General features: G+C 44.1%; 3 protein-coding genes and 1 non-coding gene across 4 annotated transcripts; 3 read left to right on the forward strand and 1 right to left on the reverse strand.

Annotated features, from left to right (window-relative positions):
- Window positions 1–2,807: 2,807 nt before the first annotated feature.
- Window positions 2,808–8,763, forward strand: LOC144721271 (mitochondrial import inner membrane translocase subunit Tim17-B-like). The gene is made up of 6 exons (XM_078598767.1): window positions 2,808–2,908; window positions 4,171–4,270; window positions 4,623–4,686; window positions 5,982–6,110; window positions 6,437–6,547; window positions 6,909–8,763. Exons 1-6 carry the CDS (start codon window positions 2,883–2,885, stop codon window positions 7,001–7,003), a joined length of 525 nt encoding a protein of 174 aa, XP_078454893.1. The 5' UTR covers window positions 2,808–2,882; the 3' UTR covers window positions 7,004–8,763.
- Window positions 8,764–11,562: 2,799 nt separating this feature from the next.
- Window positions 11,563–42,290, reverse strand: LOC144721272 (ankyrin repeat and SOCS box protein 15-like). Its single transcript, XM_078598768.1, has 11 exons — window positions 42,066–42,290; window positions 39,630–39,750; window positions 39,291–39,340; window positions 32,818–32,949; window positions 29,689–29,847; window positions 24,963–25,208; window positions 22,990–23,161; window positions 21,578–21,822; window positions 20,434–20,741; window positions 17,442–17,595; window positions 11,563–15,072 (listed from the first exon to the last, which is right to left on the reverse strand). The coding sequence occupies exons 2-11, from the start codon at window positions 39,734–39,736 to the stop codon at window positions 14,900–14,902; spliced, it is 1,746 nt and encodes a 581-aa protein (XP_078454894.1). The 5' UTR covers window positions 39,737–39,750; window positions 42,066–42,290; the 3' UTR covers window positions 11,563–14,899.
- Window positions 13,024–13,164, forward strand: LOC144721443 (U4 spliceosomal RNA). Its single transcript, XR_013585908.1, has one exon. It is a non-coding gene; the product is annotated as a U4 spliceosomal RNA (small nuclear RNA).
- A 7,770-nt stretch (window positions 42,291–50,060) lies between the features above and the next one.
- Window positions 50,061–51,137, forward strand: LOC144721419 (galanin receptor 2a-like). The gene has a single exon (XM_078599033.1). It carries the CDS (start codon window positions 50,061–50,063, stop codon window positions 51,129–51,131), a length of 1,071 nt encoding a protein of 356 aa, XP_078455159.1. The 3' UTR covers window positions 51,132–51,137.
- The last annotated feature ends 16,076 nt before the right edge of the window (window positions 51,138–67,213 follow it).

Consider the following 67,213-nt stretch of genomic DNA (forward strand, 5'->3'; position numbering starts at 1 on the left):
TAATGCGTGCAGATTTCAAATCTAGGCATGGGAAACCACAGCGGAGCTCGTAGGCAGCCAGAATCGGCGCTATCAAACAATTGCCCAAATTATGTGGTCTGCCAATAGGAGGACGATGCTTTCTGTGTATAATCCCAATTGATTCATTTGCAGGTAATTTTCGAATGACAGATTTGCACGATGACGCAGGCAAACAACGTCCTACTCTTTTGGAAGACACAGGACCTTGAATGTCCACTCTGAAGCAGACGGCGCATAGCATATTATGGCCAATACATCCACAGTATTAATCAGGGCGGCCGCTGAAATTGGAACCGTGAATCTAAGCTGCGAACGCGCTACTACAATGGCGATAGCACCGGCCGTGAAGAAGCGAATGCGACCGAGAGGATAACCACTGTCGAGTCTGAATAATTACGTCGGCTTATTTGAAGATGGATTGTGTGGCATTGTAGGACCGTGAAGGATGATGCGGGGAGCCGTTCATCCAGCAGTGCATAGATAATGGTTGATGACGATGATGGACCTTCAATTGAACCAGGTTACATTTCTATTACCACGCTCATTTCCATTACCTTACAGCAGTGGCTGTCCTATAAGATACTTGTCCCTTAGGGTTACCCGAAGGGGCGTCAATAAATGACGTCACGCGATTTTGGACGATTTTTTACCCCCCCCCCCCACTTCGTCACACGGCGTCACAAAAAGTCAGACCCCCCCTCAAATATGACGTCACAAAGCTCTGCCCCCCCCCCCCCCCCAAATAAAACATGCTTCAAATCGCTTTAAACTATTGTCATTGTGCGTATTTAATGTGGCGCTGCACTCTGATGTTGTAGGAGAAAACATGTATTAAAAAGTATATTTAATTAAGTAGTCTATATTTATTTAAAGTTGCGCATTTTGATGTGACGTCACATTTCTCAACCCCCCCCCCCCATCGTCACACATCGTCACAAATATCTGACCCCCACCCTAGGTGTGTGACGTCATTTATGGACTGCCCCTAACCCTATTACATTTGTGGGAGGCTCAGCGGGACACACGGTGGGCTGGCAGGCCCGCCTCCCTCCACCCCACCTACTTTGCATACCCCGCCTCCATAAATCACTCGCCCCGCCCACTAAACCAATAGCCCCGCCCAATACATCGCTAGCCCCGCCCAATACATCGCTAGCCCCGCCTACTGAACCAATAGCCCCGCCCAATACATCGCTAGCCCCGCCCACTGAACCAATAGCCCCGCCCAATACATCGCTAGCCCCACCCACTGAACCAATAGCCCCGCCCAATACATCGCTAGCCCCACCCAATACATTGCTAGCCCCGCCCACTGAACCAATAGCCCCGCCCACTGAACCAATAGCCCCGCCAAATACATCGCTAGCCCCGCCCACTACATCGCTAGCTCCGCCCACTTAATCACTAACCACGCCCATTGCTCTGCCAGACCCCGCCCATCGTGAGGCCATGTGTTGAAACTGTGACATTTCAATATTCTCTGGGTCTTTCGGTAACATTTCCACTTGAGCAAAAGGACATTTCGTAATCTTACTTGTACACAGGGCCGGATTCAAGCATGGGCTGTAGGGTCTGCAAGCCCAGGGGCATCCGACAGCTGGAGGGCCTGCAGAGATTAAGTTAAAAGTGATTTCATTTGTGAATGCTCAATTTTATTTGTTAGCCTCGTAAAAAATAATCTTATTCTTCTTTAACTTTGTTTTCCTTTTGAAAATATTACTGGGGGCCTCACAGTACCTGGAGCCCAGGGTCCTTCTTGTGCCTTGCCATACGAATGTGGAATTTCCATCACTGCATCAGCACAAGGAGAGGGATAATCAGAATATATATTATTTATTCATTTTGGAGAAATCCGATGAGCTATGAAGCTCTTTTTCACATAAGTCCAGCATACGTGTTGGGCAACGACCAAGAGTCGAATCAGCATTGTAATCGAATTCATGGATCGATACACTTTATTCCGTTCGTAATGTATCGCCTGTTCTGTCTATTTAATTCCATTCCGTTCAACAATAATGTGCAAGTGGATTTTGATCGAACAGAGCAGCAATTTTGCACGAACGCCGAATAATGGAATATTACACGCGGCGCGATTACGATGCCTGGATCGCTCGATTAGTTAAAAAACCCGATTCACAGAATCGTGCCGATCGATCCACGCAACGGAATGCAACTTCACTCAACGTGTTTCGCCTTCACCCCCAGAACGTTTCGTCGAACCTCGCCGGAAAGAAAAGAAACGATTGTTGGCAACCCGGAAGCTTTATTTCAACGAAGCCCGTGCAAGTAGCAAGCCAATAGCAATTCGTGACTGCAGGGATTCATCTTCTTGGTTCTTTCAGTAAAGTCACGTAGAAGGGAAATAATAAAATAATACAAAATATTAAATAATAAAATTCTCACGACGTGTCGACTGCAACACACCGAAAGAACCAAAAATATAAGCCAATTTAGCAAATTAGTGGAGAGGGGGACGGGGGGGGAGTTGACGGGGTGAGGGAGGGGTTGGGCGGTTGGGGGAGGGGTAAGGATTGGGGGAGGGGGTGGGGGGTCTGGGGGGGGGGCTGGGTGGTTGGGGGAGGAGTTGAGTGGTTGGGGGAGGGGGTGGGGCGTCTGGGGGAGGGGGGTGGGGGGTCTGGGGGGGGGGGCTGGGTGGTTGGGGGAGGGGTCGGGTGGTTGGGGGAGGGGTTGGGTGGTTGGGGGAGGGATCGGGTGGTTAGGGGAGGGGTCGGGGGGGGAGGAGTCGGGGGGGGGGTTGGGGGAGGGGTCGGGTGGTTGGGGGGAGTGACTCAGGCCCGGAACGTTTTGTTGGCGGTCCCAGTTCCGACCCGGACGATCTCACTCGCCTCAGCCAGCCAGCCATGGAGGAATACGCACGCGAGCCGTGGTAAATGTTAACGGCGGCGGCCTCTTTAATCGGGCCACTTGCCCATGAGCGACGCGATTTTTAAGCCGGCGAATTGAGCGAGTAGGCGAGCGTGGAGCGGCAATTGTTGTTGGTTGCCCGCGTGCGGCGCGTTGACTGCTTTTGTCGTGGTCGTGTGCCGGTTGTGTAACCTCGTGGGCAAGGGCATCGAGCCGGGCCCAGGCCTCTGCTCGGCACGCTGAGTTGTAGCCGACACGACACGAAGGGCCACCGCCACCAGTGCAGCGTGGGCCCCACGGTGTCATTGCCGCGATGTTGTTGGTGCGTGGCGGTGAGGCGGCGTTGTGGCTCGCTGACGAGCCCGGTCGTGACCCCCGCAGGCCCCGCCAAGGTTGAAGGAGAGGCCCTCGGTCACGTTGAGTCTGATGGGTCTCATCTTGATGTTCCATAGTCATGGCTCGGGGCATTTTGGTGGTGGAGGTTTCGTGGTCGTGATGTATTCGTCGCGGTCAATTGTGAATTGCGCTGTGTAGTAAATGGGTTATGACATTCAATGCCGTAGTGTGCCCGGAGCCACTTTCGTGTCCTTAGGGGGGGGGCATGAGATGGCAAAACCTCAGCGAAACTTTGATGGTTCCAAGTTCTGTATGCCGTCGGTTACAATTAGTTAAAGAGAGGGTTATGATATTAATCAGAACGTTGCATTGTTCCTCCGGACGACCATGTGTCCGTAGTCGTGTTATTAGATGACGAAATCTTGACTTTGAGTTAGTTTTGTAATCCGTGTCTTACTGAAATGGCATAACTCACAATTTATTTACGTCCAATGAAAGTGGACAATGATAACTTTTTTTCACATGAGTAAGCTATGATGTAATTAACCTTTATTGTCCATGTAGAAAGTTGTTACAATATTCACTTGTATTGCCATGTGAACAAGTTGGTACATGTACCACTAAAGTTTTGGCACCTCCGGTGGTTACTATACTGGCATGTAGAAAATCAGGTCTGGGCCCCATCGACTTACAAGGGATGTTGCTAAAGTTGATTAAATTTTGAAGATGGGGAAATGTATTCATGTTCTTTCTCATCATGAAACCAACTGTTTCCATATATTATAGGAATACGTGAACACACGATTTCTAAAAGCGTGGCATATATCAAAAAAATGTTGCCAGACTTTCTTGAGCGTAGCAGTCAAATTGTGTTATTTTTACTCGCCACATTACGTTTGCATAGTGCAGTAACATAACCCTGCGTGTGCTTGTGTGACTTAATTCTAGTCCATGGAGGATAGTTGACGATTGTGGAGGAGCCTTCACCATGGGCGCAATTGGAGGAGGAATTTTCCAATCGATTAAAGGCTTCAGGAATGCCCCTGTGGTAAGCGAGCGCTTATAAAACTTGTGTGACATGCACATTTAGATTTTTCTGACGCAGCCTCTTTGCCTTGGGACTTAAAGATACATGAAGCGAATGGACAGCCGTTAACTCTGAGCATGAACGTTTTTGCGAAGGATTTAGAACATGTACATTGTATCCTGAATACGTTCTGTACTTACGATTTGCAGTAATTTTCGTCTATTCTCCTGGTTTTAATATGGCTTTATTAATTCTGGTACACTGATCTCATTAAAGCATTGGGTCTGCCAAAGATTTGTATTGCCTGGAGACTTGACTGTCAGACTGGAGAATGTGTGGATATCTGAGCATTGTAGTTGTCTTGTTTTGTCAGGGGGTGGGACATCGCTTCCACAGCAGCATCAGTGCCGTAAAACTTCGGGGACCACAGATTGGAGGTGAGGAAGGACTTTCCCTCTTGATGCAAGCACACCATGCCTTTGTTACAACAAAGTGTCCATAGTGTAAGAATGTGTATTCACTATACAGTGAGGGAAAAAAGTATTTGATCCCCTGCTGATTTTGTACGTTTTCCCACTGACAAAGAAATGATCAGTCTATTATTTTAATGGTAAGTTTATTTGGACAGTGAGAGACAGAATAACAACAACAAAATCCAGAAAAACGCATGTCAAAAATGTTATAAATTGATTTGCATTTTAATGAGGGAAATAAGTATTACAATTATAGACTGATCATTTCTTTGTCAGTGGGCAAACGTACACAATCAGCAGGGGATCAAATACTTTTTTCCCTCACTGTAGGTCATCATTCCCCGAGTTGTATTCCTCCTCTATGGCCAACTACAGCCGCTCGCTCAAGCATTGACGTAAAAATGGGGTGGCAGTGTGGTACAGTGGAAATACTTTCCTTGCAGCAATAAATCTCTGGGTTCGATTCCCAAGTCGGGGGGGGGGGGTGCCCTTCTGTTTTGAGATTGTATGTTCTCCCCGTTTTGCATTAAGTAAAAATTCCCTTAAACAGAGTATTACATATACTAATACATATAAAATAGTGCATATAGTTTTTAATTAACTTAAATGCACAGTTATTTGACTACATGTATTTAAGTAAATATTTTGGAAAAAACTGAACTCAATGAAGTGGTCGGTTATGACAATTAAAAATATTTCTACTGAGCACGGTTTATGCCAGGTCATCTCAAGAGCAGTTCATTATTTTACAATAATGTAACAACAACAAAATTGCACTTAATGCATATTCATGAAGTATCTCGCTATTTGTGAATGCAACATTGTCAAGAACTGGGAGTTTTTTTTGCAAAGCAGGTGCAGGTCACAAAGAACATTTTTATGTAAGATAGCACAGTTTTTGCTCTACTGTATTACAGTAAATAAAATGCATGTATTTATAGCTTTTTAAAGGACACAGTGTAGCTGGCTCAAGGTTGTTCACTTTCTTGTCAAGGCTATGAAGATGTTGCATATCAAATATGATTCTGGAGTAATGTGCCTGGCTCTTGATATATCTGTGCTATACATTGACCATCATCACTTTCAGAGTGTTATGTCCTTAAAATTGGATGTTGCAATTGTCTCAGAATCTTATTTGATTCCTTCGTCACATAACTTGCTCTGACCAGCAGCTGTGTTTGAACTGTAAGCCACTGTTAGAGCACTCACCGCTGAGTTAATGTTGAAGTGATGATAGCAGTCAATCTCTCCCTTGTCAGGCAGTTTCGCGGTGTGGGGAGGACTCTTTTCCACCATAGACTGCGGCCTGGTGAAGATTCGTGGGAAGGAAGACCCGTGGAACTCCATTTCGAGCGGGGCGCTCACGGGCGCCGTGCTGGCCGCACGAAGTTAGTTTCACTTCGGTCTTTATATGTCCGATAATCTTCAATGATCAATTTAATTGAAATCTCTGAAAGTAAGATCCTACACCTTGCTTAAATGGGTATTGCAGTCTGATGAGAATAAAAAATTATAGTTTATGTAATATAAAACCATTGATACACAGTAGACTTTTTTTATTGTATCATGAACTTCTTTCGCACTGTACGTAGCCAACTGTGCTAATCGGAGGAATGTAAATCTGTAAGTGTATGTTATTCCATTTTCCAATGAAGGCTGTCGTGCACATCATAATGCCCCATTTATAAGAGCTGCTGCTATGTTCTTGACCCAGGTGGACCGGTGGCCATGGTTGGCTCGGCAGTCATGGGTGGCGTGCTGCTGGCGCTCATTGAGGGAGTTGGAATCATGCTCACAAGGTTCACATCTACACAGTTCCAGAATGGTGAGGGAACAATGAAATTTGTGTTTGACACCATTTTAGCAGTGTACGGTAGCACACAAAACCTATAAAAACATTTGTTTGCCTCCGTAGACTGGTAGTGAAGATGTAGAATTAGTCATCTCTTTTTTGTCCTTGAAGCAATCGGTGTACTTGTGGATGTGTGTCGTTGCATGGACACTTAACCTCGATAAATGAGGAGCAGCTAACACAAACAACGCGCATGCAAATACTTGATTTTTGTTGTTGCAAGCACGTATAATCCACCAGCAGATGACAGTTAACCCTGTACATATAGGGATGTGAATGTTTATGGTATTTTTGTTAGTCCTGATATTCGAATGTCATGGTTTACCCTTTGCAGGCCCTCCGCAGTTGGTTGAAGATCCTGCTCAGCTACCACCACCCCCTGCAAACCTCCCTGCCGCGGGCTTCGGTTCTTATGGCCAATATCAATGAAGATGTCATGAGAAAGTGGCATCGAGTAAGCCAGGCCAGCCAGCAGGCAGCCTCATGCCTGTGAGCCATTCATTTTAAATGAATAATAAACCAAGCTGCAAGTTAATTGGCAGAATGAACCTTCACACGTTTCCCTATGTGCCCACACTCAGATGGCTTCAATCACGTTGGTTATGGAAAGTTTACCGTAAAGAGTATTTTTCGTTTTCAAATATGGGCACTGAAGAAGCCGCGTGTGGCATTTTTGACTATTTAAATTGAGTTAAATTGCTTGACGGGTTATTGTTTTACCAAGTGTGGAGTATTTCATGGGCTGAGTGTAGACCTCATAAGTGGTTGAATTGTCAAGGTGAACTGGCTTGTATGTCAGTCTTATTCTTATTGTGGACCAAGAGTAAGCTTTTGAGAAGAAAATAAGCCTAGGTTTAAGTAGCAATTGTGCACTCATTAGTCATAGATTACTTCAACAGATGAATTTGGCCTTTTAATACATTACTGCCTTTGAACTTTTACACTCTTTGTTGGAATTATTTCATTGGCACTTCAAAACAGCATTGTTCACTATTGGTGGGAATGTCTGAAGATGGTAATATTTACAGTTGTAACAAATACAAGTTCAAACTAATTGTTTTAGTTGGAAACTGCATTGTTTAGTATTTGCAAACATTTGAGGGTTTTATGCAAGCCTTTCAGTGTCAGGATATAGTTTTCATGTTTGTGAATATTACTAAACTGTTAGGTTTTAGAGACATTACAGAGTAATCCATTTGAATAATGGTGCATTACCTGCTCGCTGAAAATCTCAAAGCAAAAGTGACGGCACTGATATATTTTGCTTGGGAACGTCTACATTTGGGTTCCATTCTCGTCACTTCCGAAGAATCGTGTTCAGCCCTTTGACAATCCACTGCTAGATGAATGCGATGGCGGTCATGGGAGGTTTTTTTGACCATTCTTCACGCTAGTCGTTAAAGGTTGATGAAGTTGAATTGCCCAGGACCGACGTTTGTTTCCACATTGTTAATTATCGTAGCCGTGCGTGGCCACGAGTAAAATTCGGGTCACCCACCAGGTTTTCGTCGAGTAAACCACTGGAAATCATAACAAAAATGTAGAGCCCTTAATGTATCTTAAGTTGATGCAACATTGTAAATATTGCTATATAAAAATATATATACAAGTAAATTTCTAAAAAGCATGCACCTGCTACAATATGCAAGCCACTTACTAAATTCTAGTGGTTTGCAATAAACGAAAGTCCACAACCATCAAGTAGAAGCCCCAATTCACCTAAACCCAAGTTCCTTATTTATTATGGACAATGGTACTCTGTTTATTTTAAGGAGTAACCTTTGGAATTTGGGCTTGTGCTTTAAGGTTGTCATGGACCATATACTGTAATAAGTACTGCGTGTGTACTTGCTGCATTTTGTTTAAAACCGTGTTTGGACGAAAACTAAAGCTTGCAGAGAAATGTATTACATTGACACGATTTACAAGATTGATGTGTTTGTGTAGGTTTGGTCATGTGCAGTCGTATTTATAAGGCAAGATTTCTCTTACGTGTTCAAAGTCAACAAAAAAAGTAAGGGGACATTTAATTTTCATGAATAAGGGAAACAAAATATACTCTGCAGCCATGTGTGGAATGTTCCTACCACGATTGAAGAGTTAAATCACTGCTGGAGTTTGTACCGATGAACCGTATAGAAATGTACAATATACGTACGTCAAATGTAATAAAGTAACGGGCGATATAACCGCTGCGCGTGCTTCATCTTCACGTTTATTGCAAAATTGTACGCTGTACTGTTGGGACAGACCAACCCAGACTGATCCCCAGTATGCATGTTCTCCTCTAGTAGATGTTGGATGAGAAAACTGGTGAAAAAGGTAAACTCCACATGTTTAAATTCTAGTGGATGACCAATATCACTTTAAATTGATCGCGTGGTCACAAAAATTCGCATATCACGTGAACGGCTGCAGTTTAATCTTGCATTTAAAATAGGACAAGTCAATTGCGACGTAGCGATAGCAATGTCATGCCAATCCATTATACAGTACTAGCTTTACTACCCGGCTTCGCCCGGGACTTGGATTCACCACGCCCGGCCGCTTTTGTGTCTCCAGTGGCGATGTTCACACACCACAGCAGTTACTCGTTTGAGGCTGAGTCGACCTAGGGGAGGCCCAGGAGCGATTAAAATAATCGTCACCGGTGGTGGCCGTGAGCGGGAATCGAACTCGGGTCGCCGGGTTCGTAGTGCGGCGCGCTAACCACTACGCTGCGTGACGCTTCCACATGCGCTGGTCACATGACAGATGTGACATCACAGCTCACTTGCCGTGCAAAAAATGTATGCATTATTGAGCTCCCCCCCCCCCCCCAAAAAAAGTGTATTTTAATAATTTTTACATGGTGTAGTCTGGAAAATACCCACATGGCAAATTTCAAGTTTGTTGCATGTCGGGAAGTACGCTAAACATTTTTAACAGACGCACATAATCACAACTTTGCCTTTTATATATATTGAGATAAATAACGATTGATATTTTAATCCAATTAGAACATTTTCTGCCGAATAATAGTTTATGAATCACCCAAAGGTATTTTTCAATCGAATATGGTTAATGTGATCCAATCATTTATCATAGCAGTCACAATCTTTGCTGTTTGGTGGGCTTCGTACAACCATTATTTAACAAGCTGAGAGCCCACGTGTGGACAAGGTGCAGCTCTGCAATTATTGTTCACGCCACTGCAGGTGGAAGATCCTCCACGAGATGAAGCTCTAATGGGAGGCTGTCCACTCTCCGACACTGGCCAGACGGTTTAGAAGATGTGGGAATACCCACACTTTATCCCACTACACGGGACATGCCGACCCATTGTTGCTGTACCAGTGGCATAGAATCAGTAATGGAGCAGCATAGCGCTGGCTGCTGGCAGGGAAGGGGATCTGCGGCTTACAGCAGCCCTGACGTCAGCAGGTCACGTGATACACCAGATGGGGATCTAGGGGAAAGGTCACAAGGGGCACGACAAGAACTCGCTGGTAGGTTCTAGAAAGGGGGCGTGGTCGGGGGCGGAGCCAGGCCACGCTGAGAGTATAAAAGGGGCCCCTGTAGGGGACCTTGGGCTGTTGTGTGGAGTGGGATCCTCGTCATGCTGCTCAGGTCGGCACCATTCTCGTCATTCTTCTCGTCGTCTTCACCATTCTCATCGTCTTCACCATCTCGGGGCGTCACCAGTCAGGCAGCCTACCAACTGTCCTGAGTAACGTCGCTGATCATAATGGACTAATTATAAAAGTGTTAACCCCGATGGTGCTTGTTAATAAAGAAGTGCCTCCAACTCTTAGTGTCTCCGAGTTAGTCACAGCACATTTGCTGCACCAGTTTCAGCTACCGCACCGCGAGATGGAACCGACGTCAGTCTGCATTGCAAGGACAGTGTGCCACCAAAGATTGCAACCACTGCAGCATACCTTTGAATGAGAATAGTTTTTTTTTGCAATAAAACGTGTTAAGATGGGGTTTTTTCACCGGATGATGATTGCTTGCGTTGCGATTAAAACGTGATATTTTAAATATTTTTCTTTCTACGCGGCTTTACCGAAGGACCCAAAGAATATGAATTCCTGCAGTCACGAAAGCTTTATGTCAAGGTGTTAAGATTTTAAAATACCGAACAGAAACCTTTTGCAAGGAATCGTGCCTGCATTAAGCGCACATACTTGCGGTGAACATGCAAACAAAAACATGCTCTGGCAATGTAGGCATTGTCTTTTGGCGAACAGGCTTCTGCTACTCAACCCGACTTATTATTTGCCTTTGTGGCGTTCGCCTTTTGGCGTTTTCTGGTCTGACACTGGTGAGACGAGGCCATAAAGAAGACTGTCTGGTGTAGGCCAATCGGTTTATTTAACACGTAGCAGGCTTTCGCGACCAATATCCATAATTGAGGTGTTTTTTTGGGTTAAATCGCGTGAATATCTAAAATGTGTCGTTAAAACCCACCAGCACCCAACACAGCCAACTAATAAGGTTTGTCACGTAAACAGAACGTGGCCAATTCGTCACTAGTACAGCACATCGGTGTGTTGGAGAGCCAAGCCACGACATTTACAATCGGAGTACGACGTTTCACCAGTAATTACAACTAGCTTCATCAGGCGACAGCCATATTTGTGGAGAAGTCTTCCTGTTTCGTTCCTTATATAGAGACGTAGATGTGGTGACCATGCTTCTGCGCTCTTGAGCAATGTGGGTGGGGGGATTACTGGCCAATCAATTTAAAAAACAATGCATATATTTTATCAGAGCATGCTTTTTTGTAGCATATTCATCACAAGTACGTGTGGTTAATGCGAACTTGATTCCTTGCAACAGGTTTATATTTGGTGTTTGAACATTTTAACACCTGTTTTATTGCCAGAAAGGGTACAATCTAATCTTATATTTTGATCCTGGCAAGAACGGTCCAATGTTACCTTTGAATGAGTTTATAAAAACAATATAACAAACCAAAATGTTGCCTTTCACCCCCTCCCAAAAATACTTTCATCACACTATACCAAAAGTAATAGAGAATATTTAAATCTATCAAATTAGGAAAAAACGCCGAATTATAAAACGTGGACTGGACATTTATTGTTAATATTTCCAAACTGATAACACGAACTCTGAAATTTCAAAGTGTTCCATCATTTCTCCGCACTACGAGATTCCATTATTTTGGGAGGGTAATATTTACCTGGCTTATTAGATAACTGTATATGTATAGAATATAGTCTTCTCAAACGTATAAATCGTTACGTTCCAAAGGCACGCAAACATGTTGCACAATGCGAAAAGGCAGGCTCATGTCTGAATTGGACAAGCCAAGCCCCATGGTCTGGACTACAAGACGCACTTTGTTCTCACTGCTGGACACTGTCACGGGTATTTTAAAGCTAACCATGCGGTATGAGTCTTATTTGAGATCAGATGCCCATAGCTGTCAACCCATACGGCTTACCCGTATTCTTGTACTGTACTGTATAGGGGAAGTTTTCAGGTCCATACGGCGTACATCCGTTTCAATACCGATATAGTTTTGTCTTTGTGTGTTTCTCCCTTGTGATGGTATGTAGTGGTGAGTGTACTAGTGGTGAGTGTACAAGTGGTTGTCTGGTTCTCCCTTGTGATGGTATGTCGTGGTGAGTGTACTAGTGGTGAGAGTGTACAAGTGGTTATTGTCTGTGTTTATCCCTTGTGATGGTATGTAGTGGTGAGTGTACAAGTGGTGGTTGAACAAGTGGTTATTGTCTGTGTTTCTCCCTTGTGATGGGACTTTGTGGGATGAACGTTGAGATTTATAAGGGCACCAATACGGACTGAATTGGTCTGTAATAAGGTAGGGGGCACTGATAAGCGGTTGACAGGTATGGCTTTCCATGCCTTTATTGGCACCGGGCACAATTTTTTTTGGGTGCGTCTTACTTTACTGAGATTCTTACAACCCGGTGAGTTTGTAAACACATGGCTGATGGAACGCGAGTCTCATTCTCGCTGCTACTTCCGTGTTCCCGTTGAACACGTGGCGAGCACTGATATTCCCAGATGAATTACTCTCTTGTATTACTCGCAATTGTAGTTTATATGCAAATGCCATCTCAAGACACATTGAATGTGTTTTTTATAAACCGCTGCAATGTAAACGTGGACTATAAAAAAGATGAAAAGATACGATAAGTTTGCCATTTCACCGTGATAAACGGATTCGGAAGTGACGTCATCTGATATGCAAATTGAGGCAGACGTCTGTACTCCATAAATACTTTGCGTACGTTTACAAGTAATATATATCTTTTTAAAAATGTAAACCTTATAATGTGTCTAGATAACGTGTTGTATAGTATTGGGGTATGTATTTATGTATTTACATCAAAATTGCTCATTGTTTCATTTAGGCAACCCATAGCGTTAAGGGACGAGGTCCGTACATAAGAGATGTACTCGGAGGCTTACACGTTAGCTTTGCGCAGTGGCAGTATCGTAGCCAATGAGGTTTATCCGAGGCGCGATTATTGCTAATTGAAAACTTTTCCCAATACCCCGCCACGGCGACTTGAAATATAGTCGCTGTCGGCAATTTTTGCAAGCTCCTTCGGGAGCTTCACATTTCAACGAAAAACAGAACGCGAATTTTCTCTGAAGAGAAATTAGCGGAAACGTGCGCTTTAATTTTAGAACCCTCGACTTAGCCCAAGTAGTCCTGATTATTCATACTGCGGGCTACACGATGATGGGGTATTTAAGGAACGTGCCCATTGCTTTAACTGCAGCGATGGGGAGCGTTAATTACAACGATCTCTGCATTGCGGATCCAGTGTGCTATTATATAGTACTGTATTACAAGGGTGTCGAATGTGTTACAATACTATGTCTAAAGTATGTAACTTTATGCGATTGCATTACGCAATAGAGCGTTGAGTTGTTCACTGAACGTGTTTTGTAAAAAAAAATTGCTACTTATCCAACAGGGGGCGATCGAACACATTGCAGCAGAACAATTGATCCTTATGGCGGCACCCCGGGCTATCAAATACTGTAATACAAATTGGCCGAGGCAATTAAACATTTTATTTCTGGGACACTATTTTTTCCAGGGGTGTACTTAACTCCGCGACTGGGGAACCAATCAATCCGAAATCAGTGCCACACTCCGCGATGTCGAAATGCCAAACAGCATAAAAAATCCGTTATCGAACAAAAAACTACTTTGAAGAGTGCATCGTGTACAGCTCGTCGAGATGAGTCGATTGCCGAATAGCATCAACAGACTAAAAATGACTGCATCACGGACATTATGCGAGAGCCGGGGAACTATGGTACCGCAATGAAGTTCAATTGATGCGTTCTTCTGAACACGCGATTTGTGTACGAATAGCACAGCAGTCTTCAAGCCGGTGGGTGTGACTGCCCTGGGAGTTGCAGACTGCGACGTGGATACCGTGCAGGATACATTTTGAATGTGCGTGAGAATGTCAGCATTACATTTTCTGCATGTTGAACTTTTTTCAGACCGCGCATAGCCAACCGTGACGACAAAGCACTTGTACGGCCGTGATAAAAGATCGAGATATATGAAATAAAGTACAGTCTAAGCATTGTAATTATGCTGCATATGCTCCCACAGGATTTTCCAGGGGTCGAGGTATTTTGTCAGCACCAGTATTTGGGTTACCTTATTGGTGAAACTGCCCAGTATATCTCAATATATGTTCAATTAAAAAAAAATGGGGTTACTGCTTGATGCTTCAGCCCAAAGGAAACCGTGTGCATTTGTGGCAACTCTCGGTGACTCGGGGCCCAAATAGATACATTGATTTGCAAATGTCAACCTCAGTGCATCACATATCGAATTGCAACGTATCCCCCATGACCAATAAACTGGCCACATTCAGTGCAGTATTTGTGCATGGTCTAATTGGCATTTTCTATAAATGTTCACACATCTGATCTTTGCACATAACCTCCAACACCTCTGTCCTAAAGTTATCACCTTTTCCATATTTCTCAGTCAGCCTAGGCCTATCAAAACGGTGCAGGTCAGTATTCTGCAAGACATTTCAACACAATACTGGTACCAGATCTCGGTACAAATTTATGCCTCTCACCCGAACAGAAATTCCCTGACGAGGTATCTGATTTCCCCACTTCAGAAAATGCAAGTATACATCGTTCTCCCCTCTTGCGGTATTATGAGACATTCTTCTTACGATGGTGTCTTGTTTGTCGTGCACCTCATAAGGTGGCAAACCCTAGGTCACAACAACCCATGTTCCCTGGGTTCCGAGAACCTAGTCCAGAGTACTAGTCGGTGTCGTGCCGCCAACGTGGGCGAGGCTAAATGCTCAGGCCTTGTTCGATGCTCTGGCCGCGCTCCATGTAGAGGAGGTATTCCCGGAGGCTCCGCGGCAGGAACGTGCGCTCCAGGAAGGCGGGCGAGCGAAGGCGCAGGGAGCCCATCCTCTCGCGGATCACGAGTCGGCACAGGTGCTTGAGGGGCCGCGCGTTCTCTGCAACGTCCGCACGAGCATCGCCAGCAGATGTTATTGCAATGGGGAAAAAAAATTAACCCGTAAAATACAAAGTTTTTCACTCTAAATCCTTTATATGCGTGGCGGCTAGAGTCCTCTCGTCCTCTGGCTTGAGATGGCTGTCACCTATGGGTCAGATGATTGTCTGCCAGCATTAAGCAATTGGTAATTAAATATTTTAAAAAAATTCCCTAAACAGTGTAAAATTTTGGAATTTTTTTCACGAAAATTAATTGTCATGCACAACGAGTCTGTGTGGAAAATGTCAGCTCGATTGGATCACGGGAAGTGTGTTAAAATACGACCGAAATATTTGCACGGTTGTAAGCAAGCAAGTAAGCACGCAAGCACGCAAGCAAGCGAACTTAATATAAAGGATTTAAAACAAAAAAAGGATCGGCGATCCTGCGTGGCGGTTAGATTACACTGGTCAACACATTTTTTTTTCTGGCCTGGAATTTTGCAGCTGTTTAAGACTAATTTCAGGGTGCTGATTCCAAATCTGATCTCAGATTTGCTCTATCACATCTCATTTTATGCTATCGGCATACCCCATTTTCATTAATTTTACCCGAAATTAACTCTGTCACTTATGATTGCAAGTTGTTGCGAGTCAGTGACTGCTTTAGTGTTAAAATTTGGTGCTGTATTTTTAGGATAGTGTGTTTATAATATTATTTAATGTAGATATCCACATTTTAAAAATATTTTTCTTCTGCAGTTTTTATTGAAAATGCAATATTTGATATCTCAAAAACCTGATGTGATAGACAAAAACTGACGCCAGATTTGGAATCAGCACCTCAAATTTATCGTAAAATCGTTGGAATACCTTATGCCAGAAAAAGTGTGTTGACCAGTGTTATGTATGGACTGCATGTTGAACTTCTTTTGCACCATACGTAGGCCAACCGTGCTAATCAGACAAATGTGCTAAAAGATTACCGAAAAGGTACAACCCCAACCGCAATGCTAGCGATATCCCTAACTATGAATTGTGGAAATACATCATACTAATAGCAGTTTTAAATCGATGCAAATGTCGCTCAAACAAGTGGACATGCATTGATAAGTATCTTTTTTATTTTCATTACTTTCACGTGACAGCTTTTATCATTAAACCCAATTCAACCCATCAAATATTGGCCCATAGCCACTCAATGGCGTCTGTCTGGCCATAACAACGAGCCAAGCAACACTTGCTCTCAGATCCTTGAGGACAGTCATTTATTTATTTATTGCGCTTGTTAATTGCACCGAGTCTCACAACTCCTTTTCAGGAGTATTATGCCAAGTTTTTTGCATGAGGGGCGATGATTGCTGTGACTTTATTTTCCATTTAGTAATTTGCGGGTAATTTTGGCAAATCTGAACCATGATGCTGGCACACAAAGGCCTACTCTTTCAAATAACATCACGGAATCTTTAATGTCCACTTCAAATCATAGTATGGGTATTTGATGGTTAATACACTCGACAGTTATGTTCACGAAGGCTGCGTGATTTAAACCGCGAACCTCTATAACAATTCATAAACGCACATCTGCTGGGCCATGTAATCGCCCATAATAATGACTAAATTAGGAATGATAAAAATTACATAATCATAATAATCACTCATGGTGTGGAGCAGCGGTGCAGTGGTTAGCACGCTGCACTATGAACGTGGCCATGGTTAACGTCAGTGGTGAGTGATATCAAAGCCTCCCCTACTGTCATCAACTCAGCGTTGTTAAGTATGGTGAAAAACCCCCATTACCGACATGGAGTGGAGAGCCCTTCATCCATTTTTGGATTGAGATTGGTTGCAATTGATGTCTTCACCGACTTGCACGATCGATAACGGAGCACGGCGGCGACACGCACGTGGTGTCATCTATTGAACTGTCATTTCTGGGGTGGGGCTGGCGGTGGTGGATGCCGAGCAAGGCCGTAGCCATGGAGTCAACATTGGGGGGGACCAAATCTTCCAGGGGGGTCTGGGGGTCCCATCCCCCCCCCCCCCCCCCCCCCAGAAAAAAAAAAAATCTAAATTTGAAAACTAATTTCCTGCCTAAAATATAAAAAATAAATGACTAACACATAGGATGGACTTATTATTTATGTTTTACAATAATGTGTAATAGTGTATTATATTACATTGCTCTGTTTTTTCTTTTTTACCTTTTCTCGTTTAATGGTATGTAATGGCAGAGATTAGGGATTAAGAAAGTACAATCATAACCACAATAATATCAACAGAAATCTATTTTATAGCATAATATTGGGGGGGGGGGGGGACATTTTGAGCATATTTGAATATTGGGGGGGGGGGGGGGATGTGTCCCCCCCCAATATTGTGTCCTCACCGAGGATGTTGGAGATCTGCTCCCACTCCGGGTGCTTGCGCAGAACGGCCCTGAGTTTCACGCAAATTGGCACGAAGTCCACGTAGTCGAGCAGCACTCGCACCACCCTGCCGGCCAAGTGCTCCACCCAGGAGAGCGTCAGCATCTCGCACATCTGCGCGCCGGGGATCAAATCAAGCACGGGGACACTGGCGGGGTGCGGTGTTTGCCTCTTGTTTTATTGCAGGCGGGCGGATGAAAAGCGTCGAGCGTGATGATGGACATGACTACCCCATGCATTAGAGACTGCAGTGCACCGAGGAAGACCAAAAAAGGCAAATGATTATACTCACCGAGGTCATTGATAGGCTGACCTAATAACATGGGGGGGGGGGGGGGGGGGGTAAATTGCACATCCCTTACACCAATATTTGAAAACTAAGAGTGGTCTAAATGTTTGGCTGCTCAGGTCGACGAGGCTAAGAGAATGACGAAAGGAAATATTTCCAAGACTCCACGAGAATTCCGCAGGTTGTCATTGACTAGACTAAGACTACAAACGAAAATAAAAAATGTGTACAGAATTAACACTGCTGCAAACAAAGATAAAGATCCCTCATGCAGCCTTGGCAGACTGCTGGGACAAGTGCTGTTAGCGAGCACCTATGAAGGCCAGCAGAGCACACGAGGGGGTGGGTGGCCAACACCACGCCCGGCCGCCTTTGTCTCCCCAGTGGCGATATTTTCACACCGCACCGGGTACTCATTTGAGGCTGAGTCAACCTAGTGGAGGGCCCAGGACCAGTTCAGATAATCGTCACTGGTGTTGACCATGAGCGGGAATCGAACTCGGGTCACCGGGTTTGTAGCGCAGCGTGCTGACCGCTGCACTACCACTGCTGTGTACACGCACGCATGTTCAAAATCACACCATGACATGTGTGTGCTTTCGTTTTAATTAGAACGCGAAATGGGGATGGTTGCCCGTGGCACCTACGCTCAAGCAGTGATTGCTGATCCCCTCCCTGGCTTTCCTAAACCTTGAGGGCAAGGGTGAAGCTGGGTGAGGGATTGTTGTTTTTTTTGAATTTGCAAGCAGGGTAATTTTAACGCTAGGCAATAGATATGTTTTCGTTATTAGTAACTTGTGTGTTAACCATACACATAAGGAATAGATGATTGTTGTTATTATTTTCTATTTTAAAAATGTTTCTGCCTCATGACCTAACGTATAACTCATCGCAAGAGACTGTTGTTTTGGTCTCATTTTGGAAAAGATTGGTAGTGTTTGTCTACTTTATTAGCCTAATTGTTACCTGAGCAAATTATTTTCTTATATCATACGTAGTCGAATTCTACACTCATGATCTGTTGCGTGAATTTAATTTAAACGACGAATCTACGCGACATTACATGCTTATTCGACAGCATTGTAGTCAGAAATGGTACGTGCACCTTCATATTTAACAGCGTAACAAACGTGCCTCGTAACTTAACCATACATATATTTATTTCACAATTCCATACCCCCTGAGCATTTAGAGCTGTATTCTGTGTTCAGTATTGTCAGCTTGTATCGATCTGAACTGGGTGGAACCCAAACAATGATGGATTTTATTTGGAGTCATCAATGATTGTCTTGAGACAATCGAACCAAAAGCCCATGAGCAAATGGTTTAATTTCAGACGGGAGCCAGGGACTCAAACCCCTACATCTCAGTGATGCTATCTCAGGTTCATCACACATCAATAGCACCATCCCCTGAGTCACCCAACCAAGCAACCACTACACCACCCAACCACACGCCCCATATTCCATCGGCCCTCGTGGCCTGGAGCGTGTGCAAATGCCCTTGCGATACAAGGGCCATGACAGAACAGGACGACTTTCGTGGCAATCGCTGTCAGCAATCGCAACTGGCAACGCATTTACTCTGAGACAGCTACGACGTGACGTGTGCAGAGTGTAAACGACTTGACGAGTAACTACGGCAAACAAGTTGCAACTATAGCGACTTGCCTAGAATTGGTGTAAGGGGCCAAGCATTGAGTAGGTACCCAAAAATATCAAAACTTGACCTCTACCCCCCTCCCTGTACGCACGCGGACTTTTTACACCCCCTCCCCCCCACCTGTGTACGTACGCCTGACGCACCCCCCCCCCCCGAATTCTATAGAACGGCCGATATTTAATCCACGCAGAAACGATCAAGTATGAACAATATTAACGTGTTTAAGCAAACAGATAGTCCACCGCCGGACTATTACTCATTTGAAGGCCAATGTAGACAAATTATTATCGAGGCTTCACACCCCCCCCCCGTATCCTATGCGTACATTGTCAGTAGACCCCCCATACGTAAGCGTACGCGTTTGGGTGAACCCCCCCTCCCCCCTCCATGCGTACGCACTAAATGGATGGCCCCCAAGTGACTTGTACAGAAATGGCGTTAAGTGAGCCCCGCCTATCGTAGGGGGTTGATGTTCGTGGACGCCTCTCTCCGATGCGGCCCTCGTCGGCCCCGTGTCTGGGGACCTCCGCCAGAGGTCGCAACCGAGTACCCGATACCTGTACCCTACCCGATACCCGGCTACCCGTACCCGTACCCGGCCGGGTACGGGTAGCCGGGTATCGGGTACCCGGCCGGGTACGGGTACCCGTTTGCGACCCTGCTGCGGCCGGGTACGGGTACGGGTAGGCCGTGAGTCACTGGTGAGTCACCGTTTGTCACATTTCCCAACGTCTTGTCTCTTCTCACAATTCAAGTTCCTAGAATGAACCCACCCGCGCCTGCAACATGGCTTCATCCCAGAGGTCGCAATCAGGTACCCGATACCCATACCCTACCCGTACCCGGCCGGGTATGGGTACGGCTGGGTACGGGTACGGCCAGGTACAGGTACCCGTTTGCGACCCTGATGCGGCCGGGTACGGGTAAGGAATCAAAACCCGTTTGCGACCTCTGGCCTCCGCTGGCCGCACCGTCTCTCGCGCCGGGCCGGGCCGACTGACCTCGGTGTCCTGGATGATAGAGGACGACCACCCGGGCAGGTCGCGGGGACCGGACGGCCGCCTGCCCTCGGCGTCGTGCGAGCACTCGAAGCAGAGGCGCGCGTCGCAGCCGGCGTCGAGCAGCGCCCGCAGCAGCGACTCGTCCTTGAAGGCGTACTGCAGCGCCGCGGGGAAGCGCGTCGTGTTCACCACCATCTGGCAGTCGACGTTGGCGCCGTGGCGCAGCAGCAGGGCCACCGTTTCGCGGTCGCCTCGGTGCATGGCCACCAGCAGCGCGTTCATGGGGTCCTGGTTGACCTTGGCGCCGGCTTGCGGCGGGTAAGGGAGGAGAGGGCGATCGCGCGACGGGTTTGGTTGGATTGTCACTCCGCGAGTAACGACTCTCAAGAGACAATATGTGGGAGTTACGTGCAAGGGTGAGCAGTACGGTAGTGATATGCTGGGCATTGGGAACGGTGGGGCAGCCCACCAGCATTCATTCAAGCAAGATCGACTCTGCTGACGAGATGCTGTGTGGAATCCGGTCCACAAGTTTGCTTGCACAGCGGTGTATCGATGCCGCTGAATTTTACGCACCGCCAAGAAGGCCGTTCGATCCGTGGGTTGCGTAAGAAATACTTTTAGGTTTTGCATAAGGAGACAGATTATATGAAGACGACATATTGTCCTCTTGTCTAGCTTGACACGACTGCAAGCAACTGATTGCGTGCAACCGATTGCGCGAGACCACATATAAGCGATTCAGATGCGTTGCAAAACGAGCTGCGCGCAACTGATCGCTTAGGTGCGGACCTGGGTTGCCTTTACTAAACTAAACTAAACTTTTACCAGGTAAGGCCCACTGAACTATATAGGCCTTTTTCAGAAGCGACCTGGCCACAAATGATAGCTCAACAGAGTGGCGTGTCAGTGGAAATGTATAGCAGCAAAATACTCTAAACCCACGTTTCTAAATGTGGAGGGAAAAACCCGGAGAACAATCCACGTGACCACGGGGAGAGAGACGCCACAAACTTCAAATGTACATCAGCAGGTGCCAGGTACAGGATCGAACCCACGACCTCCTGCATACCAGGCGAGGGAGTTAACATCTCCTAGCCACCGCGGCGGCCTACGGGAGGCAATGGGCTGTGGGGCGAGGCACCGTTGAGCAGCAGCTTGGTGGCCTCCATGTCGCCGTTGCACACGGCGAAGAAGAGTGCCGAGCGGCGGTTGTCGGTGTAGTTCACGGCGACGTGGTCGGCCAGCAGGAAGTCGGGGTCGTAGCCGCTCTCCAGCAGCGCCTTCAGGCAGTCGACTCGACCGCCGGCGACGGCCGAGTGCAGCGGACTCACGCCGCTCCGCTCCACGGCGCGCTCCCGCGTCTCCAGCAGCAGCTGCTTCACCGCCCTGAGCGACACCCCAACACGACCCCGGCGAGGTCACCGAGTGGGAGATCATTCCGGCACTCGGAGGAGAGTTCAAGGTGGGGAGTTTTGGGTGCTGCCTGCTGCCGCCGCAGTGTCAGAGTTGGCGCGCACCGGACTTGCAAATCCGAAGGTCGCCCCGGCTCGCTCCACGTGCTGGGAGCTTCTTGGGGGACTGGATTGAAGCTGCCAGCACGTGCAGCGAAATAACACGCGGTGCGACCCGAATTCACATTGGAGAGATTTGCGGTCTACTCTTCGAATGGCCGCTCTGGATAATTCGCCACGAGACCGAGCAAGCGGATTGGCGTATTTTGCTCGAAATGTGTGGCCGCGCAACGTGGTCATTGAGAGAGACAAGAGGACGAAAAGTGCCCAAACCAGGGCATGTTTGCAACGAGACTTGAGAGACAGCAATAGGAATACGTGGATTCGAGAACATTCTCAAGTTGTACACGTGACATTGACTGTTGAGAAAAGCAGGTGGGCTTGGAGAGGACAACACAAGAGGGGAGGATGGAAAGTGGTGAAGACAAACGACAGTGTGGCAGTCAAAAGAGGGAACGCGTCTGAAAAGAGGTCTGCTGATATAAGGTGGGGTAGGCTTCATTCAGCAGTAGATAGATTATGCCTTGCTCTTACACATAGGGGGTAAGAACCAGAGCAGAACGCATGATAGAAAGAAAAGCAGATCGTATTGTTACTCATTTCGTTTAGCATGTATGTATGTTGAACTCTTTCGCATTGTACGTAGCCAATCGTGCTAATCAGAGGTGAAGGACAACAAACCAAATACAACAATCAGTTCGAAAGAAATGAGGCTTCAATATATATGTAAAAGTGCATAGCTCCAGTGGCTTCCTAATATCGGAAGGAAGAGCGTTCCAGACGGCCGCGGAAGTGCATCCGAAAGCGCGCGATGCGGTGACCACCGTCTTTGTTCGACGGCGAGCCAAAAGCCGCCGCTGCTGCGAGGTTGACCGGAGTTCGCGTGACGGTTTACGCTCCTTAACGAGATCAGCAAGACGCTGGGCATTTGCGCGAAGTTTGTTGAACATTGACTGTGGGGCCCTTCTGAGTTTTTGCACCGCCTGTCCCCTTTAAACGCGGTCACGCGTGGCCCCCGCCCCCCCCCCCCCCATGCACAGACCGGACGTGGCCCTTGAAAGCGGCGCGGTGGATGGGCAGGTGGCCCGTGACGTTTGGGATGTTGGGGTTCGCTCCGTGCTGAAGCAGCAGCGTGATGCAGTCGATGTGGCCGTGGCTGCTCGCCTCGTACAGCACCGTGGCGGCGTCCTCCGCCTGAGCGAGGACGTTCGCACCTGGGAGGAGGGAGCTCGCAGAGCCGAGGGTGGGAAACCTATGGCGCACGGGTCAGGCCCGCGACTTCATCCATGCAGCCCGTGAAACCTACCACCTCAAAAAGGGCCCACCGATCTGTCACTAGAGGGGACTATTTTTTTCTTCGCCGCTGTGAAATAGCCCGCGAATTATATCCCGTCACCGCAAGCATCTCAGCAGCACTGAGCGGGTACTAGAGGGGAATAAATTTCGATTTAAAGCTTTCGTGACTGCAGGGATTCATCTTCTTGGTTCTTTCCGTAAAGTCACGTAGAAGGGAAATAATAAAATAATAAAAATTAAACATAATAAAATACAATTCTCACGACGTTTCGGCCACAACGCAAGCAGCCGTTCTCAGGTGAAGAACAGGTCTGTCGGAAAGACAGCGTCTGAATCCATTATTTCCCTTCTACGTGACTTTACCGATAGAACCAAGAAGATAGAGGGGAATACTTTCGACCCGCCAACACTGCGTTTCTGATTTTAGTACGCGCAGTCATTTGTCACTACGAGGAACTCTTGTACGTTGAACTTATTTCGCACCGTACGTAGCCAACTGCGCGGGGGAAGGACAACTAAGCACAACCAGCAGTTCTCAAGAAATGAGTTCATTCTAGACAAGTGGAATGACGAGAAGTGACTGAGGAGTGTGTGTTAATGAGTGGCCCCGCCAAATAAATTTGAAAGTCCTATTTAGGTCCCATGAAGGAAAAGGTTATCCACCTGTGTTAAAGACCCGTGCCTGGCTGAATACATGCACTACGCCTCAGCAGGTTTTTTTTTTCCAATTAGCAGGGATCCAAATTTATTGATTTTATAATTTACTTAATTTCTCGACACGAGGCCTTTGTAAAATATCAGGCTCAGGTGAAAGTAAGTACTCTTAGGCATATTGCAATGTATCGATTACAAACGTAGACTCAAACCTTGCTGATGCTTTTGCTAACGAGAGATGCATTGACTTGTGTATATGAATTGATTGATTTCGATTTATATATTTTTGTCTTTGAATTTAGTTAAGAAGTTCACTTAAACCCTGGAATCAAGGAAAGAAAATCATGTATGTACATGCATGGCTTTTCTAACAGTTTTTCACGTGAATTTGTGTGATCAACTGTCCTTGTGCCTCAGAGTAAACGCAGCACCGGCCTGCAAGTGGACACTCGTCTGCCGGTAGGGAGCAATATTGCTTCCCAAACATTGTGAGTCATTTGTGAGTACAATAATTTATTATATTTGGCGAACTTCGACGCCTAACGGCTATTTACAAATAAACAAAGGTCTCCGAATGGAAGAATAAGGGTTGAACGAGAAAACTGGAAAACAGAAAGGAGCCGTTAGAGGGAACGGACAGGGATTGGCTAAAAGTAAAAAAAATAGGAGAATAGAAGGTTCGAGGAAGGGGGCTGAGGGATATATAAGAAGAGAACACGAGGAGTGGGGACGCTCGGAGGAAGACACAAGCAGGAAGACAAGAACGAATCCTAGGCTCCCTGATTGTAGAAGTCTTTAGTAGGGTAGCTTTTGCGGAAGTCTTTAAATAAAAGTGTCTCCTCTTATTACTTTATCGTCGGAGTCGTTACAATCGATCTTTCACGTCCACTACCGAAGCAGATGACGCATATGTATGGTTAATAATACACACCGCAGTATTAACCAAGGGCGTCCGTCGTACCCGAACCGCGAACCTCTGCAACAAAAGCGGCTTTCAAAACGCGCGTGGCCTTTACCGCTCGCCCGCGTCTCGCCAGCGGCGGCTCGAAGCTCCTCGGGGCTCACCGCGATCCAGCAACAGCCTCAGGACGTCCGCGTGCCCGTGCTGCGCCGCTATGGCCAGCGCCGTGAAGCCAAAGGCCGTCTTCTGCTCCACGTAGGCGCGGTTGCGAAGCAGCAGCGCGGCGAAGTCGCGACGGCCCAGGCGCGCAGCCTCGTGCAGCGCAGTCCAGCGGTTGTGGTGGCCGTGGTTGACGTTGGCTCCGTAGCGCAGCAGCAGCTCGGCTGCCGGCAGCGAGCCGCGCTTGACGGCTGCACCACCGCCGCGTTTACGGGGCAAAGTGTCAAGATGCTCCATCATCATCATCATCACCACCACCGCGATCCATGTGGGCAGATTGCCCCATAGGCGTCCACTGCACATTGCCTCTGTCTTGTGCCAATATGCTCAGGTACAATATACTTTAGTTTTTTACGTGGTGGTTTAGTTACTGCAGCTACATACTATTAACATTCCTTCCCTTTATTAATGCTACCCCTATCCCCTCCACGTGATGCTGCTAATCCTGCATAATGCACGGACATAAGTAGTACTAATCACATACCCTGCATTTCCCATATCCCCTCCCTTGGATGCTGCTAATCCTGCATAATGCACGGGCATAAGTAGTACTAATCACATACCTGCATTTCCCATAAATATGCTAAATTACTCTTGATATGCAAATTATTTTGTCAAGGCGCCCTTTCCCCCCCCCTCTTCCAACCCAGCTTATATATATGCTCCAAGCACGTGTGCTGTTTCCTACCACCTCATGTTCACCTCAAGGACTGTGTGTGGTTAATGCAGACACGATTCCTTGAAAAAGGATTCTGTTTGGTGTTTTAACACGTTGTTTTATTGCCAGGAAGGGTAAAACCTATTGTTACATGCTCAGGTAGTACATATATTTCTGGCACCAATCTCTAATGTCGTCGTCAAGCCATTCTCTTTTAGGTCTTCCTCTCTTTCCGGTTCTTTTCATTTTTCCGAACAACACACTGTGAGACACTGGAAGAGCACATTCTGTTGACAATTGTAGATTCAAGCAAATTAAACGCAGGTTATATGTTGCGTTTAGGCTCATTGAGTAACCTCCCTCCCTTCCCCACCCCAACACGGAATAAAATTCACTCTGGCAAAGAGTAAACTCTGACGGAATACTGCCAACGAGTGCGTCAACTTGCGGTTGTCATTGATCCTCGAGCCCTCGTCCTCTCCTCACGCATCTCAATACTGCGAGAGCTCATGCCTCCGTCTGCGCAACACATCCGTGCCTTCATCACGTGCCAACTCGACTCTTGCAACTCTCTCCTCTACGGCCTACCCATCTCCAAACTCCAGATGATCAAAAATATGCCGCGGCCAAATGTTTCTCGAGTGCATGAGACCCTCAGAGTCGGAATCTTTATTTATCCTGAAAAAAATCCGATGAGCTATGAAGCTTTTTTTCACAGATGTCGAGACCCTATCACCCCAATCATTCCAATCCTGGGTCAATTTCAAGATCTTCAAGATCCACCTCCATCGACCCGTCGTCGCTGCCTACCTCTTTTCTTCCATCTGAAAATGAAAGGGTACTTGACAAAAAACAAATCGCCTCTTGATAATTCTAAAGCGGTGGTTCTCAGAATGTGGGTCCCGGTGCCACCAACAGTGGTCCACGACGGTCCTCAAGGTGGTCTGCGGTGGCTGTGATGCAATTGCAAGTTGATGCGGAAATAATGACAATGTTTACAATGTTTAAATTTCGATTTAAAGCTTTCGTGACTGCAGGGATTCATCTTCTTGATTATTTCGGTAAAGTCACGTAGAATGGATATAATAAAATAAAAAAAATAAAACATAATAAAATATTTTATTGTTTTCTTTTTATTATTTTATTATTTCCATTTTACACTGTTTGTTTCAGACGTGAATTTATAATGATATTTAATTTTAAAAAAATTAAGTTACGTTAACCACCCTGATTAAAGCGCCCTAAGCCTAATATCTACCCCCCCCCGCCCCAAAAAAGAAACTTATAGCTGCGTTAACCAAAAAGTTTCTTAAGGTATTTTCTAAAGACTCATCTGTTTTGCCTGGCCTGCACTTCCCATGTACGAGCAGTGGACTCTGGACTTTGTAGTATTTCTATTTCCTAACTTCGTGCACGGCGCACTGAGATCCCTGGATGAATTGCTGCTATTATTATAATTATGTTGCGATAATATGAATACTTTGTGTTACTAGTGTTGAGAGAGAGAGGGAGAAGTGACCAGGAGGTGGGGGGGGGCACTGCTCGAGAACGATCAACGTCACATCGTCTGGTGTGTGTCCAGTGTCTCGCGTGACAATGTGCCGGAGCGTTCGCTCGAGGGCATGCGATGGCTGTGAACCCGTGCTCCGCACCTGTTGGACTTTAAATAAAAACCGGCACCGAAATCAGAGCTGACCATCTCGTGAATGAAACCAGCAACGTCTCTCCACACGTTGAGCTAATTATACGACGAAGATCCCCGATTGGGCGATGTAAATACACGCGACCGCACGTGCTGTCACAAGAAATAAAATATTTAAAAATACTTTTTTTAAACACGCTTTAATGAAATGTACTGTCCGAGCTGCCCCTCCCCCTGTCCCCTTCCCCCATCGCCCCTCCCCTCCTTCCACATGCCCCCCCCCCTCGGCGTGGCTCCCCGAGGCTTGCCGTGACGTCAGGGACCACGTGGTGATTTACAGACAACGTGAGTTGAGCGTGGACAATTTAAGCCGTAAAAATATTGTTTTAAAATATTTTATTTATAACGATAGAATATAGTATTGTCATCAGTATGACATACCTATACCAAGTTTGCAGTCGATACGACATTAGGAAGACGGTTTAAATTGAGTTACAAGATTTTAGGATACGGCAACAGACAGAGTAAGTTAAATAAAAGCGTGTAAAATGTTAAGAAATATGTTTTGGATTTTGTTTATGATAGAATATAGTCTTGTCATCAGTATTACATCGTTATTTCAAGTTTGCAGTCGATAGCACATTGGGAAGTGGGTAAAAATTGAGTTACAATATTTTTTTGAGGATACAGCAGACCGAGTGAGTTAAATATAAAAGCGTGTAATAATAAAAAGGGCAAACTGCGCTACGCTATTGACACTGGCTCGCCCGGTTGTGAAGACTTTAATTAGCCTTGACCTCATCGTTGCAATGTTTCGTTGTATCGGCGGCACATGTTTGCCCGATCTATGTTGACACAAGGCAGCTGTGTGGGCAAGGGTATGAAACCCCAATGAGAACGGTGGCTGGAATGTGAACAGCGAGCCAGAGCTATGCGCCCTCCCTCTCTCCACGTGGAGACACACGGACAATACATAAACCACGTGGTTGCTGTCATCACAACGTGCGGCATCGGCTCGCCACGTGAGCCTGGAAGTTCGTGGAGAGAACGAGGGCGTTCGGTTGACGTGTCTAGAGCAGTGGTGCCCCCACCTTTTGATTGTCGTGTACAAACCCGACTACTAACCACATCAACTCTCAGGGTACCCCCCCTAATCGTCGTAGACTGGAAATAGTTAAATATGATACCACAGGCTAATTAAATGTCCGATGTGTAATTCAAAAATCTTTATCGCGGAGAAATCCGATGAGCTATGAAGTTCTTCTTTCACAGATGTCACACAAAATGCATTCGGTTATTTCTTTATATCAACAAAACATTGCCCACATGTTTTGTTAAATTAATTGGCATGCTTTATTTACGTGACAAACCTTACTAATTGGCTGTGTCGGGTTTTGGCGGGTTTAACGACAGACACATTTCTGCAAGCTAACCCAAAAAACCTCTATTATGCATAATTTTGGTCGCGAAAGCATACTGCGTGTTAAACCAATCCACCATTAGGTGCATGGTGTCGCGTGCTCGCTAAAGATGGCACACGTACCCCCAGGTGAACGGATCGGTACGGAATTGGAACCACTGCTAGACCAAAGCCAACAGCACAAACTAAAACTGAAGCAGTTTCCACACCGAACGAAGAGGTGGTACAGCACGCAAACACAGCAGCGGGCAGCTGATCACTGCCCTGTCAGGGCCCTGTTTTGGTGGTAGCTAACACAACTTTATATGCAGACGGCTACATATAAAACACAAAATGTTGTACATTTGCTATTTGCACCGTTCTCATCGCACAAGGACGCTGTGTTTCACAGACGGTTGTAGCCTGCCAGTAGGGGGTCATGTTTTCTACGTGGGTTTACAAAATTAAGTTATTTGTCGGGTTTTTTTAATCGAATATTGGCAAATGTAGACCTTCATTCCAGCACGCATGGCTTTCTCTATTTTTAGTCTTGTCAAATACAACAATAAAAGCACGCCACATACAATTGAGTGATATAATCCTTTTGTATGCTGAGAGTATTTTGGGGGGATTCTGCTGAAATGCACACTGCAAACTAGAGCAAAAGCTGTCATTGTTTTTTTTATATATATTAAATACCAGATACGGACCATGAGACACCATGACAGATTTGGTCGGCCTTCAGCAGTGGATAGATAACGATGATGTGAGAAGAACAATGGCAAACTGGTTGTAATTTGTGGCAGTGGCTGCTGCCACACGATTGTAAATCTCTCGACGTCTGAAGCACCCTCCCATATGTGTGTATGTTGAACTTCTTTTGCACCGTACATAGCCAACCCTGCTAATCGGACGTGCCAACCGTGCAATGACGGAGCCAACCGTGCAATGACAGTGGCATTGTCTCCGTACCAGCGTAGAGTGGAGTTTCTTCGTTTCCACACGGCGCATTGGCATCGAAGCCCCTCTCCAGCATCAGACGCACGCTCTCCGTGTGTCCACCTTTTATGGCGAGGGACAGGGCAGTGTCTCCGTCGGAGGTCGTCTGCTCCCAGATGCTGTACGGACACGCTGCAATACGTAACAGAGCCAGCGATTCAGATGGCACGGCCAATCAACAGCACGCCACCTACACAACGACTTGTCACCCATGAGCATCGCTGGTGAAATGCATTGACATTGGGATATTACGGTGGCGTGATATTGTTAACATTTTATTCTTGGTTCTTTCGGTAAAGTCACGTAGAAGGGAAATAATAAAATTATAGAAATACAAAACAATAAAAAATTCTCACGACGTTTCGACTGCAACACAAGCAATCATCATCAGGTGTGAAATCCACAGCAAGAAAACAACCCAAGAACAAAAAAAAATATTTCTTGCTGTGGATTTCACACCTGATGATGAGTGCTTGTGTTGCAGTCGAAACGTGAGAATTTTTATTGTTTTATATTTATATTATTATTTCCCTTCTACGTGACTTTACCGAAAGAACCAAGAATATGAATCCCTGCAGTCACGAAAGCTTTCAATCAAAATTGTTAACATTGTTTAATTACAGCCGAGACGATCGATTCTTTCTAAATATCCTACTTATACAATTATAATAACAGTCATGACAATGAGTACATTTAGTATTCACGCCATTATGAAACAAGGTTGACACGAAAGCGCTTTGCTTCATAGACGAGTATAGCCTGCCAGTAGGGGGCAGTGTTGCAACGTGGTTTTCATTAATTTAAGTAAATTTAAGTTGATTTAAAAAAATTGGCCAATGATGCCAGCACACAGGTTGTTCTCTTTAAAATTTCTAAGAAAAGTCATTGGATCTTTAATGTCTACCGTGAAGCAGATGGTGCATATCCTTTGTGAATACTGCGCACCCACAGTATTAACCAGGGTGACTGCCTGTCTCGGACCGCAATTCTTCGCAACAAGTGGCAAACACGCGCCGGCTCGGCCACCTCACCGGCACTTTTCATAGAGAAAAGCCAAGAACAATAAAGAGATAAAACCATGACGGAATGTCAATACTATCGACAATTTGTTCCACATTGGTCCAATATTGCCTTGGTGAATCACCAAAAAAATACAATACTACAGCGGTTTATTCGTTTTTGTATGTATTTACTGTTTCATAATTTTGATTTAAAGCTTTCGTGACTGCAGGGATTCATATTCTTGGTTCTTTCGGTAAAGTCACGTAGAAGGGAAATAACAAAATGATACAAATATAAAACAAATTTGCTTGCTGTGGATTTCCTACTTGATGATGATTGCTTGTGTTGCAGTCGAAACGTCGTGATGATTTTTATTGTTTTATATTTGAATTATTTTATTATTTCCCTTCTACGTGACTTTACCGAAAGAACCAAGAATATATTTCATAATTGTGTGCATAATTATCGCTATTACAGCTATGGCTGTAGAAGCCCCCAAGATGTATTATATTTGATCACTCTGCTGTTTGTCACACTTATCGTAGCCCACCTCTGCGCCCAATCCTTCATTTGACCGATTTCAGCTTTCATTATTTTTATCTCGGGAAAAGAAAATGAATGTACTCGTTTCATCAAGCATCCTTTGGGAATAATGTGTGACCTGTTGCTTAGCAAATAAAAAAAACTATTAATTAGCACACGATGACACTGTCGTCAAAAAATCTCGAGTCATATTAAGCAAACAGCTGCGATACGCGTCTGTCTCGTCGTATTTTGCGTGGACTTAAAAAAAAATCGAGAAAATAAAGACATCATTGCAGCTTGTTGCTATACTTCAAGGGGAGCGTTGATTAATTAATTTGTAATTGAAGCGTATTTTCGCTGGTATTTATCAGGATCGAGATTGCTTTCATTCTTTGGACGTGTAAGAATGTGCATGCATACCTTTACCTCCACGTTGCTGTAGGATGCAATATAGGTAAGAATGTGCCGATATAATTATATGGGAACTGCGTTTTAGTCCTAGCTGTTAAATGTAACCAGTAAATTCCTCTTTATTAAATCAATACCTGAAAAATGAGCTTGAACACGTTTCACTCTCTGTAACGGAGAGCGGATGTTTAAAATTAACACGAGAGTCTTGACTTAAAGCTTTCGCGACTGCAGGAATTCACATTCTTTGGGTCTTTTGGTAAAGTCACGTAGATAGGTTCAAAGAAAATAACAAAAAAACTACGACGTTTGGTTCACAACACAAGCGATCGTCTTTCCTCCTGATGACGACCGCTTGTGTTGTGATCGAAACGTCGTAGTTTTTTTGTTATTTTTGTGTTATTTTCTTTGAACCTATCTACGTGAAAAATATTGAAACGAGAGTGTTGTAAACAGGTGGCTTGATAGTTACATCACTTTGTTATTGTTACAGCTATCGGTTTGTGTGCATCTACGTTGAATTCATTTTGCACCGTACGAAGCCAACCTCGCTAATCGGTGGAGGGGTGCGGGTGGTGAAGCCAGTTTATCGTCGTACCATGCAGGATTCACAGGAGGATACAACAGAAATGACTTGTTTCCCTCGAATTCAAAGTGTTCTTGGCATGAATGTATGTATGTACGTTGAACATCTTTCGCACCAGTACGTGGCTTGACATTTCCATCTATTTTTAAATCCTTTATATCAAGTTCACTTGCTTGCTTGCGCGCTTACGACCGTGCAAATCTTTCGGTCGTTTTTTAACCCACTTCCCGTGATCCAATCGAGCTGACATTTTGCACACAGACTCGTTGTGCGTGACAATTTATTTTCGTGAAAAAAAATTCCCAAATTTTCCACTTTTTAGGAAAAAAAAAATTCATATTTAATTTAAAATACCAATGTGATAAAAATGAAACTCTTACTCAAGAAAAACAGAAATGAATAATAAAATAAAACCGATGCCACGCATATAAAGGATTTATAGTGAAAAACTTTGTTTTTACGGGTTAATTTTTTCTTCTGTCACAGCTATCGGATTGTGTGCCTGCGTACGTTGAACTTCGTCCGCACCGTACGTAGCCAACCGCGCTATTCGACGGGAGGGGTGCAGGCGATGAGTTTACCGTCGGCCACGGCTCTCAGGACCTCGCCGTCTCCTTGAGCGGCTGCCCTGTGCAGGACGCTCCAACCCTCCTCGTCTTTTTCACACGGAGCCCTGCTGTGCCTCAACATGCTCTTCACGACGTCCAGCTCGCCTGCAGGAAAGACATCGTGCCACAGTTACCACGCCGTTCTCGAGCCATTTCTCGCACCGGTGCAATGGAATCTCCCTCCCCTCTCTCCTCCCCTGTTTGCGTTCATCGACAGCGTTCCCTCGTTATTAGCGAGGGATTCGTTCCCGAGACATCGTGCCACAGTAAACACGCCGTTCTCGAGCCATTTCTCGCACCGGTGCAATGGAATCTCCCTCCCCTCTCTCCTCCCCTGTTTGCGTTCATCGACAGCGTTCCCTCGTTATTAGCGAGGGATTCGTTCCCGAGACATCGTGCCACAGTAAACACGCCGTTCTCGAGCCATTTCTCGCACCGGTGCAATGGAATCTCCCTCCCCTCTCTCCTCCCCTGTTTGCGTTCATCGACAGCGTTCCCTCGTTATTAGCGAGGGATACGTTCCCGAGACATCGTGCCACAGTTACCACGCCGTTCTCGAGCCATTTCTCGCACCGGTGCAATGGAATCTCCCCCCCTCTCTCCTCCCCTGTTTGCGTTCATCGACAGCGTTCCCTCGTTATTAGCGAGGGATACGTTCCCGAGACATCGTGCCACAGTTAACACGCCGATCTCGAGCCATTTTTTGCACCGGTGCAATGGAATCTCCCCCCCCTCCTCCCCTGTTTGCGTTCATCGACAGCGTTCCATCGTTATTAGCGAGGGATACGTTCCCGAGATGCTCGCGAATAGCAAATGTTGCGGATAATGAATTCCCTTTGATCATTATATATAAATGCGCTATTCAATACACGAACGTTTAAATGACACGAATAAAATGTGGTTATAATAAACATAAATACATATAAATACGAAAGCAGAAAACGTAAGTTATAAATGAACTTATGACTTTATCTCTCATCACTTTTTCGCATCACATTCTCTCGCGTTACTTGTTTTGTCACTTCCTCTCTCTCTCTTGAGGCATAGTCCCATGGGATGTTGGCTATCAACAACAAGGCAACTGCTATGACTAATTGGGAATGGGACGCAAGCGTAGGATTGATCACCCTGTCGCTGGCCGCCTTTGGGGAGGGTGTATAGTATGAAAGGCCGAAACACCCTAGGAACCAAAGGTTCACTACTGACGATGCGCTCCCCAAATTTCACCAGGCTCACTGTTCATGAACTCTTGGAAGTGCTTGCACAAAGGATAGTAACATCTCATCCTGTGTTCTTTGGAATCTCGCGTTACTTGTTTTGTCACTTCCTCTCTCTCGCTCTCTTGAGGCAGTCGTGTAGAGTTACAAATGCTATTCGCGGACACCCGAAATCGCGAATATCAAGTTCGTGGATAACGAGGGAATACTTTATGACGATACAAGGCTGTGCAACTCTGGTAGGTGGGCATGCACAGCTGCATAGACACCATTGAGCATTGGGCTCATGATACGTGTATAGAATTTTAGCCGGCACCGTTGCGATCCGAGGTTTGCATTCAGGAAGCTACCTGCGATTAAACGTGGCTCTCATGTGCAGGGTGTTAATAGTCTCAGCTCGTTCTAGATTTGAAGCTTTCGTGACTGCAAGGATTCATATTCTTAGGTTTTTTCGGTAAAGTCACGTAGGTAAAAAAAATAAATTAATAAAAGTAAAATAAAACAAAATAAAAAAAATCACGACGTTTCGGAAGCAACACAAGCCTCCGTCTTCAGGTGAACCGTCACAGCCACGACAGCTGTATCAAGTACTTGTGTTGCTTCCGAAACGTCGTGATTTTTTTATTTTTTATTTTGTTTTATTTTACTTTTATTAATTTAATTTTTTTACCTACGTGACTTTACCGAAAAAACCTAAGAATATATAGTTTCAGCTCGGTCACCTAATCATCACTGGAACATTGTATTGTTCGGTTTTATTGTCGTGCGACAAACATTACTCAGTCCCTCCAGAAAAACGCGGAGTTTTTTGGTGATTGTTGCGGGCAAAAATCGTTGATTATGCGGCACGTTTTCTTAAAAAATGCGATGGAATATGCGGGATATTTATGCAATTTTATGCGATTAAATTGCGGGAACTTGCAAAAATTGCGGGAACTTGCAAAAACTGCGGTTTGATGAAAAAGAGAAAAAAAAGTGATTCCCCCAACACCCTATTCACTAGGCTACTACTTTAATGTAAAGAGTCATTTCTTATTACTTCCTATGATAAGCAAGCATACTACATCACAGAAAGTGCTGGGAATATTTAAGTTCTCATCTTGTTTTATTTCAGACCTTAACAAACAGATGGCTCAAACTTACAAAACATTGAGTCGAACAAGTTCTGTAGCTTTACAAAATGAATATGCTACAACTTCTGTAAAAATGAATAAATAAAATATTAAAAAATAAAATGTGTGCTTCCTGCTTTACAGAGGTAGCTATGCAAAATAATTTGCCCCCACTGTCATGTAACACACTGGGGAACTGGTTTGCGCGGTCTTTTGCGCTTATGTTTGTTGGCAAATGAGAAAGATTTGCGGGCTTCATCATGGTTTCATTGGCATCGCGGGGTTTGCAGCTTTTCAATGATGTCGCGTAATGAGTGACGTCACTTCATAACGTTCCCATGGCAACAGGGGAAATGGCTGCGCTTGTGTGAAGTAAACGCCACATTTTTCTACTTTCTGCTAAGATATATGTGACTTTTTGCAACGAAAATGCGGGGATTATGAAATCATGCAAGCCCGCATATTTTGCGTGCGGAAATCTGCAATTTATGCGGCGAAAGTGCGGCGTATTTGAAAAAACGCGCCCCCCGCATAAATATGCGGACTTTGGCTGATTTTGCGTGAAATCTTGCGATCGCATAATCGCGTTTTTCTGGAGGGACTGATTACTCTTAGTGACAGAGTGTGTGGGAAAGTGCTGCCCCCTACTCTGTGGACGAGAGGTCAATTAAAGGGTCCTCAGATTTAGCTCTGTCATATCTGCTTTTGTGTGCCGTTCTCTAACAAGAAAGGGGTGCAGTTGTGCGAAAGATGCGATTGGAAGCTTTGCCTCATTACATTAAACCAATGGCGCAATAAAGATCATGTTTGGGAAACATTTTTGCAAACAATTAATTATTTACATTAACTATTTACATTATTTGCTAAATATGCGCCAACATTATTTGAGTGAATGTGACTGAACAAATTGGCCAGAACCCCCGTCCCCCCCCCCCCTCCCAATACAAATGAGGCATTATAAACAAGATGTCAAAAGAGTTGATTTCTGAATAAAATTATGACTCACGCCAAGTCGTGGAATTGCTGGGCCGTGGTGAATCATTGCTTGCCTAATGGAAGGTGGGTTGCCATGGTAGCTTGTGTTGTTCTTCTCCGTCGTGTCTCCTGTGCAACCTATATCGTCTTTAGATTTGAAGCTTTCGTGAGTGCAAGGATTCATATTCTTAGGTTTTTTCGGTAAAGTCACGTAGGTAAAAATTTAAAATTAAAATTAATAAAAGTAAAATAAAAATCACGACGTTTCGGAGGCAACACAAGCCCTCCGTCTTCAGGTGGAACCGTCACAGCACGCTTGCTGTATCAAGTAAATGAGAGATTCCAAGAGATACTACCCCGTAGCGTGCTGTGACGGTTCCACCTGAATATGGAAGCTTGTGTTGCCTCCGAAACTTCGTGATTTTTATTTTATTTTTATTTTACTTTTATTAATTTAAATTTTAAATTTTTACCTACGTGACTTTACCGAAAAAACCTAAGAATATATCGTCTTTTCCCTATAATCTGCACAGACCACCGCTTCTGGTGTTGGCATTGCCAAATCTTGAGGAGTGCATTGTGTTGCTGCACATTGTTCGGTTGCAGAAGCCCCCCCCCCCGCCATGATTTCATTGCATCTGCCGAAACCCACTCTCAGTCTGTTTTTAGGCTCTGCCATGCGAGCCATTTGGAATTGGAGCCAGATGCGAGCTCCTCACTGGGGATGATTTCTCGCCGGCTTTATTCAGCAGTTTTGTCATTTGATTGTTCCCAGATTCCGGCGATGTCGTCAGTGGTACGGTGGAGCAAAAGAAGCTGTTTATCGATGAGAGACGACGGTGATGGTGGCTGGTGGCTGTGTCACGGCAATGCGAGATACCTGAGCCCGCACCGCTGAGACGCTGGGTTTGAATTATTGACTCCGAGCCAAAATTAAATCAGGCTCGCCATGGACTGTACAAACAAACTTCCCGTATCAAGTTATTTGTGTTTAAGTTGTCCGACTTTGACGGTGGCACAGCCTTCGCAAGAGTAAAATGACATTGAATGTTTTCACACTTTGTTTTCTTGTCATTGCATACTTGAGATCCTATCTTTTACAGTCTCTGCAAAGGAGACATTTTAATTCCAAGGGAGTATAATGATCACAACCGATGGATCGAACATATTCAGGGTTTGTATGATGCCTTATTATATATATATATTATTAACACATTGCTAATATGCATTGGAAAATTCAAAAAATACTATTTTTTTTTTCATTTACTTGATACAGCTGTCGTGGCTGTGACGGTTCCACCTGAAGACGGAGGCTTGTGTTGCTTCCGAAACGTCGTGAATTTTTAATTTGTCTTGTTTAACTTTTATTAATTAAAATTTTTTACCTACGTGACTTTACCGAAAAAACCTAAGAGTACTATTTTTTTATTCATGTATTCCGACGGATGGTAGATTTCCAATGATAAACACACTGGCCTGAAGTTACAGGTCGTATGATGCGTCCTTAATTTACAGAGCCTACGATTGGAATTTTACAGAGTTGGCCATTCTTACCCTGAGAGACTACACAGAGCTGCCCATGTTGGTGGAGGGAATTGATCTCAAGCGGATAACAAGGTGTGCGTCCCGCAGGCTCTGGGGAGGGGGCGCAACTATTGGGGGGTATATGGCAGCGTTATGTGACGCATAGGGGCCCAGTCCGGCCACAAGGAGGGGGGCCGAATTAACAGATAAACAAGTACAAAAAAACGTGATAATTTTTTTTCTTCCAAGAACAATTACGGTAACCATAAATGGCCAAAAAATTGTTACAAATATCAAAAAAAATTATTCCGAAAAAAACATTGTGTTAAATATAATAGCGCATCTGGTGTTTGCTACTGAACACCAGGCTTTCTTGCTAACTGACGTGTGCACGAAAGCAAGACGCATAACTTAATTGTGAGTATCGTAGCTTTAAATGTTTTTTTTTAATTGATACTGTCACTGTGAGACTGTCTTCCTCTAAACCCAACACACGGTGCAACCAAAATAGTATATATAGTTATAGCCTAACATAGTATCGTTAACGGGTTAAACACATCCGTAGCTAAATTTCGATTTAAAGCTTTCGTGACTGCAGGGATTCATCTTCTTGGTTCTTTCGGTAAAGTCACGTAGAATGGAAATAATAAAATAAAACATAATAAAATAATTTTCACGACGTTTCGGCCACAACGCAAGCAGCCGTCCTCAGGTGAAGACCAGGTCTGTCGGGGAGACAGCGTCTGAATGAAACAGCACCATGCTTGGAGCTAGTTCAGTACAAGTGAGTCGGGAGAAAGAAGGGGAGGTCCAGAGTCGTATCTTGCACCCCCACCCCCCCACGTTGCAAGAGGCAGTTGCGTCCCTGACACTGGGCCAGGGTGAGTCCTGGATGTCACCGGAGTTTGTTATCTAAGAATGGATCCCACGCTCTTTTCGAAATCTGCCTCCTTTCCATTGAGTCTGTACCCCAGTCGGTCCACAGAGTCACGCCGCTAACGAACTCCGACTCGCTTCTGAATTGCCAGGTGAAGTGCCGTTCAGGAATTTAAATTGGATGTCCCAACCACCCCCCCTTTTAAGTTGAGTGGTGGGGGGGGGCAGCGACTTCCAGATCTGTTTCCATTGAGAGTCTGCGATGGGGTTCAGACTCGTTTTAAGCGTTCGCACTTTGTGCACGAACAAAGCGTTGGCTTCCAATCATTGCTCGGGGGCGTTGTGCAACCGGAAAGCAGATAAGTAATATTAAAAAAAAACTTTTTTAAAAGAACGCTTTAATGAAATGTACCCTACTCGTAATGGCAGAACTCCACGACTCCAGGAAGTGGCCCCGAAACAGCCAACGTCAGTTGAGCGTGGACAATTAGACCCAAGCCGAAACATAACATATAAAAATAAATGTTTAAAATACTTTTTAGATTTTTTATGATAGAATATGGTATTGTCATCAGTATGACATAAGTATACCACGTTTGCAGTCGATACCACATTGGGAAGTGGTTTAAAATTGAGTTACAATATTTGAGGATAGGACAACAACAGACAGAGTGAGTTAAATAAAAGCGTGTAGTAAAAAAGGGGATTTCTCACGAGAAAAGTCTTGTTTTTATGTTGTTACCTTTCGTGATGGCTTCGGTCAGCTTCACAAACAAATCTGAATTGGTACAGCTGTGAAACACAAAACATTACGCAACAACAACAAACACGCAATTAAAGCCGTACTCATATCCCAATGCCATTTAGCCTTGATGACATTTTTTTTGCATAGGATGTACATGCGTGCATGCATTCAAACAACTATGCACACACCGAAGTTATCTACGCGAGCAGGTGTGCCTCCTTGCGTAAAGCTGCACAACAAATTCGTACGGAAACGCGGCTGGCTCTTAGCTGCGGTGCAATAGCATCGGGGGCATACACCAACACTGCAGTGCAACGTCTCTCGACTCCGCCGTACGTGCTCTCGCCCGCGTCTGAAGATTTGCGCTCGTACGATGCGAACATCTCCTGCAGGCTCATCTGGAGGGCAAGTTCGGTCATCTCCTCCTCTGACATTTCATCCATGTTGTTGATTGCTCCTGAAAGGCACGTGGCGCGCAGGAGGTCGGGTTCCCACAGGGGTCGCTTTAAAAAAAAATCTGTTCAGCAGTTAATGTGCGTACGTGTGTTGAACTTGTTTCGCACCGTACGTAGCCAACCGTGCTAATAGCAGGTGCTGGGGAAGGACAACAAACTAAACACAAAATAGTAATTCTAAAGAATTGAGTTTTCAATCCAGATTTAAAAGTGCATAGCTCCAGCAGCTTCCTAATATCTGAAGGAGGAGCGTTCCCGACGGCCGCAGAAGAGCATGTGAAAGTGCGCGATGCAGTGACCGTCTTTTGTTCGATGGCCGGAGTTCGCGTGATGGTTTATGCTCCCAAACGAGACCAGCAAGGTATGTTTATTCATTTGTGGCAAAACAAACTTCATGTGTAATGAGTGCAACATGATCATGTTTTCGTTTGACAACCAAAAGCCAATGCAGCTCGGCGAGACTCGGACGTACATGGTCGGATCTTGCAGTGCCCCTCACGACACGTGCCAGGCCAACGACGTATTTGGATGGGTTACGTTGATAGCGTTGGATGATAACCTGGCGCTGGAAGATAACCCAATCGGGAGTCCTCAAGGGAAAGCTGGAACCCACTTGTTCATTCCACGCACGCAATGAATTTTTTTTGGCAAATGTGGGAGATGATGTTACAAAAACGGCCAAATTATCTTGTTACGTTGCTGCCGTATCATTCATTCATTCACACGGCATCACATCATTGATCTACAAACTAATGATTACTGAATAAACATGTGTTTTTTATTGCATGGTGCGACCTAGATATTAACACATATCATAACACAGTATACTGTGTAACCTACATTTAGGCAGCTTATAATATTTTTTTATTTTACCGGGTAAAACCCACTGAGCGAAATAGCTCTTTTTTCGAAGCGATCTGGCCACAAATGATAGCTCAAAGAAGTGGCTTATCATGTGGAAATTCATCGCAGCTAGTTATTCTAAACGCACGTTTCTAAATGTGGAGGGGAAAAAACGGAGGACCCGAAGAAAAATCCACGCGACCACGGGGAGAACACATATACGGGGTCGAGGATCGAACCCACGACCATCCTGTATACCAGGCGAGGTAGTTAACATCTCGCCGTCGTGGCGACTAAAGAAAAATACCTGGCAATGCTAATGGGGTCATTTATTCTTGAATGCAATCGTGCAGAAGGCCGTGATAGTGCCCTGACGTCATCACTCGAATCTCAGGGACACACGCTTCACTTGCCTGCTGACACGCGTCTTGATTGCAGAGCCATTGTACAGGTGACACGTGCCTCGATTGCTTCGGCTTTTCAACCCACGCAATGTGGCTGCGCATTTGCTGCTGTCCGATATTCGTGTTCCAACTACGGCCAGAAATAAATGGAAAAACCCTCCCATGGAAGTGGGGGTTTGATAATTGTGATTGTCCAGCAGCATACGAAATTTACGACGTGGGGAACAAATGGAACAAAATGCAGTACAAAGGCTTTATTTCGATTTTTATGTCAATTTCTCAATGTCCTCGTATTTGGTAGGCAATGCACATTGCCATTAGCATTTGACCGATTTGGATGTTCCAGCTGTTCTTTACACACACACATCGAATGCTGCATTACAACTTTAAAGCATTAGAATTAAGGGAGGTGAATATAAAATAACTGCTAGGGTCACACATTTAATACGCGATAGCATGTACAATTAATGTTTTCAGATATGGACAACACAGTACAACACAAAAATACAGCAGTTCGCCTGCTGTATTTTTTCACCTGAAGACGATCGCTTGTGTAGCGATCGAAACGTCGTGATTTTTTAATTAATATTTTTTCTATCTACGTGACTTTACCGAAAGACCCAACGAGTATGAATTCCTGCAGTCACGAAAGCTTCAAGTCAAGAGACAACACAGCGTTTAAGCATTGTCAAATAAGCTGTCCTGTTATGTCAAGACGTTGTGGTGACGTAGATACATACTTCACACGATAAAAAAACAAACAAGATAACAAGTAGCATAGCATTTGTACCATTCTAGATTTGAAGCTTTCGTAACTGCAAGTATTCATATTCTTAGGTTTTTTCGGTAAAGTCACGTAGGTAAAAAAATCAAAATTAATAAAAGTAAAATAAAAGTACCATGCAGGATTCACAGGATGATACAACGAATTAAATTCCAACCGTTTTCGGAATGTATGCACGTTGAACATCTTTCGCACCAGTACGTAGCCAACCGTGTCAATCGGATGTGCCGAAAGGAAGGCGATTAAACGAACGCGCATCGTTTGGGTTGTGTGTGCGGCACGGTACCTTCGAAGCCAGACCGCCCGTGTTGACCTCTGCTCGCTCGCAGGGGCTCACGGGGAGCGAGACGCTATCTTCTCGGTCGCTGTGTCTATCACGAGAAGGATGACATCCAACTCAGCGCCACAGCCACGCGTTGCTATCCATAAGCGTCCAGTGAACTGGGCGTTAGAAAGGGGACGAGCGATGCACAGCGCTATTATTCGTCTGCCAGGCGTGCTGCGTTGTGTGTGCGTGTGTTTCACGAGGAATTGCGCAATGCTCTATTTGGGACGTGTGGGGTGCTTCTATAATCAGACCACTAACGAGCCAGCATATGGTAATTCGGCCCAGATACAGCCCTAAAAATAGGAGCTCTAAGGCGCGATGACCGGTGGGTGGTGGAAACGAGGAGATGACAAACTAAGTTTTACGCGCATTGAAGAACACGACATGCCGTGGAAGAACAAAAAATAACCGTGAAAAATAACTGCACGCATTTTCTTCAGTTTAAAATGTACCATTATGGATTAGAAATAATTTCGGTACGGTATGTTTTGTGTGTGACACAGTGTGTATTAAATGGGACTATTGATCGCCCCCCCCCCCCGCGCACCTTTAAAAGGGTAATCCATAAACGATCAATTTTCAGTGGCTCTCACTACTGCCGAAAACTGTGCGTTGCTGCAGTCTTCATATTCTACCGGTAGATAGCAGCAGGGAGCACATTGAAATCACGACGTTTCGATTGTAACACAAGCAATCATCATCAGGTGGGAAAACCACATAAAAACACATTGTTCTTGCTGTGGTTTTCCCACCTGATGATAATTGATTGTGTTGCAATCGAAGCGTCGTGATTTAATTTATTTCATTTTATACCTACGTGACTTTACCGAAAGAACCAAAGAGTATGGATCCCTGCAGTCACGAAAACATCAAATCTGGGTTGTTTTGGCTTCCTCTTCGACGCTGACCCAGACGCCTTGGAAGAGGTGCGAGTCCCCACACTTTGCCCCACCACACGCACACGTGACCTACCGATTCACTGACTGCGGTGTACACGTTCATGGTGCTGCGTGGACAGACTGGGGGAGGGATTTTAATGAACTTGCACCATCATTTTAGCTTCAAATAGAGCGGGCGACCTCTGGATTGCAACTCCAGTTTGCTAACCATGACACCTCGGCAACATGTCTGGTTCTTTGATACTCTGCACACACAAAAAACGCGACTGTCTGAGCAAAAGCTTAATCTAGCCAAATGTCCCATTCATATTATTTTCCAAAAGTGAAGCAATAACTTCCACTGTTCCGGGTAGCAAATGGTTTGTAAGAGCTTTGTTTATTTTAGCCAATCTAAAGTTCGTGTTGCATCGCATCTTAAAGCTTCAGAACATCCGCATAGCTAAGAGGAACAGGAAATCGCACCAGTATCGTATGTGATATAATTCAATCACAGCGAGTTATGAAGAGAACCACCGACCTAGAAATCTGAGTTTGAGCTATGTTAGTCGATCATCCATCTCGTGGTGGGCAGTGTTGTCTTTTTGTGATTCAGGTCAACACTATAAAGCAGGCGACTGGTGGCAATTCCTTGAGTCCGAACCAAGAACATTGCCAACAGTCTGGTAGTGGAGTCTCTACAAAGCTAGCGCTATGCTTGGCACACCCATGTAAACTAAACTATGAATGATTAAAAAAATTACCTGGTAAGGCCCACTGAGCTATACTGTATACCTATTTTTCACAAGCGACCTGGTCACAAATGATTGCTCAACGAAGTGGCTTATCACGTGTAATGTTTTTTTTTATAGCAACCAAATAATCTGAACGCGTATTTCTAAATGTGCAGGGAAAAACTGGAGGACCCTGATAAAAAATAATCCACATGACCACGGAGACAACATGCAAACTGAAATTATAAAGGGTCGGCATTAAAACTACGACCTCCTGTGTACCAGGCGAGGTATTTAACATTTCTCCATCGTGGCACCGCTATTTATGGCGCAGGCAGTGGGAACACTTTTGTTAGGACGAACCGAGGAGATGGAGCGATGAGAACAGCTCATGTGCACGTGCTGGATCGATTGTTGCATCTCAGGATGATGAAAGGTGACGGTGGCTCACGGAGGCCCTTCAGCAGTCGATTGATCATGGCTGATGATGATTATGGTTATTTCGAATTATTTCGTTTTGCGCTTGTGCGTTATGGTGTACAACACGTGTATTCGTTTACTTTGTACGAATCATATCTGTAATTGGTTTAACTGTGGTTTTCATTATGTATGATTACGTGGTGGTGGTGGTGGATTGAAGAGGTGGTAGTGGTTTGATTGGGCGTTCATGCAGCAATGCATTGACCATGGATGATGATGATGAGTGATACTCAGCTTGGCTCTGGAGCTCAGTCAGTCATTTATGTCCGTGAAATGCAGGGTGCTTCAAAACATGTTTGACACTTATATGGGACTATCGTTTTTAATGGATAAAGAACGGACAATACACCGTCACATGATAACAAATGTATATTCTTGTAGATTTGAAGCTTTCGTGACTGCAAGGATTCATATTCTTAGTTTTTTTCGGTAAAGTCACGTAGGTAAAAAGTTTAAATAAAAATTAATAAAAGTAAAATAAAAATAAACAAAAAATCACGACGTTTCGGAGGCAACACAAGCTTCCGTCTTCAAGTGGAACCGTCACAGCACGATAGCTGTATCAAGTAAGAGTCTTACTTGATAGTAAGAGTCTTACTTGATACAGCTATCGTGCTGTGACGGTTATTTTTATTTTACTTTTATTAATTTTAATTTGATATTTTAACCTACGTGACTTTACCGAAAAAAACCTAAGAATATGTATATTCTTGGTTCTTTCGGTAAAGTCACGTAGGAGGGGAAATAATAAAGTAAATTTTAAAAAATCATAAAATTTAGTTTATTATGTTTTTCATTATTATTTTATTTCTAGATTTGAAGCTTTCGTGACTGCAAGGATTCATACTCTTAGTTCTTTCGGTAAAGTCACGTAAGTAAAATTAATAAAAATAAGACAATAAAAATCACGACGTTTCGGATGCAACACAAACTTCCGTCTTCAGGTGACTTTACCGAAAGAACTAAGAGTATGAATCCTTGCAGTCACGAAATCTTCAAATCTAGAATTAATGCCCTCTACGGGGAGGAATTCCACCTATCTGTTAGAGTTTTTAACAGACAACGAGACAAGAAGTCACAGCTTCTCGAGACGCTGACCTTCCTCAAGAGATGCCGCGATAACAAGGTAATAACCCATCGCTTTAACCACTATATAAAGTACAGATATTTTGCTGTGACGGTTTTACCTGAAGACGGAAGTTTGTGTTGCCTCCGAAACGTCGTGATTTTTATTGTTTTATTTGTATTAATTTTACCTACGTGACTTTACCGAAAGAACTAAGAGTATATTATTTTATTTTTTCCCTTCCACGTGACTTTACCGAAAGAACCAAGAATATGAATCCCTGCAGTCACGAAATCTTTCAAACAAATGTATGTTAATAGCTAAAAAAAGTGAAAGAGACTCCAATTGTTCACCATCGTTGCCAACGCGTGCCTGGAATCTTCTCCAGGTGGTCTCCAGAAGCTCGGAGGCGCATTTCTTGTGGTGTTGTTGAAAATTCTCGGAAGTGTTCACATTTTTTTGGAAGCAGCCTGTTTTGCGCAAGTTATAAATGGCATTCTTATTACGACGATGTGTGCACTGCATATACCGCCTTGCTGTCACACCTGTGTCCGAAAGTCGGATGAATAATTCACTTGTCTGGCTATAGACATCTGATAACAGAGGTTCGCTCGAAGAGTTGCCAGTCGCAGCGAAGGGCACAATAAAAGCTGATAGAAATAAGAATGTGTTCTATCTCATCCTGGCAGGTATTATTTGAGCTCGGCGCTTTCACCTATTGTTATCAAAACCAACGTGCGCACATATTTGTGTTAAATATCAGACCCGTGTTCACGTGTTAAAATGAAAGTGATTATGGTAATGTTCTTCATATTTAAATGTGTTCTAAAAAGCTGCTGTGAATGTAACAGGTGATAAACGATTGCACATACGTGGAACGAAAATGCATATCGTTAGCCCATATTTCCTAAAATAGTGACAAGAGCTTAAACGTATTATAGAGCAATCTCCTTGCTGAGAGATGTGAATAACCTCATTGTCCATGATTATGGTCAGCCTTTGTCCATTGAACGAGGATCAAAAACTAACTTTGAACAAGATGCCTGAAATAAGGTGATTGTGAACAAATTGCATTGCAAACCTTGCCGCTGCTTTTCACTGGAAAACATCCGGTGCAAAATATCTTGATAAATCCAAATGTCATCGCTTAACTCGAGTTTTGAAAGAGAATCAATACATAGTTCTGCTGAAATGTCCCTGAACATAACGGTATTCTGGCGTGTCATTGTGCGAGGGTGGAATGCATTTGCAGACATTCGTAAATTGCGAGCTGATATTTCCAATTTTACATTTTTGCAAATGCTTCGAGCAGAGATTTGTGGTGGTTTTCGTTGTCTGTGAGTGAAAGGAGATTGAGATAATATTTTACTATAAAGCACCTTCACCCACAGATCGCATGGCATTCTACAATACAGACACACACACACATGCAGGCTTACACCAATACAATCTCACCCCAAAAGAAAGGATTCAACGAATAGAAAGAGCCATTACAAATAAGTGTGTCTTAAGGCGCACTTATTTTAGCGATGTGCTGTCCTGAATTGGTCACAAAAGTGTAATTTCCAAGGCCAAATTAATGTATTGTTGTATACATTTTAACAGTCGCTTGTTAAGCACATATGGAGTATCGTCGTTGTTACTACTACTCTTATAATACTGGATAACTCTTCTTATCTGTGGTGATATGGGGAACAAATATTGTACATTTTAATCCGCGATGTTATCCACGAATTTGCTCAATTTATCAGTGACAAAAACAATATTGTATAAATAGCACAGAATAGGTTTAATTTGTCAATGGACTCTTTTTTATCCGTGAAACAATTTAGCAATGCAGGATGGCAAACAAGGTGGAGAATTGCGGATAATAGGGGAAAAAAGGGGTACGGTTAATAGGACTATTTGTAGACCCTCCTGTGGATAATGAGTTGCGTATTATGGTTGCGGATAAGAGGAGATCTGTAACACATCACGCTGTAAACTTCATCAATGTACAACGCACTTTTATATGTACAACATAAGATTAGACTTAACATAATTTGGGTTTATTGTGAGATGAGTTAAGTACACCTTACATAGAAACAACAGCACTCGTCCATTAAAAGCTGTAATTATAACATGAAACAGCCACAAAGCAAAGGTGATGTTTTCCATTTCATGGACAATGAATACATTTTGGGCTGCAAAACAATTGACAGATGTCTATAACTGCAGCTGCACGACGGTAGAACACACAGCATACCTACAATCCACGTGAAAATGTATTCTGTGTTGAGTCGATGATGAGTTGCGCATACATGTCACGGTTCACACTTTACAATGACCTTTTGACCTTGCTGCTCTCGTCCCTTGATGTGACATTTCTCACGTCTGTGGGATAGTTCAGCCAATGGAAGACTCGGTCTCATTTGTGTTGTTTGTTTCCAAGGGAAAAAAAGGTGAAGGCCAGAGTATGCACCTTTTATCTTTTTTCACATTGTTACTATTAATGTAATGCTATTGCAGCCAATGGTGACATCGGCATTGCTATGGTTACGTATGCCTTGCATTCTCCCTTTTCCGTGTGGCTGATGTAGATGCAGGGCAACCGATATAAATCCAGGTGGTCAAGCCAGATGACCACGTAAGGAGCAGCAGAATGTGTCCGCTGTGATGTCTCCTTCGTATTTGTGGATCGGGCATTGCGTCGTTATATGTCGTGTGGTCTGTTCTGGATGATCACAGTTGCACACTGGAGAGATGTTTTTTTTGTAATGTTAGATTTGAGCATCAGGTAGTATCCCCATCTGTCATGGTTTGTGCTGATGCGGTTTCGGGTGTACCATGAGCTCCAATGCCTTGTGTATTGTATTGACAGAGGTGGCAGTTTTAAGAGTTTTTGACATTTTTCTTGAGGACTGTATTTTTAAAAAAGGAAAATAAAATATCTGCAGTTATATTTTGTATTAAAAAAAATTACACCTGTTGACGACAGGGTTAAAATAGAAAGAAAATATAACACAGTTATATTTTTGTATTGAACTACCATTTGATCGGCGTTTCGTGTATGGTGGGCTAAAGTGTGACCACTCCTGCCTCTTGTTGTTGTCCTTCCCTCCGACGAGCACGGTTGGATACACACGGTGCGAAAGAAGTGCAACACATATACATGCATTACAAGACGTCTGGCTGGTTTGGAAGATTAGGCCAAAATATTTCTCGAGAGGCAGGTTTCCAGAGTTTACTCTGGCTGAGGCCCTTCCAACAGCAGTGATATGAGTCAGAAAATTCCGGGCTGCACCATTGCCTAAAGTACTACCAGAATCCTGTCATTAGGTAAATGCAATTAACTGCAAAACATATACTATAAAAAAACATAATAGAAATCTACCATGTAGACAAACAAATGATATTAATAAACAAAGACATAAATAATGACCATCCTAGTTAAATACATTCGAGCGTGCCAGATATGAAATTATCTGTGCAGTTTCTGTGGAATCATAATTACACACGTTTTGTTTTATTAATTAAAAAGCGACAGGTTGTCTTTGAACAAATGAAGAAGGAAAAAAAAAGTGCGTAATGTCATTAGCTATTATTTTTTTGCCTTTCTTAATTTAACACTCGAGGAAATGAGACGTAAAACAAGACAAAGCAGAAAAGGAACTCCCCCGTGCCAGCATTTGCATTATCAGCGGTTGAATGGATTTTGCTCCTCGCGTGAGGCAACGCACTGGGAGCACACGTGGTATAGAGGTCTCTCGTTTTTTTCTCGTATCGTGAGAGCATTGTTCTCAACACCGGTGATCCCTGAAACGCAAAGGCGTATATCGACGGGGGAGCACTCAAACGGTAAGAAACAACAACAAAAAACCCACCTACCCTATTTCAATATAAATAAAAGATTGCATACACTGCATGTGTCGTACATCATCTGAGTTATTTGTCACAATTGAGTACGCTTAATGTTTTGGATTAGAAATAATGATAAAAGGAGAGAAATACTTGCATACCTATTTGTATTTGCGCGTTGCTATGTCCAATAACTGTTGTGATATCATTCGTCAAAGGGAGTTAATTTGTACGTACATAGTAAATGTTGTTAGACGTGGCATGCTCATACATCACGAGCAGATATTAATGCAGTTACAGTGTAAATTGATAGAATGAGCGACTAAATTATTACGTGGATGACATAAAAGCAATGCTTTTTCAAGTGAGCTAATAAAAAATGACATTAACAATGTAGATCATAAATGTATTCTGGTAGGTTCTGTTTTACATCTTTACATAATTTTTGGAGAAAATTGCACTTTCACATTTGTAATTCATTCAATGTACAAACAAAATATTATGTTGTCACGCAGAGAGATTAATATTGGTGATAAGTGGCAAGCTGTCAATTAACGTGTCTTGTATACAGGAGGTCGTGGGTTCGATCCCGACCCTGACGCCTGTATTTTTGGAGTTTGCGTGTTCTCCCCGTGGTCGCGTGGATTTTTTTGTCCAGGTCCTCCAGTTTTTTCCCTTTGAGAGAATTTGGCTGATATAAATTTACACGCGAAAATCCACTTCGTTGAGCTAAAATGTGTGGCCAGGTCGCTTCTGAAAAAGAGCTGTATGTTCAGTGAGCTTTACATGATAAAAAAAAAACAATAATTTAATTGTTTAGTTTATGTGCATAACTCAGCCGTGCGAGTAACAGCAAGTGTGCACTGTTCTATTAACACATTTCACCATGGCTCATGTTACGTTCATATGCTTTTTTGTGTTAATATGTAAACATTTTTGATTGACATTGGCAGGAAAAGAAATGTCCCTGAATAATTGTACAAATGCCACGATTCAACAAAACCATTCCAAGCCAGAAGACATCGTGGGCTTCGTCCCAGAGATTGAGAACGTTCATTTGCGATCGGCGTTGGCTTTTGGCTGCGCTCTGATATTTATTGTCGGCGTGCCGGGAAACATCGTTCTGCTCGCCGCCCTGCGAGAGAGCATTCGGAGCAGAGACGGCGACACCGTCACCTCCGTCACGAGCGTCTTGATATTCAACATCACCGCCTCGGACCTCGTCCTCCTGCTCTACGTCATCCCCTTGTTTACGCTCCACTTCGTCCTCTGCAGTTGGACCTTCGGGCCGCTCGTTTGCACCGCCTTCAAGGTCGCGTCGCACGTGACCATGAGCGTTAGCTTCTACAGCATGGTGTGTCTGTCCGTCGTGCGCTACGTCGCCGTGGTGCACCCCATCCGCGCGCGTCTCGTGCGCTACAACCACGCGCTGCTGCTCTGCGCCTTCATCTGGCTGGCCACCTCGGGCTTGAGTACCCCCCGATGGCTCTACAGCCGCGTCGTCGGCGTGGGTGCGCGCAACGTCTGCGCGCTGGTCATGGACGAGAGGGAGAGGCTGCTCTTCGACGTGGCACTGAACATCGTCGGGTTCATCCCGGCCGTCGCCGTCATGGTCTTCTGCTACTCGAGGATCGTGCGCACGCTGTGGAGGAGAGGGGACATGATACGCAACAACCAGGCGAGCGTTCTGTTTAACCGCCAGGCCACGATTATGACACTGGTTGCCTTTATAGCCTTCTGCCTGCTGTGCATCCCCATGCTGGTTTACATGCTCTGCCAGGCAAAGTTGTTCACCAACAGCTTGGATTACGCCATCGTTAGCCAAGTTTCAATTGTCCTCTGTTACACCAACAGCTGCATCAACCCAGTCATATACTTCTCTCTCTCCGGGCAGTTCCGCTTAGCTCTCAAGAAAGTTTTAAGGAATTGCCATTCTGAGCAAAATTTGCAAAACAATGGTTTGTCTCGAAACACAGCAGAAATGCATAATGTCTGTATTTTGACGTCGTTTAGAACAATTGAAAATGCGTGATTGAGGTTGAAGTGTCCAGTCGCAACTTGGTCAAAATCAGAAATGTTATTTACGTGCGTGAGTTTTTCAAAGCGTAATTTGTGTTCTGCTGTCATAGCATTTCTGAGATCACCCAGGACTTTTGCGGTAGTGGCTGTGGACATGGCTCCAGTTGAGGATGCACATGAGTGGGTGGCACAACTTTACTTTGCAGAGAAGAGGCGTTAGCTGCTATTCCTAACCCGTGTCTGCAAAGGTGACCGATTTTATGCGAAATAAAAGTTTACAGCAAAACTTACTTGACTATTTGTGTTCAGCGTACTTCTCACTAAAAATCAACTGCGGTACAACGACGCATATCCAAATTGCGAGGGACAATGTTCGAGATGGATGGGTGCAGACACCGGCGGAGCCAGTGGGGGGGGGGGATCACGTGCCAGGGACTCAATAGTCTGAGTCCATAATTGGCAATAAGTAACGGCAAAGCAGTTATTAAGTGACTCAGAATTGTGCGCAGTTGCGTATACAGTCCACGACTTCTCTGAAGGCATTCACCTTCAGCGAGCGCGATGCCGATCACACGACGCGGTTCGAATTGGACCCTCGATCGATGGCTGCACCATCGCCGCACACGCGTCGAATAAAAAGCAAGGGACAAGTCCTTACTTACTAACCACTCCTTACTTGATAACAACTCCTATCATTTTTCATTGCTGGAGGGGTTGTCCCCCCTACCTGAAAATCCTGGCTCCGCCATTGGGTGCAGAGGTCGGATTTGTGAACATCTATTGGAAATGAGATACCACCGTGCACAAATCCTGCGCTGTGTGTGGGCGGTTCATTTGTCGGGACAGATATGTGACAGTGTTGTGTAATGTTTAGTTATTTTGCTAGTACATTTTAAATTTCATAGCTTCGTTTTTAAACTGTTTATATTCCAGCATAACATTGGTGATGCACAATACAAAGTGACTGTTTTATTTAATAGCCAAACAACGTATATTTTGATAATTGTTGTTTTACCCTTCTATCTGGCAACAAAACTGACACCTTTTTTACAAGGAGTCATGTTTGCATAGACCACAATACCTGCAGTCATAATGCAAACAAAAAACATAACTCTGATAATGTGCACTGTCCTTGAAGTTGATTGGTCCACACCTGAGACAGCTTTCCTTAGAGCCTAGTCTCACATGGGTTAGGCTCTAAGGAAAGCTGTCTCGGGTGTGGACCAATCAACTTCAAGGACAGTGCACATTATCAGAGTTATGTTTTTTGTTTGCATTATGACTGCAGGTATTGTGGTCTATGCAAACATGACTCCTTGTAAAAAAGGTGTCAGTTTTGTTGGCCAGATAGAAGGGTAAAAAAACAATTATCATATTTTATACTGGCAAATGAGGTTCCAATGGTGTAAACGTATATTTTGTTTATGTGTATGTTAATGATAGTTTAGGGAATTTCTTTATGTTTTCAGAACTGCAGTTCATGTAAATATGTAAATATTGAATCCTGTGCAATTGATAGATTTTAGTTTTGTCTGTATTAAGCTTTAATTTCAAACTGTAAGCTGTGATAATGCCTCATTGGGTTCGACGTATCTAAAACTGCACTAAAGTGAATGCCGATGTTTTTTTTATATCCACGTGGCAAGTTTACTTTCATATGCAGGAATTTAACTAAGGCTGTCAGTATGTGTCAGTTCTAATTGAGTACACGCAGCAATTGTCGATTATCACCACCTCTTTAGGGCCCTTTGCGCTAAAACGGTACTCTGGATCCATTCAAATAATCAGGCATAATACTTCTTCCCATATTTATCTCTCCACGTACAAATGTAAGTATTTTGTACACACATTGTCGACCATGTGTCGTGTGGTTGGTGGGATGAGTAAAAAAAAGCACAGGTTTTTGAGTGCTGTGTTGGGAAAGTGATAGTTCCATATCTTACAAACAGGCAACCGTTACAAATAAATTAATCAACGCATTGAAATAGGAGAGAGCCGTACACCGTATTTAATTTTAAAACAAATGATAACTTTCATAATATTGTTCTCTTTATTGTTTTTCCCCCCGTGTGGTGTCTATGAATGGTTTACCCACATCATTAACACGCCTGCTTATGTAGTTAAGTGTTGACAGCATAAACAAAGGAGTAAAAATGGAGGTCACCAACCTGTGTCCGTCGTGCTGTCTATTATCCTTGTTCCGTCAATTTCTGCACGAAACCTCATTTAGAACATTAAAAGCTTTGATATTTGCCATATCCAGGAGCCACGGGAACACTTCCAACATGTGTAAGGACTCATTGTCAACGCACGCCTAATTGTTTTTTTTGTTTGTTGTTCCGAAATATAATAGAGCTTGTTATTGGAATGTGATGTTCAGGACATGAAATATAATGTGAAAACATTTACATTTGGAAGGCGGCCTGCATAGAGGAGGAGAATCGCCAAATTATGGGTCTCTGGACCACGGTATTGGCATTCAATGATCCACCTCTGAGAATCGTGCAAAGGGGTCTTTAACACGTGCTGACATACTAATATGCGGCATGCTGTGCCCATGCCGTACGGCTTTACAGAGTAATAGTAGCGTTCAAATGGCCGGTGAAAACCAGCACAGTGGTAAGCGCATTGATTACCAGGCTTTAAAGGTCCACCTGATTCTCCGGCAATTTCGGCAGAAATCTGGAAATAAGCATAATCGTTGCTCACACGTGCACGACGCATGAATATGATGCAGCACTTTGTGGCAATTTGATTTGTATCCACGACATTTATGATCATGAGAGCAACCGATTGCTCAGTATGTGGGGTTCAACGTTCCAGTCGAAGTTACGGTGAAAGCGGATGTAATTGCGTAGCAACTGTGATTAAAGGACAGTCAAATTACGAAGAATTGTATGAATATTTTAAACCTGATATGTAAATCTGCATATATTCAAACGATGCAATGACGTGTTGCTTTGTTGAAAACGTTTGCAGTAATGAATGCTTACACTCTACATATAAAATAACAATACAACTGTATTCTAGAAGTGATTATGTAATCGAAATATTTGTATTCTTTCTTTTTGTTGTGAAAATAATGCGAACTTTGTAATCAGCAACCAAAATAAGAAAATCTCAAAGAGCGCAGGCACTATATATGTATTTTAAAATATTTATAATTGTGAATGTTATATTTCGATTTAAAGCTTTCGTAACTGCAGGGATTCATCTTCTTGGTTCTTTCGGTAAAGTCACGTAGAAGGGAAATAATAAAATAATAAAAATAAAACATAATAAAATACAATTCTCACGACGTTTCGGCCACAACGCAAGCAGCCGTCCTCAGATGAAGAACAGGTCTGTCGGAAAGACAGTGTATTTTATTACGTTTTATTGTTATTATTTCCCTTCTACGTGACTTTATCGAAAGAACCAAGAAGATTGTGGATGTTTATGAGTGACGGCCTGATGGATGCTGCTGGTCAACTAAATGACACAAAGGCTGGGTGACGACAACAATTGGTCACGTGATTGAAAATCCAAGAAATTCAAGCATCCCCCGGCTGAGGTCCCGAGCAGTCATTTGCCAAACGATGTTCCCAGAAAACTGCCTCTCACTGGATTTTGAAAGCCGTTTCTAAGTGATCATTAACGGATGCTTGCATTGTTATTGTTGGGGCGTTGGAGGTAAACAGCAGAAATTACAAATAATTGCCATTGAGTGTTCACACCTGGACGCGTTGCGACAGCTGTTTTGTGAGGGCTGCGTGAGAGCTGTCGAGGTTTCTCGTTTTGTTTATGCAAGCTGCAGGAATGACTTGTGTGTGCTGTGTGTTGAAACATATTTCGCACTGTACGTAGCCAATCGTGCTTACCGAAGGTGCGGGACTTCCCTGTAGTAGAGATGTTACCAGCAAGGGCAAAGGGAGCCTAGAGACGAACACATTTGAGTCAGTTTAACACCGTAGGCTTTCGCGACCAATATCATCATCCATAATAGAGGTTTATTTGGGTTAGATCGTGTAAATATATAAATGTGGCATTAAACCCGCCACCACCCGACACAGCCAACTAGTAAGGGTTGTCACGTAAACAGAACGTGGCCAATTCGTCACCAGTACAGCATTAGTGTGTAGCGTATAGTGTAGTGTACTAGTACAGCACTAATGTATAGTGTATAGTGTAGTATACTAGTACAGCACTAGTGTGTAGTGTATAGTGTAGTGTACTAGTACAGCACACCGGTGATTTGGAGAGCCAAGCCACAACATTTACAATTTGAGTACGACGTTTCGCCAGTAATTACAACCAGCTTCATCAGGCGACAGACAGATTTGTGGAGGAGTCCACCTGTTTTGTTGCTTATATAGAGGCGTAGATGTGGTGACCACCCTTCTGTGCTCTTGGGGGGGGGGGGCAACGAACATTATGCATGCGCATTATGTGAGCCCTTACTAGTTGGCTGTGTCGGGTGGTGGCGGGTTTTAACGACACATTTATATATTTACGCGATCTAACCCAAAAATACCTCTATTATACATTTGAGTCAGCATAGAATTTTCGTCTGCAAGATCCTTGAAGATCAACTGAATTAACGCCACCATAATGTAACGGTTGAATAAGCCCTAGATGAAAAATGAGAATGCATACAACGACTGAGTATGTATAAAATTAAGTCTCAACGTATTATCGATATATATCCTACAAATTTAACGGTATTAATCAATGGCGGAGCCAGGATTTTCAATGAAAAATGATAGGAGTTGTTAGTAAGAAAGGACTTGTCCCTTGCTTTTTATTCGATGCGTGTGCAGCGATGGCGCAGCCATCGATCGAGGGTCGAATTCGAACCGCGTTGTGTGATCAGCATCGCGCCCGCTGAAGGTGAATGTCTTCAGGGAAGTCGTGTGTTGTATACGCAACTGCGCACAATTCTGTGAGTCACTTATAACTGCTTTGCCGTTACTTATTGCCATTTATGGACTCAGACTATTGTCCTATCATCTCATAGAGTCCCTGGCACGTAATAATATGCTACACAGTGGCAGTGGGGGTCGCAAAATGCCGATTTATAACTAATAAACCCCAATGATTCGATCGAAATGAGGGATTTCGATCGAATTATTGGGGGGGGCACGTGCCACTCTCCCCCCCACTGGCTCAACGAGTGGTATTAATCCTGGCCAGATAGCACAGGAATGGCACACACATCCCACAAGCATGAGGTTGCCCGTTAAAATTCCTGTTTGGTGGCCAATTCAAGTGCCTTCCTGCTTCTGAGGTGACTAAAATTAGGGAAACCATTGGTAGTTGTGCTATGGATAGACTTGCCTCTACCGTATGATTACAGCATTTCCATCGCAAGCCATAAGTTTGAACCATCGGCTTGCGCATTATGACGAGCAGCAAATTGTTCCGACAAGACTGAAAAAAATGTGTATTGCAAGATAAATCATTGCTTCGGTGGTATTCACGTCTTTCCAGGGGCGGTTTCTTCATTAGGGCGATTGGGCGACGCACCACCAATGTCATTCAACCACAGAGTTTCGCGAGCCGTTACTGTGCCTCTGGATATAGTCCAATCAGCATCATGCTACGTTCTGTGGAGTACCGCCTCTTTTTGGGCGATTTCACTCCGGCTGAGAATCGCCCCGAGTGTTCCCATAGACTTACATTCAAAGATGTTTTTTTTCGAACGGCGGGCGCTGCAATGCATTCTCTATGGCTTCCGGGAGGGCTCGCACTAACGTGCTTACGTCATCATACGTAAGCACGTTTCATCCAACAATATTATTTGTCGCCACCTAGTGGAATCTTTAATAAAATAAACTGAGTGGATTGTAATAATAGTGAGTATAGAAACAAACAAGATGTATTGTAAGAGTCACTTTATTTTGCATTAATATTAAAGAAGTGAAGTTGCCTTTACATGCTTAAGCTGTTAATTTATCCATTGCATGGGTGGACCTTATCCTTATCAATCATCCAGACATTTGCCCCCCCTGAGAGATTTTGCAGGAGCCGCCACTGCGTCTTTCTGTCCACTTGTTAATTGCAATGCCACACGCACCGCTGAAGGCGCCTATGCAGCGAGACTCGCTAGAGTTACCTGCAATCACAGGTTATGCTTCTAGATTTGAAGCTTTCGTGACTGCAAGGATTCATACTCTTAGTTCTTTCGGTAAAGTCACGTAGGTAAAAAATGAAATTAAAATTAATAAAAATAAAACAATAAAATCACGACGTTTCGGAGGCAACACAAGCTTCCGTCTTCAGGTGCTTGTGTTGTCTCCGAAACGTCGTGATTTTATTGTTTTATTTTTATAAATTTTAATTTAATTTTTTACCTACGTGACTTTACCGAAAGAACTAAGAACAGGTTATGCTCTCGTTGTCTGTTGGCCAAGGCCACCAAAGTGGGCCACCAAAACAGCGGGATACAATGCGTGTCATAACATTCATTCATGAGAAAAAATACGTTGTGCAAAACAATACATTATTACTTTATTAACAACATATAAATGTGATTGAATAGCAAATTTAAAGGCTAGATGTTTGTAGCAGAAAATGTATAAAATAATGAAATGTTATCTTAGCTCAAGTACTGGAACGTTCTAATAAACAGCCTTCCCAAATCTCTCACAAAACTCTAAAACACATTCCTGTGGAGGGAGCTGGTAGGAACGTTGGGTTACTCGGTCAATGGCCAGGGTCAACGGCGGCGTGGTGTATTCCACAAATATGGCCGACTGTGAGGGCGGGCACAAGCCGGCGTGAGTAGGTTAAACGTTGAGTTTTATAAGGGCACCACGGGGTGACCAGCCCCTCCCCACCCAGCCCCACCCTCCCCACCCAGCCCCTCCCCACCCTCCCCTCCCCACCCAGCCCCTCCCCACCCAGCCCCTCCCCACCCTCCCCTCTCCACCCAGCCCCAACCCTCCCATTTTTGGATGTACGACGGATGGACACAATAATCCCCTGTGGGCTGGTGGAACCAGGTGGTTTCTACCAGTATAATCGGAAATGCTCACTACATCACGTCTCCTCTGTTCCCCAGTCTAGTACCAGATGAACTATAATACAATACTCACTGTCTTCAAGGTCCTCCATGGATTCAATCATGCCGACCTCACTCGTCTCACTCCATCCATAATAACAACATTTATTTTATACAAAGAAGCTACAAAAACTCCCATCTCTCTGATCTTGAGAGAGCTATAAGATCCCTTATGCTAGCCATAAAAATAAATAGAACATGTCCATCACATATTGATTTCAGGTTATTGACGTGTGCTATTGGTTTCTTGATATCACCTTCTGTAAAACTTATATGAATGAATGATAATAAAATATTCCGGTCATTTTCAGTCAACGAGTGGAAGAAAATTTACCCACACCATATTGATTGAGTTATTTTTTCTCACCAAATTTGACCGGTGCTGAGCAGTACAGATTTGTAATATTATTTAATTGTGTTTGTGGCCACAGCAGCCAGCGTAAGTTCTGGTAACATTTATATCGGCGTCTACTCCTGTATAATAACTTATTTTATTGAGCAAATGTGACTTTGTTTGACTGGAAAGTGTACTCCAATCAAAATACAATGATCACTGTCAGTCAGGGTAACTGATCCTTTTTTTAAACGTATTTTATTGTATATAGTATTAAAATGAATGTTTTGTACTATCCACAAGCACGTATTTTGAGTTGTTTGAGGACATCACATCATCTGTCACACTTTATTGCTGGTTACCGTCAGCCGTGATGAATTTTTTTCCATTTGGTCTCAGGTCTAAGGCACGATGAGGTTAGTGTTCGTTCTGAGTACAACGCTTGATAAATATCGGTTTGAATGTCAAAACTCTATTCCAGATGAAAATATATCATCAATCAAGAATCGTATTGATATAAGAGGCACCATTAGCTGTTATGTTCTTTGTGAATGCTCAAAACACGCGTTGCACACTGAAGTACATCATGACATGTATTCAAACATGCAACCTATACAATACTAACCTGCAGCGCATCTGTCGTTTTCGTTAAGATCTGTCCCATGCTGCCATCTACTGTTTGTTGTTGAAAATTATCTGGCTGACGAGAAACACTCCATCCTTCACAGTACGTAGAGAACGAAATTGGAAGGATGTTGGTACAGCAGGGTACACTGAAATGCTAATACTATCGTGTCGCCAATGTATATTCTCACGTGTGATATAGGCTACGGCATGGACTGCTCTATTGTGTTGACTAGTTTGTGGTAAAGATTTTGTGAATTGGTAGAAACACGTAATTTATCATTGCCTTCAACTTATCTCCGATGCGTGTGGCAGGAGACAAGGTATGGTGCCAAACTTAATTAAATTGTATGAGTGTAGTTACATATTTAGGCATAATTCGAGCGTGACCTCTGGTAATGAACATGCTGCGTGGATGCCTCATAGGCTGGCCAATTCCATATCGTCTTCAACCGACATTAGGAAAGTTACGTCGCAAATTCAGAAATTAAGCATGGATCTACGATCCAATGCACATTAAAAATCAGGACAATGTCATAAGTGTTTTGAGTATTGGTGTGGAGTATATTTGTGTTGGCAGTCTATTTATTTTGTAATATAAATATAGTTGAAGTTCATGGTACTTCCCCCAAATATATTGTAATTGTTCTAGGATAGGAATATTTTTTTTTCAAAACTATATTGTACGTGGATAAGCATACACTTTTAGTTTCAATTGTACACATATGCAGTGGCATAGCACGTATGTAGTGGCTGCTGGCGAGGAAGGAGATCTGCGGCTTACAGCAGCCCTGACGTCAGCAGTCCACGTGATACACCAGAGGGGGATCTAGGGGGGAAAGGTCACAGAAGGGGCACGTCAAGAACCCGCTGGAAGGTTCTAGAAAGGGGGCGTGGTCGGGGGCGTGGCCGGGGGCGGAGCCAAGCCACGCTGAGAGTATAAGAGGGGCCCCTATCGGGGACCTCGGGGCTGTTGTGTGGAGTGAGATCATCGTCGTGCAATTAAAGTCTTCACCATTCTCGTCATCTTCACCAACTCGGGGCGTCACCAGTCAGGCAGCCTACTGAGTAACGTCGCTGATCATAGACGGACTTATAAAAGTGTTAACCCCGATGGTGCTTAAACACATTCCTGCGGAGGGAGCTGGTAGGAACGTTGGGTTTCTGGGTCAATGGCCAGGGTCAACGGCGGCGTGGTGTATTCCGCAAATATGCCCGACTGTGAGGGCGGGCACAAGCCGGCGTGAGTAGGTTAAACGTTGAGTTTCATAAGGGCACCACGGGGTGGCCAGCCCCTCCCCACCCAGCCCCACCCCTCCCACCCCCCACCCAGCCCCTCCCCACCCCCACCCTCCCCACCCAGCTCCTCCCCACCCCCACCCTCCCCACCCAGCCCCTCCCCACCCCCACCCTCCCCACCCAGCCCCTCCCAACCCTCCCTGCCCCTCCCACCCCACCCAGCCCCTCCCTGCACGTCGGACGGACACAATAATCCCCTGTGGGCTGGTGTACCCAGGAGGTTCCTACCAGTATTAATAAAGAAGTGCCTCCAACTCTTATTTGTCTCCGAGTTCGTCTCTACACGTATATACGAATCACTAAATTACATAATTATTTTTTTCCTTGATAACAATTCAGGTTGTTTTCCATTGGTTTTTCCATGAGATAGTTCAACGTGGACTTGAAGCAATACACATTTGCATAAATATATATTTAAACAAATCTATATCCTGTGTAAAAGGAATTGTCTACTTTTGTATATTAAGCATGAAAATGCGATTTCTGTAAAATAAAAAATGAGTGTAATAATGTTGATTTGAAGCTGTCGTGACTGCAGGAATCCATACTCTTTGGTTCTTTTGATGAAGTCACGTAGGTAGAAAATAAAATAAATCACGACGTTTCGGACGCAATGATTGTCTGATGATGGACGCTTGTGTTGCGCCCGAAACGTCGTAATTTATTTTATACCTACGTGACTTTACCGAAAGAACCAAAGAGGATAGTGTAATAATGGTTATTAGTACAGTATTAGATTGAAATGCAGATGAATGTTGCAACAGATATTTTTTAGAAGGAGGTGGCCCTAAACCGAGGCTAGCCATGGCTGGGAATCAAACTCAAATGGCCAGGATCGGAGCTTTGTGAAGTATCGACTGTAGAATTCGGAACCACTTCATGCCCCATCGCTGTCTGTGGTTATATACGCTATCCAGCTAATTGGCAGATCGGCATCCGAGGAAAAATTTAATTCCAACATTGCTGTCACATAATTGAGTATTCATGATATAGGTCAATGTGACTCTGTGGGATGCGGTAACTAAATGTATGCATCATAAAGTATTCTTGCATGCTGCCATGCACGTGATACATCATAATTGGTATACCCCTATGACAATTCATTCCATCTATAAGCTCCACACACAAGCATGTAGCCATGTATGTAAATAAACATTTAACTGAATTATTTTGACCCACTGCCTGATGCCTGAACATTACATTTATTGCATTTTAATGCATAATGAGTGATTTTGAGGACATTTGCAAACTTTGTTTATACTATTAGTAATAATATATAAAATGGACAATTATGATATTGCATTGGTGCATAAGCACAAATAACAAAAAGCGCAACACATTCATCAGTGAGACTGTCCTAATAAAATAAATAAATAAAATACACGGCGATAATTCCTCAAATGGTCCTTCTTAAAAGCAGTTCCAACGACATGGTCAAACTTGACCAAGTACAATTGCTTTAAAAATGTTAACTTTTTTTTTTCTATAGTAACCAGGTTTCTATTGTGTAACAAGATCGCCATAAAAAGTGGATTTAGTGCCCCGTGTCCACATAATGGAAATAAACAAAGGTTACCAATTAAATCCTTCTTGATTTGAAGCTTTCGTGACTGCAGGAATCCATACTCTTTGGTTCTTTCGGTAAAGTTACGTAGGTAGAAAATAAAATATGATTAATTATATCCTGACTTTATTTCCCCTTTGGGGCAGTGTTATTGATGAATGTGTTGAGTTTTTGTTTAATCAACTGTTGGTTTAGAACATTGCACGGTTTGCTCACTAGCAATTGGGATATGGCAATATATAAAATAAGTTACGTGCTGTTTACTTTGGAGCTGTGTCATATTTTATTGTCTGAAACTCTCCAACAGGGGAAATGAAAAAAAAGCGTTTTTAATCTTAGAAACAAACACATCCGAACTGCAAGTAACACACATACTCAACACATTCATCAATATAACTGCCTTAAAAGAAAACATGTAAAATAGGCAACGTTATGTTAAATGGTTATTCTTGCATAGCACAACTTGAAACCACATCAAATGTGCCACGAAGAATGTCAATTTCCTAAAAATTTCACCTATTTTTTTTATTTTTAAGGCAGTGTCATTGACCAATGTATTGAGTTTTGGGGTTGTATATATATTGAATTTATACTGGTAGGAACCTCCTGGTTACACCAGCCCACAGGGATTATTGTGTCCGTCCGTCGTGCATCCAAAAATGGGAGGGGTGGGGCTGGGTGGAGAGGTTGGAGAGGTTGGGTGGAGAGGTTGGGGAGGGGCTGGGTGGGGGGTGGGAGGGGTGGGCTGTGTGGGGAGGGGCTGGTCACCCCGTGGTGCCCTTATAAAACTCAACGTTTAACCTCACAGTCGGGCATATTTGCGGAATACACCACGCCGCCGTTGACCCTGGCCATTGACCGAGCAACCCAACGTTCCTACCAGCTCCCTCCGCAGGAATGTGTTTTTTCACTGTTCGTAGCCAACCGTGCTAGTCGGAGGTGCACGCGAAAGACAACAAACTAAACACAAAAATCAGTTCTCTAGAAATGTGTTTTCAATCTAGATTTAAAAGTGTATAGCTCCTCAGTGGCTTCCTAATATCGGAAGGAAGAGCGTTCCAGATTAATTGTGCGTCTGCACCATTGCCAACGCAGTGTGACCAAATAATTTGTTTTAACATCCAAAGTTGTGTGTGTTTTAGCTGACTCTCACTGTGTGTGTACAATAAAGCACAGGGCAAGCAGAACAATAGGCCGCACTAGTCTGGGCAGCACTTGCATGCCGTCTCAGCACATTACTGTCACCACATTCAGGGTTAGTTTGTAGTAGCTGTAGGAAGCTATGTTCGAGTACAACAGCGATATTCATCCAAATGCTTTGTAACTTAAAACAACATTCTGAAAAATGTGCTCTCCAGTAAGGAAGCAGAAGCAGCAAGTTTTGTTCAACATCTAAACAAATCCTGTAACCTACTCCCGTCTGGCACATTGATTACACCCGAGTCCCTATTTGTTTTTGTCTCATCAAATTAAGCTCCGCGAACACGCTAAGGGGGAACTGCGGTAGCACAAGATACTTAAAGTGAGGAGAGGCACTTTCAGGAGACATTTATGTCCCCACTCTGTTCTTTGATGTATCGACTTCCGACGCAGTGGTACGAGAGTTATGTTGAACTCGGTGGAGAGATACTTTTGGCCAGTGGTTTTGCAGGTAATCAGGCGAGTTTATATCCCTTACAGCTCTTCACTTGGCTGTGTGCTGCTGGCAGTCAATGGCGTGGTTATACGTTGATGTATGCAAGGTGATGCTCATGTTTTCAATGGCTTGTAATTACAGAGCGAATTCTAAATTTGTATTAAAATTATCCGATAATTAGGGCACACGCTTTCATCTATGTTTTATTTGGCTGTCAATTACGCAGCGCATGCTTTCTCTTCTATCCAATTATAAAGTATGATGCCCTCTTTAATTATGTTCGCAGCCAGGCTTGTTGTGTTAAAAATAAATATCTTCCCCGGGTTTTGTGCCAGCACCGTTCCAATGGTTCTTATAATATTGGTCAATACCTGGTGGTCTGTATGCGAATGAATGAAAGATTTGCAGGCATGCTAAGGTGGGTCGTGGAAGATGAATTATACGACCTCTACATTTTTAGACGAAAAAAAATTAACCCGTAAAAACAAAGTTTTTCACTATAAATCCTTTATATGCGTGGCATCGGTTTTATTTTATTATTCATTTCTGTTTTTCTTGAGTAAGAGTTTAATTTTTATCACATTGGTATTTTAAATTAAATATGAAAAAAAAATTCCTAAAAAGTGGAAAATTTTAGAAAAATTTTTTCACGAAAATAAATTGTCACGCACAACGAGTCTGTGTGGAAAATGTCAGCTCGATTGGATCACGGGAAGTGGGTTAAAAAAACGACCGAAAGATTTGCACGGTCATAAGCGCGCAAGCAAGCAAGCAAGTCAACTTAATATAAAGGATTTAAAAAGTAGGTTTTCGCGATCAATATTACCTACATAAAATATATATTGTTTTGGGTTAGGTCGCGTAAATATAAATGTGTCGTTAACCCGCCACCACCCGGCACAGCCAATGAGTAAGACTTGTCACGTAAACAAACCCCTGCTGTTCCCTGCAGGTCAGCTTTCGCCGTTGTGCTGTACAGCCTTCCCACGCGTTCTCAGGTTGTAACCGCGTGTTGTTTGGCACCGGTGGCCGACGTTTAGCTCCAAATGCGTCGAGAGAAACTGAATCCTGAATCATCAGCATTGAACAGCTGATCCTGAGTCTTCAATTCAGTTCGTGGAGTGTCACGTGCTGGGAACTTCGTTTGGAATGCAGCTTCACACGCTGGGATACAACACGCGACAACACTGCTCCAATGCAGCAATGGTAACGACAACTCTATTGCAAGCCGATGACTGCTGACAACAAATAAGCGGGCAGTGCATTTTGTAAACATTGCGAACCATCCGGAAGCACCGTGGCTCTGCCCTCGCAGGCACTACCCAAGCTACACACAATGCGAACACCGCACCGCTGAGTAACTCATTCAAGCAATAATGTGCAGCTCATCATGTCCCATTAGGCCCAATGGAACACAGCACGCTGTGCTCATTTCCACCCACGACAACTTGGCTCGGGTAAAAGTGTAATTCGAGGGAAAAAAACACGTACAAATAAATCATCTTATGTATCTTGAACCAATGTGAGCTCCCCCCCACCCCCTACAAAATCAAAATTTCGGTGAAAACATCGGTGTACCGTGACTGATGGTACAGCTTTACTGCATCATTCCGCAAAGCTGCTGTGAGTTGAAACTTGTTCACGGGAAGTGGAGAGAAATGGTTCAAAGGTGGCCCTGGGCCCCAAAACCAATAAAACACTGGCTTTCTCTGGACCCCTGCGGAGGGCAGGTCAGCATTTTGTTACGATACCATTGAAAGGCCTCACATTTGAAGCTTGTGGTCTGAGTGCTGCTGTATGTATTTATCATGATGAGGGAGTTTGAGGCATGCACTCGCCGCTCTGAACTCTGACCAAGCCAGACTGAGCAATCAATACGCGCGCGACATTAATGAGACGGAGTTATTGAAGAGAAGCTTGGTAGCTGGCCCATTTAGATATCAATTTTAGATAACGTTCTGTGCTCATTAGCTACAGTTATCCATGCATGTCTGCCTTTGATCCATGGAGTGGGAGTCAGCCATATAGATTATATGTTTTGAAAGGGTCTTTTGTCTTTCCGTCGATGTGTCACGTTTCAATATTGCACATTAACATTTATGTTCCTGGAAAAAAAGCTCACATACATAAATTGACCAAAGACATGTTCGACTCTTATCTGTGAATACACTGAATTGCAAGTCAGTGTATTGCTGGACTATAGCCCCCGCCCCTCGCTTGTGCGCTTCGTGAGGGGTTTTGACCATACTTCACCACACAAGTCAGTATGGGTTGGTGAAGATTGGGAGCATAGGCGTGGAAGCATAGATGTATTGTTCTAAAACATTTTTATGCACTGCCCCATGGGACTTGCATGTAATACATTAAAAAGTTTACATTAAAAAACAGCGGTACAACGAATGTATCGATCCATCGACTAACATCGACTCTTAAAGCTCATAAATATTGGGTGCGGTGGTGGCGAGATGTTAATTACTTCGCCTAGAATACAGGTGGTCGTGGGTTTTATCATCACCTTGATGCCTGTATGTTTGGAGTTTGTGTGTCTCTCTTCCCAGGTCCTCCGGTTTCCCCCTCCACATTTATAAACACGCCTTTGCAGTATTTAGCTGCTGTGAATTTCCACACGATAAGCCACTTGATTGAGCTATCATTGGTGTCCAAGTCGCTTCTGCAAAACACCTATATAGCCTTACCAATGGCCTAAATAAAACAAATACTTGTTTTTTCAGGAGTTAAATTGATCCCGATAGCCACTAGAGGCACTAGACACACTTTTTAAAGGTACGCATTTTAATTCTTAATGCAGCCGGCGGTGGACTATCCGTTTGCTTCAACACGTTAATATTATTAATCCTTGATGGTTTCTGCGTGGATTAAATATCGGCCGTTCTATAGGATTCGGGGAGGGGGGGGGGGTGCGTCAGGCGTACGTACGCAGGTGGGGGGGGGGGGTAGAAAGTCCGCGTGCGTACAGGGAGGGTGGGGGAGGGGTCAAGTTTCGACAGATTGTTGCGTACCGACTCAATGCTTGGTCCCTTTGGCCCAACGTTGCATACCTACTGTGTCGAGGGCTATTTGACCATACTTGACACTGGCAAGTGCGGTTTGGTGAAGTCGAGGGGAACACACAACCGCAATGGATTTTGCAGCACTGCCCTCGAATGGCCACGCCGCATCCTGCACCAGTCTTTGTGTTATAGAAATCAACCCAACCATCAGAACACTATCCAGGCTCAACTTTGCTTAGCTTGTGAGATAGGCTATACACCCCTTATGTGCAGACTGCAAATATAACTATTGCATCACCGTTAAGCCATGTGTAATGTGCACATGCAAAGTGCATATAATTTCGGTCAAAACGCTAAAATGCAATTGCAATTATTCATTTCTAAATGAAGAGCCACCTATACAACATGGTACATTGGGCACTGCTCTAAAAGCCCTACCAGCACCGATATATCTTGTGAGTGTGTTGCTATGGGGCCGTCCATAAATGACGTCACGCACCTGGGGGGGGGGGGGGTCAGACATTTGTGACGATGTGTGATGAGAGGGGGGGGGGGTCAAAAAACGTCCAAAATCGCGTGACGTCA

The sequence above is a fragment of the Lampetra planeri genome, chromosome 11, assembly GCF_965212315.1.
Source record: "Lampetra planeri chromosome 11, kcLamPlan1.2.h2, whole genome shotgun sequence".
NCBI classification, from domain to species: Eukaryota; Metazoa; Chordata; class Hyperoartia; order Petromyzontiformes; family Petromyzontidae; genus Lampetra; species Lampetra planeri.

Bases quoted from the DNA above. Each gene is read 5' to 3' on its own strand.
- LOC144721271 (XM_078598767.1), top strand. From the start codon at position 2,883: ATGGAGGAATACGCACGCGAGCCGTG. The intron at 2,909-4,170 runs GTAAATGTTAAC...ACTTAATTCTAG, and splicing joins GAATACGCACGCGAGCCGTG to TCCATGGAGGATAGTTGACG. The intron at 4,271-4,622 runs GTAAGCGAGCGC...TTGTTTTGTCAG, and splicing joins GCTTCAGGAATGCCCCTGTG to GGGGTGGGACATCGCTTCCA.
- LOC144721272 (XM_078598768.1), bottom strand. From the start codon at position 39,736: ATGGATGAAATGTCAGAGGAGGAGATGACCGAACTTGCCCTCCAGATG. The intron at 39,341-39,629 runs GTACGGCGGAGT...TGTGTTTCACAG, and splicing joins TCAGACGCGGGCGAGAGCAC to CTGTACCAATTCAGATTTGT. The intron at 15,073-17,441 runs GTGAGGACACAA...CGGACGTTGCAG, and splicing joins GCAGATCTCCAACATCCTCG to AGAACGCGCGGCCCCTCAAG.
- LOC144721419 (XM_078599033.1), top strand. From the start codon at position 50,061: ATGTCCCTGAATAATTGTACAAATGCCACGATTCAACAAAACCATTCC.